This window comes from Labeo rohita, chromosome 7, assembly GCF_022985175.1.
Source record: "Labeo rohita strain BAU-BD-2019 chromosome 7, IGBB_LRoh.1.0, whole genome shotgun sequence".
In the NCBI taxonomy this organism is placed as follows: Eukaryota; Metazoa; Chordata; class Actinopteri; order Cypriniformes; family Cyprinidae; genus Labeo; species Labeo rohita.
Genome location: NC_066875.1, coordinates 5,771,549 through 5,843,637, shown reverse-complemented (window position 1 = coordinate 5,843,637; position 72,089 = coordinate 5,771,549). Strand labels below are relative to the sequence as shown.

Genomic DNA, 72,089 nt, shown 5'->3' with positions numbered 1-72,089 from the left:
GACTGTCAAGCTGCAAAGTGGACAATAAAGAACCATAAATGTGGCCCATCTGACACACTAATTTTTCTGAAGCTATACTCAAAATTAAGTTGCTTTTCGCTGAAAACTCACTTAGAGCCTGAGAATCAATATTCTTGTCATCACTGGCATCAAACCTGAAATTATCACAATACACAAAGATGTAAAGTAGATTTAATGATTATTAACCCTTGTGCTGACAATCCTTTACTTACTTTGGTGTTCCTGACCAAAATGCTTTTTAAAAATAACTTATAATCACTCATTGTTCTATACTATCACAGTATTCTTACAATCGGCCTTTTGTCAACTTGTTTCTTTCAATTACCACAGATTGTTGTACTTCTTTTTAAAACTCCTTAAAACCCTCATTGATATCAGCTTATGTATCTCATTTTTTAAGTGAAAAAACATTATTTGTAGAAAATTTTGACAATGTTCACTCAAAGACTGCAGTGCAAAAACTCAATGAGGCGTATGATTAATCAGTTCCAAAAAGAAATACAAAACCTGTGCTAACTGAAAGAAAACAAGTTGATAAATAGACTGAATCCAATATTTGGTGAAAAATAACAAGATGTAGCAAGTACAAAAATTATCTTTTTGGGAAGTTGTTATACCCTGTGTTAGCAAAGTTGGTACGTTTTAATCCAAGACGATAACATTAACTAGCATTTTCAGAAAAAAGAAAATATTTTTGGGTCAAAATGACCAGAACACAACATGGGGGCTGAGAACATTATAGGCAGTATAAACAAGTATTTTAGTTCCCCTCACTCCACAACAAATCCTTCACATTTATCAGTATTCAGAACAGAACAGGAACAGAAAAATAGAACAGAAAAATAGAACAATAAAACAAACATAAGCATGATTTCTTCAAACCAAACCTGAATCGTGTGTGCATGCATTAAACTTACGCTATGTTGCACACTGCAAGAAAATGTGGCCCAAATCTTTTTTTTTTTTTTTGTGTTTGTTTGTTTTTGGCTCATGTGACTCACATTCGTTTTTCTGATGAAAGTGTGAACAGCACAAACCACATGGAATCTGATCTTTTCAATTCTGATTTGTGCCACTTGATATGTGGTACTAAATCCTATACAGGTCAGATGTTTGCAATGCAACCACAGTGTGAACAGTCATATCAGAATTTATGCTACTTTTACATCACTCTAGATCAACATTTGTGATAATACTGCACTCATGGGAGTCACTTCGAAGATTTTACATACCCAAAGTTATCCAGACAGTTGCGAAAGGTAGTCAGTGGAAGTACAGTGATGTGTCAAAACTCATAGGCCTAAGTATTACAGTGATAACACTACATACAAGCAAAACAATGAAGGCTTGCATCATAAAAGTTTCAAAACTCTTCTGTCACATCCTCGTCTTTATTTTTCACATTTATATTGCCTGCAAACAGTTTCGTTGGCTTCTGCGGCAGACCACACGATAAATAAATATATACTAATAATAATAAATAATAATCGCTTACTTTATGTCCTCCGTGTTTACTTCTGTATGACAGCACGCTGCGCAGGTGTTGCAAAGTCCACAGTTTTCTCACAGAATTGGGCTAATTTTTCACTGTTTCCGCAGGTTGTTTCAACCCCGTGGGTTGAAGCGACCCCACTAACGTGATATTTACCCCCCCAGAATGTAATTGGGCTGGTTTTGGACTAGGTTTGAGAAGCAATTGGGTGGATTTTTTGTGAAAACCTGGCAACCCTGTTCGTATTGTTTTTTGTCCATGCGAGTCAGTTCAGAACCATGATCTGTTCACACTGGAAATCTGATATTAGCCACATTTGAAACAACAATGTGAACAGCTATACTAAAAAAATCAGATCTAAGCAAAAATCTGAATTCAGCACTAATGCTCAAAGTGAATGTAATTTGCCACTTATGGCACTGTATATGTTGCTTTATAAAAAATAAATTGCAGCTTGTTTCATATGATTAATTATGTTTCATATGATTAGTTATGGGTTGTCAAGCTCCAAAAATGCCAAAGATGATTCCAGATGCCATATTCCAAATCCATACAACAGGAAAAATACTGAAATTTTAAATGCTATGATTTATTTGTATTTAATTTTTGAAATGCAATAATAAAATGTGACTTGTACACCCATGCAACTCATCTGCGTGTTTTTGTCCCTCATCAATGCAATTTTGATGATGCAACTTATATTCCAAACCAAATCATGGATTTATGAAAGGAATAGTTGCAAAAAGGATAACAAAAAAATAAAAAAGTGGTACATACTGTGTGCACTATATTCCTAATTTTCTGAAGTTAAAGGCCTCTATTTTTCAGAAAATACAGTATATTTTTCTGTACTTGCATTGTGTGGAAAAGAGCAGCAGGCACATTATTATAAAACGTTTCCTTTGTGTATGGGGAGAAAAAAAAAGAACAACATGAGGGTGAGTAAACGTGGGTGAGTTACCAAATTAAAAAAAAAAAGAAAAACAAAGAAATAACAATATGCTACGAAGGATCCTTCCTTTGTAGCATATTTTTATTTCGTAGAGTGAGCACCACACTGAGATATACACTACTCTTCCTCAGACCTCTTCACCAGTCCACAGGGGGCAGAAGATGTACATAGACGGGGGGAGGAAGAGTAGCACCAATCCCTCGCTCACCCGTTTCCTCCCCCCGTCCCCTGCATCTCCAGATCTCCATCTTTTTCTCTCTGACCCCGCAGCAGGCCGGAGCAACCCGGGCCTCTCGCTGCGCAAATGCCCTCTTCTCATCTTTCTGAGGCCATTCCTGACTCTAATTGGTTCAGACCAGGGTTGTTTCTGTGTAATCCTTGCATGTTAATACTCCCACAGTAACATTCTCCCGCCTAATGGCTGCCCAGCAAGAGGCATTTTCAACCGCATTACCTCTTATCGAGTTACGGAGCCCCACCGTTCCAAATAAGACAAATTTAATTGATCCAGTCTATAAAAATCCCGCTCTGCTGTGAAGGGCCTGGTTCTAGGGATTTCTTTATTTATTTATTCCCTCTGTTTTCCCCACTCAGGCTGAACTGCCTCTGCATGTGGCGTGGGGAAATTAGGTTTATTCAACTCCTTACAAAGAGGAGGGACAGGGGAGACAAAATTCAAAAGGCTTCAAAATTAGATCAATGGTCTCAACAATCAATCAACGGCCGGGCTACTAAGCCGCCTCGCTCAGGAGGAGATGTGAAATGAACCTTTAAAACAGCAGGCGTTTTGCTCCATACCTCTGCGTGCCGTGCGGAGGCGAGCTACTAAACTGCAGTATGATTCAATGGTTAACAACATTCATCGCTCTCTCCGCTGCGCTGGCAAAATATTCGAGACCTAGAAGGCGAGCGCACACATACACACGCAGGAATGCATTCGGCAGAGGACGCAAGTGTGGCGCTAATACTGTACGCACTTTGTTCTGCGATCTCGTGGCTCTGAAAGTAAGCCAGACACGCAGGAGAGTTTAAAGGACGCGAGTTTGAGGAGCAGTTGTGATGTGATGATGTGCGTGCATGGCCTTAATTTCACCCACTGTGCTTTTTTAATCCTGTTACCGCACATTGCTCTTATTGGGCTCAATGCAACACGGAAGGCTTATCAGAAATAAATACATTCGATTCACTGTAAAAGCTGGGAATGAGGAGTCTGCGTTTCAAAACACTGGTCTTAAACTTTCCAATAGAAGAAAGGAAGAAACTCTGGAGTGGAATATCCAATTAATAAATGCTTATTTGGAAATATATAATTCTGATTAGCTAGTCGTGACACTGAATGTATGCATAATGACCCTAATGTGAATAGTTTACTGCTGATCCATGGCACACCAGTGGTATTTTTCATAACGGTTAAATAAGCTACTATCTTGCTAAAATAGCCTTAATCTCATGACCTTTTGGTGAGCATAAAAGTTTTTATAGTTGACAATATGCTCAGGAGACCCCTTTTAAAGCTAAGTTAAAAAAGCATTTCTTCTGCAGAAATGGTACAAAATTGAGTAAAATCTTCTTTATTGCATAATACTGAATAAAGTAAATCTAACTGAAAACCTTTCAGTTGTAATGTAAATCAATAAGATCTTTATAACAGTATTGCAGACTACTTGCATAAAATTCAGAAAAATTCAAATTAAAATTGGGTCATTCCGTGTCAACGCAACCAGGTCCCTGGCTCAAATTTTTGATTTTACTAATATTTTTCTGAAGAAAGAGAGACATGTATAATGATGAATAATGATGAAAGCCAAAATATTAAATGCCATGGATGTATATTTACTGTGTAATCCACTATTTTGTAGAGGGGGGGTCAAAATGCCAATTTTCACTTGGGATTCAGAGCCAAATTACAAGGGGGTAAAAATGGCTTCAGAAAGATGGCAGCATCGTAATGTTATTTTTACACTGAGATTGGTAGTTCTATTAGTAAAATCTGTTGACTTTAGCTATCTTTGTCACAATATGTGCCAATGGTGACCATTCAAAAATGGGGGAACAGCACTTTTCAAGTTTTTACTCCAAAGTTTGCATGTCTGTAACTCAAGAAGTATTAAATATATGTTAATGCCCTTTTAGATATTGGGTCTTAACAAACTTTCCTTTTGGCATCTTCATTTTTAAGGCCCTACATTGTTCAGTTCCAGAGATATTGGAATTTCAATATGGCTCCAGGGGTAAATCGTTTAATTGTACACATTTTCAGTGGCCAAAAGCCCAATGTGAGTCAATTTGCAAAAATATGATGTTTATTTTCTTTTAAAGAGGAATGACTGAAAAAGAAATAATGTTGAAACTAGAGATGTATCTTGTTTCCTTCTGTCAAAACAACTGCATTAAATATACCTGTCTGAGTGACATAAATATTCTTTTTCCAAAGTTTGCGTGCCTATAACTCAAGAAGTATTAAAGATATCACAATATGATTTTAAATGAACTTTTCTTTTGGAATTTTCATTTTGAAGGCCCTACATTGTTCAGTCCCAAAGATATGGGCATCTCAATTAGGCTTCATTTTCAGATTTTTGAATATCACCCATTTTCAGTGGTTGAAAACCAAATGTTGGTCACTTTACATACTTTTTGCCATTTTGACCCCCTCTACAAAATAGTGGATTACTCGGTAAATATTCATCCATGACATTTAATATCTTGGCTTTCATCACTATACATGTTTATCTTTCTTCAGAAAAAATATTAGCAAAATCAAAAAATTTAAACCATTCTTTCTAAAAAAAAAAAATGAGGCCCTAGAAATGTTTCAGATATGATGCAGTAGGCTTTATAAAATACGTTTACTTTATTCAACTCAAATTAACAGTTCATGTGCATTTACTTATTGGGCAAGTTGCTGTGTAATAAGCAGGATAATGCACATTCAGTAGGTCATTATCGCAAAACATAACCCATCGTGGAGATGCAAGCCCTGATCACCCTGTCGGGTTTATTTTGCGATAATGACCAGCTGAATGCACATTATCCCTTACATAAGCAATGCTTACCATATGGAATATATGCTAATCCTAGAGGAGCATCTTATGCCTAGCATCTACTTTGCACAACTAAGAAAGTAACTCTGAGAGGGGGCAGAAAAGGCCACGGACCTCGAGTTTCATTGAGGAACTACTGGCACAGCAATCTGCTGCCCCTTCCTGCCCTCATGACTAAAACAGAGCTACCCAGCCGACTCTCCTGCCTTTCATCTGTTCATCAGACATTCAGAGGACTGAGAACGAGAGGATGAGAGGGAAGGGGAGGAGACATGCATAACATGTAGAGAGAGACGGCCACTGGAAAGGGGTTCCGTAAGATCTTTTGCAGCTTCTGGTGTTTGGAGAGGTGGCTAAATTAAAATCCTGTCCATTAAATCCTGTGTAGGCGTTCGAAATCCCTTCTCCCTGACCTTTTGGATAAATTTCCATCAATCTCATTTTACGCACGATTAAGGTTTTAATGAGAGATGGGCAGTATTAATGCCGGGTTTAATCTAGACAACCTATTCTTCAGCGCTGCTAGCTAGCCTAAACGGACCTGATAAAGCTAAAGCCTGGATTTTAACAAATGCGTTTTTTTAAAGGTAAAGTAATATGTTTCCCTCTTAAAAGCAATTTTCCTCTGATTTATTTGGCAACCTAACAGTTAGGTCAGGGGCATAACCACCACAGACATCAAGGAGGACAAATTTTCAGATGAATTAAGTTTTTCATTACTTTCAGAGGTCGATCTGTATCTACTCTATGACAGAACATTACAGTCCTTTAAAGTTCTCACCCGAATCTTGATGTATCACTGACTTAGGTGTTAAAATGGGAAAAAATATTGAAATACATATGAAAAACTTACCTACAATTCACTGCAGTTTCCAGCTAAAATGAACGGCACATTATCGATTAATAAACACTAAACTTCACCAAGATCCATGCAAGGTACTACGTTATAACCTCAAAACACTTTTACCACAGCCCATGATTTGTAAACTAATTCATTTTGACATTTGCAACACATAATCAGCTCCATATGTATGGCTTTTCTGAAAAGTAAACTTGCTTGGTAGCGCACCTTGTACAGCTTTGCACTTGAGATGCAGAGGACTTGTGTACGAGTCCCATGAAATATAAGTCTCAAATAAAAGGCTCAGAGACTTGTATAAGCATGCTAAAATGGCATGGTTGCATTAGCAAATGCATTTTTATCTTATTTTTGTTTTGTTACTATTGGTTATTTTCAAACATAATATAGAATTAACCATTTAGTGTTACCCAACAACCAACGTAATAAAATGCTGTCAGTTTCACGCGCATCAGTTTTTTTGGATAAAATTGAACGTCCTGCTCCTTGAATATTTAAGTTTGAAAGTGATGTGAAACATGCAAGATTTTACTGTAGTGTCGCAACAGGCATGTTCTTTCACTTAGCCTGGGTTGTAAATATGAACGGTAAATACTAAGATGACTCAATAATAACATTTCTCCTTGAATGACAATAAAACATTTTTCAATTCATTACTGCTCTGAAATTCTCACGTAACGTGCTGTGTAATGAGTGGCTGTGCTTTGCAAGCCTGTGCTTGATGCTGATTGCTAGGTTCTCACAAACATCTTCAGAAAGTTATCAGAGACATCCAGCTGAACATGACAGCTCCTGTTCTATTCACACGTTTAAGATTGCCTTCCTTTGAAAACTCACAGCATTCGCCAATCAACTTCAAAATCCATTCCACAATGGTGCAGTAGATTTGAGTTATAAAACACATCCACTTCCTTTCGCAATACAAAGCACAGTACCATCAACAGGCACAAAATTAGACCAGAAGGACAAATTGATTCATCAGAACTTTTAAGCTCTACAATAAAGGACAAGAGTAAACTGAACAAATTGAAGAATTTTTAAACTAAACTTAATATTGTAAGCCCCTAATATTCTACTCAGAAACTTTCTCATGGGTACAGTGAAAAATTCAGAAGGTTCTAGCACTTTTTTGTAATCCATGCAACCAATATAGTACCTAACATGTCCACTGATGGTAATGATAGGTATCTGTTTGTAACGGGTGATTCTAGCATACATTTTTGTACAATTGCATAGATACTATACATAATGTATTAACAGAATCTGCATAAGAATTTTTGATTTAGAGGTATTTTCGATTCAGTTTAGAGATGTAAAATGTTTACAAATCCTTTCATGTTAATAGAATACTAAATTCCTAGGTTAATTTAATTTTGTTTAATCCATGAGATAAAATAGGTTAAATGCCATCTCATTTTAATATATTTACCTTACTATATATACTGTATCTATATAATAATAAAATGTAAATATTTAAATCCAGAATTGGAAGTTAAATTTTTCTAAAGAGTTACAGTTTACCGTTACACTTACAAAAATGCAATTGCACATTACATACAAAAATGTAAGTACAAAGTACAATTTAGTATACTTTTAAAAAGTACAAGAAAAGTCCAATAGTGCATGTATACAGTGAAAACTGAATGTTTTCAGATTCTTATTTGCATGTAAAGTGCAATTAAATGAAAACTGATTATATCTTAAATTTATATTACACACAGCTACCTGACCTTTTTTAAGCACATCTATGTAATTTTATAATTCTATTGTTTTGGTTAAAGTCTACTGCCAAATGTACTGACAAGTATTTATAGTATTTATATGTAATTAATAAATATATTATCTGCAAGTATGTTTTTTTTAATATATATTCAATACAATTAAGCTTACTTATTGTTCACACGTGAAATCAAAAAGAAAATCTCTTTAGCATCTTAACTGTTTTTTTTTTTCTTACTGAGAAAAAGACGCTAATAATTTTACAAGCTGTCACCAAAGTCTGTCAAGATTTCATTAAAAACACAAACATTTAATTCTCCTAAAACCAATTCTATCTACAGTAACTTTATAGCCGTAAGGTATTCTCAACAATAGTTACATTAGTATTAATGTCTCACCTACAAATAAATAAATAAAGGAAAAACATCCTAAAGTTAATACTTAAAACATAACAGTCTCCTGAGCAATGAAAGAGAACGCTCTCAATGATCAAATTTTCATCTGGGAGGCAAGAATCAACTCAACTCCTTGCAGGAATATTTATGTCAGCCTATTTTGTTGATTCATATTTTCAGCCATTTTTAACAAAATCTTTTTCAGGTAACAGCTTGGATAAAATCAGATGAAAGGCATCTATGTTAGGCACCATGTTCCCTGGTGCAGTAGGTAAAATCCGCAGTGAAATCCCCCTCTTTGTATGTGAGCCTGGCATGGCATAGGGCTGATCCCTGGAGAGGTAGCTCTTTTGAATACATATTGATATGACTGAGCTCCTAAGACACAGCGGGAGAGCCTAAGGCCACTTCCTGTTTATTACACATGTACTCTGTGCGTGAGCCGAGGGTGTGGAGCCGTGGAGCCTCGGGAGGAGGCAAAGACTCTACACTTTATCTCCTGCTGTGCCAGGCTAAAGCAGCATGTACTGCCACATGGGGCAAGCACTTTGCAAGGCCCATGAACATGTGCTGAAAGCGCTTGCGTAGGAGAAGAGCGAAGCCATTTAAAAAAGCAATCAGGGATAAAGATGAAGCATCTTCTGGTGGTGCTTAGATCACTTAGAGTTCATAACAAGTTCGCTCTGCAGCCACGGTGTTTGTGTGCAAAGGGAGGAAATCAGGGTGACCAGGTGGCACGGATAATGCGTGCATGCTTAAGTGTGTGCGAGAAGTCGTCGAAGACATCCGTGATCATTGTGAAAGTCCTTCAGAATTAATGCAAATGAGTCTTCGAGAGACTGAGGGGAAGTCGGAAACGAAAAGAGGGAGGGGGGCAATTAAAGAATGCCCAAAGCAACAATATTGAGGACAAAGATTTTCTTCTATCTAATTATATTCTACGGCAGACACCTGCCCTTTCACCCCACATTCTCCTGGTACTCCAGTGAGGCAGCGAAACGCTCTTAGCCTCTTTGCCCACAGAGACGACTTCACAGAGGGAGTCAAACTGCAGCTCAGAGGACTGGGAGAGCAGAGCTATTCTGTCCTGTTTTCACAGGGCACGGTTATACAGAAGGGGCTGTACTTTATCTGAAAGGAGGACGGTGAAACGCCATCCAGTTTTAAAGATAGTCTGCATTTAAATAGTAGTATGATTGTGATACTGAACTCCTGATATAAGCAATAAACATAAAACCAGTCGGCACGCCTGTTAAAGGATTTCACTTGCAGAATAAAAAATTCCTGATCATTTTCTCATCCCCATGTCATCCAAGATGTTCATGTCTTTCTTTCTTCGGTTAAAAAGTTTTTAAGGTTTTTGAGGAAAACATTCCAGGATTTTTCTTCATACAGTGGACTTCAATGGGACCCAACAGGTTGAAGGTCCAAACTGCACTTTCAATGCAACTTCACAATTCCTCAGCTTTGCAGAGGAATATGGGTCTTATATAATGAAACAATCTGCCATTTTCTAAAAAAAAAATTGAAATGTATATACTTTTTAACCACAAATGCTCATCTTGCACTAGCTTGACTTCATGCATTATGTAATCACATTCAAAAGGTCACACGTGATGTAGGCTGAAACACCAACCCTGTGTTTACAAAGCGAATGTGCAAAGAAAGTCAAACACCCTTTTAAAAAAAAGGTTAAATAACGATGTTGCACAGATGGAGTTTTTCACCCTACCCTACCTTTTTAAACCGGAGTACATAGATGAAGAACAAACCACGGGTGACCTTTCCAATGTGATTACGTAATGCATGAAGTCAAAGAAGCGCATGGCAGAGCTAGTGCAAGATGAGCATTTATGGTTAAAAAGTATAGACATTTTTAGGCATTTTTTTATAGTAGACTCTCTTGAAAAAGGCAGAGATTTAAAGGGGATAAATTTAAAGTCGCAACTTTACAGAAAGAGATTTAAAGTACCATGTAAACTATCTAAAAGCTAAAGCTAGTTAAATCACCACTGCAACATAATATCATAACTAAAATATCTATATCCTGAGAAAAACAAAAGTACACTTTTAAAAACAGTACTTACAGTGGAAAAAACATACTTGAAAAAAATACCCATAAGTGCGAATTGAATGTAATGTTTTCAGACAGTTCACTGCAGGTTAACTCTAATTAAATGTTTAGCATTAGTTTACATTTATATTAAATGCAATTAGCAATGCAGTTTTTAACTGTTGAACTTTACATCTTTACATCTTTACATCTTTACATCTAAATGTACTTAAGTAGGAAAAGATTTATGTAAAATGGTGAGTTCACAATGTGTAAGTAAATTAACAATGTGTAATATTTTTCTGTGTTACCCACACCAAGATATGCCAATTATTATGATAAATATTATGCTTTCAAACTTTTTTCGCCACAGCCCTGTTACAAGTAGCATAGCACCAATTAAAAAATAAATAAATAAATAAATAAACTGTTTACACTGCACGGACAGACAACGAATATTAATATTCATCTTGTCAGCGGAGAACTCTTGAATGTTTTTTCATAATTACTTCTATTGTCTTTGAAATATGAAACAAGCGTTTTGCAGAATTTACTGATAAACATTTAAGGTATATTTTCATTAATATATTCAGGGTGCCTATTTACACTAAGTGCAAATAGCCCTATTATCTGCAAGTAGAATTTTTTAAAATACTTTTTGAAGTAGATTTGAAACAGTTAAGTTTGCTTCGTTTTTCACAAGGGAGACCTTTTGTACTAACCAAGTCACAGCTCAAACAGCAGGTCGCTTTTAAAGCCTAAAGAAAAGAGGAAACTGTGCATGTCATAACTTTCACAAACATATAAACACTCAATCAAATATAGTTTAGAAAAGTACATTCAGTCAGGCGCAGAGCCCCAAGTCAGAGTTCATTAAATGGGAGATGATCTCCCTGCGCCTCACTCCAGAGGAATTCTTATAGGTGAAACACTGTGGAGGAGTCTGTGGTAATGGCGCGGAAGTTCATAAAAGAGAGACCAGGTACTGGAGATTGGTTTTAAATCACTGGCCAAGTTGCTCTGCTCCGAAGGGAGACGAGTTTAGCTAATGAAGCCTGACAGCCCATTCCAGAGCAGCTCGGCACAGGAGAAGATTCCGCCCGGATGCAGCCGCCGCCGCCGCCCCCGGCCCGGCCCCGCTCCACGAGCGCAGGGAATGGAAGAACTTTAGAGAAACTAAGTGCTGTCCATTTCCTGCTTATTTAACACCCAATCCTACTTCAAAGCCTGTAATAGCAACACGACTCCCAGACATCAAACACACTCACTTTCCCATCTTCCTCTCCCACTTTCACTCATTCAATAACCGCCTCTCTCTCTCTAATTCAATCCTGCTCTCAGGTGGCACAATTAGTTCCTACCACCAGGGCTTGAGGCTTCATCTCAGCAATGAAAATTCAGCACTAACTACCCATCACTTGTACCAGGGGCACAGAGTGATGCCGTACATGCTGGCATTAGCATGCTGACTAATAGCCGTACTTAGGGAGATTATTACATAGAGAGAGGAACGTTACACCGTATATCTTCAAATGCACCGGCCTGATCGAAAGCAAATGGATTAAACAAGGTAGTAGAGACTCTTGAGACAAAAGAGTATTTTCAACATAACAATCAGACCTTTGTAAACCTTTCTGTAGTTGTAATTCGTAGACGATTAACACCAAAGACTAGGTAATTTTTGATACTAATGAACGGCGTCTTTAAGGTTAATTGCGTGGATCCCATCGTGCGACTCCTCTAGCGTTACACGCAACAATGAAATTTCACGAGGGGGTAGAAAGTATGAGCGGAGCAAGATTTACGGATTCCTTTTCACAACCTCTGGGAGAATCACGCCAGCAGGACATTTTAGACAGAGGAACCAAGACGAAGCGGAAAATGCTTGTGAACCTGGCCCTTAAACATATTTCACTGCCTTACTAAAATGAAGAGAGAAAGTGGCGGACTTTGAGTTGAAGGGTGCTGTTAATTTACAGCACATGGCAAAAACAGAGAAGTGAGGATGGAAAGAAGGCAAGAGAGAAAGGGAAAGCTCTGAGTTTAATACGATTCCCAGCTCCCTAATAATCCCCGGCCTCCCCCCTGGAGTGGACTTCCACTAACCCCTCCACTGCTCTCCTCTGTTTCATATTCTTCCAAGATGATCTGGAACTAATGTGCTGTTTATTTTTCCCAGAAGATAGCGTCTGGGCTGCTCGGCTCACGCAACCTGTCTTTATCCACCCACAGGTGGATGGAGAGAGAGAAAATGACACACGGAGATGGGAAAGGAATAGGATTTGGATGGATACTTGTGTTCCTCGTTGGATTTAAATATTTTTAGATCATCGCTGTCCTCTATAAAGTTATATGCGAGAGGAGGTGCTGAAATCAGTGTTTGAAATGGTTTCTTGCTGCTGATAATATGTCAGTTTCTGATGACACCTTTTGTTCTGACAATTTTTCGAGCTGAAAGACATATCGGGTGTACGTGATTGACTTCGCAGAATGTTAAAGTAATACATGCTCTCATAAAGATCAGCCTCAAACAAATCCTACGCAAAACTGCTCTGAATTTCTATTTCTTATAAAAGCAGAAACTAACATAGGGCTGCAGCAACACCAAGCAAAAGAAACACCAGGAAAATCTTTTAAAAATCTTTGTACTTTTTGTATTATTACTGGTTTCGTATAATTTTTTCATATAGTAAAAAACTTTTAACTAGGGCTGTCAGTCGATTCAAATTTTTTAATCGTTTTTAATCTATTAACTACAAACTATTAATCTAATTAATCGCAAAATAAATTTGACTGTGAAATTACCCACAAAAGGTTATTTAAAGCTATTTTTGTGTTGTAGCTTTAGAAAGAAAAATTTTATTTGATTCAACATTGAATTTATCACACATAAACATTTAGGCTGCAATGGCCTAACGTAAACTATGAAATATAAAAGATAATTTGAGAAACATCTCAGTATTTTTTGTTCATACAATGAAAGTCATTGGTAACCAAAACAGCTTTGTTACCAACAATCCTTATTTCATGTTCCACAAAAGAAAGGTGTGAAGGGTGAGTACATAATGACAGAATTTTTTTTTTGTTAAATATCCCTTTAATCTTTTTATTTATTTATTTAATAAGAAACTAAATCTGCCAGCAGGTGGCTGTAAATGTCTTTATGAGTCATTCATTTATTCATTTGATTCTTTCTAATGGCTGATTCATTCAGGAACAAAGTAAATGGCTCTCTTTATGTATGGGCCTTTGAATCATTGATTCACACGATTTGTTCAAAAAACGGCTTCATTCTGAAACGAAACACTGTTGTGTTGCTCAGAGACATGCAACAATTCTGCCATGCTCTTGCTGCCCGTGTGATATGTGATATATAAATACAAGACAAAATGCATATAGGGGCATTTTTGTGGAGTTGTTGCCCTGCATCATATTTGTCAACAGTCAACTATATGAAATATAAGATGACGTACAGATCTGGGGGCAGGGCCAATGCATTAACTGCTTTAAATTATTTAATCACGTTATTTTTTCCTAACTAATTAATTAACGCGTTAAACTGACAGCCATACTTTGAAAACATTTGTAAGAGAATTTGTGACCCTGGACCACAAAACCAGTCATAAGTAGCATGGGTATATTTGTAGCAATAGCCAAAAATACACTGTATGGGTCAAATTTATACATTTTTCTCTTATGCCAAAAATCATTGGGATATTAAGTAAAGATCATGTTCCATGAATATATTTTGTAAATTTCCTACTGTAAATATATCAAAACTTAATTTTTGAATAGTAATATGCATTGCTAAACACTTCACTTTTACAATTCATTTTTAGATTTTCTCAATATTTAGCTTTTTTTGCACCCTTAAGATTCCAGATTTTAAAATAGTTGTACCTTGGTTGTCCTATCCTAACAAACCATACATTAATGGAAAGCTTATTTATACACCTTGAAAAAAACTGACCCTTATGACTGATTTTGTGGTCCAGGGTCACATTTGTGTTTTAACCTTTAAATAAAACATAACACATTTTAATTTGTTATGAATTTTAAAATAAATTTTTCCCGGTACATTTTTTTTTTTTTTTTTTTTATATCTGATAATGAGACTGAGATTTTCAAGGTCTGTAGGGGTCATCTCTATGATATCATTTCCTGAACATCTAGTTCACTTATGAAACTTTAGATAGGGCAGGCTGATAGGTCTTTACATGCAATCTGCAGCCAATGAGATTGGTTGATCAACATTTATATAGTCTGTTTCAGTGTTTGCTGTATGCTGGTCCTGCAGCGTACCACCAGAATTACTCTAAAACCCACCTCCCCCAGCTCCACCTGTCTATATAGTGCTGCTGGATTTATGTATGTTGCTCACTGGCTTGCTAGCAGATCTAGTCTGCCAAGACCAAATACATTCATATCCATGCTAAAACTATTCAGAGAGTTGTCAGGAATGAAATATGAATGAAAAAAATGTAAAAAGTTATGGCAATCTACTTAATAAAGTTAACTTTTCAAGAAAAAACAGCTGTATCACCCTTATATTTTTAACATTAAGCTCTCCAGAAAAATATGAAAATTATTTTTAATTCAGAAATGAAGAACATGATCATCATAGTGTCATTGCAAGTAACAAAATTAGCATCATATCACTGATCCACAAACTGATAAAAAAATACAAGACGCCTGTACAAGCCATTTTAGCTCAGAAGTTCTGGTTCACTGCCATTACACACCTTCCATATATGTGGCGAAAATAATATAATAATACCCAAAATCAACTTGAAGGACTTGTCATCTGACAGGAAACAATAATAAAACCTGCATCGAATATATGCAAAACAACAGGTGACAGGACAGTCAGAGCTTGCATCTACCATGTCATCTGTGTCACCGGCGTGTCACTTCCTGTCTTCTAGTGAGTGAATAGATGATGGGTGCACATGGTGATTTGAGCTCCGACACAACCCCCTTTACTGTTGTTGGACAAAAAGACAAGCCAAGATGATTTCCAACAGACCGGCCCAGTCAGTTCCAATAAAGCCTGACAGCAGCTGTCAGACACTCTAATGCATGCTCTTTCAACACTCTCCGAGTGATAAAACATCGCCTCAGATTGTGTACCCTGATAAAAGTTCCCTCCGCTCACCCTGTAGGAACACAAGGAGATCTTTGATGTAGAGACACCAGGGATGCTGCGTTCCCAAGCTACTATGGGCGTCTGAGAAAGCAATGAGAGCCCTGTACTGGCCTTTTCTCTCCTTGAAGATTTGTAAATAAAATATCAAGGCATGGAGAATCCTGAAACAATCCTTCTTCAGCCGCAACGGCATGCACCGGATACGTGGCGCAGCTCAGGAGAGAGGCGCGTGATTGAACTCTAGAGGTGCTGGGCATGGGCGTTAATGAGATGGGAGCGGGAGCGTTTTCTTCTCTGCCCTTCGCGCGGCAGCCTTGAAACCGGCCCGGCCGGGCCCCGTCCGCGCTGGCGAAAGGTACTCGGACTAATCTGCTTCATTTTCTGCCTCTTTAACCGAGACCAATGTATTTAAACGGCTGCTCCTTTGACAGATGCTCAGTTCAAATTATTCCTAACTGGAAATTTGCTGGAGCAAAATTAAATATCCTTCAGGCCAGGCCGCCTTAAGAGAACGCTCAACATCAAAAGGGCGAACACTTCAAAAACTAAAACTAATGACCCCAGTCCACCTCCAGGGAGTGTCGTTCCAGCCTTAGATCCTGGCCAGCTAAGATTTCAGTCTTTAAATGAAGATTTTAACTGTTCCCTTGACTCTGGTCTTTAACGCAGAATACAGAATAAGAAACTGACACTACGTTTTACCACCTTCCGTCAGTCCCAGAACAGAAACGAAGCTCTAATCTGATGCATCTATTCATGAATGATTTTCACTTTGTCACTCCGACCATTATCACCTCCGCACACCCATGGTGTGGAATCGCACCGCCAGGGCAAAGCCCAAGGTTTGCCAGGGGTGACTACCATCGCAAAGCACGTTAAACTTTCGGAATCTCACTAAAAATGAGGCTCCATCCCCACCGTGAGGCCAGAGGAAGCAAGGCAGAGGGAGAGGGTGCTTGTGAGAAGGGGAAAGAAGGGTTACAACAGCTGGCAACATTCATCTCGGCTCCCTGATCAGAGCCGACAGGAGTCATTAAGTCATAAAAACCACAGAAACTCCCACTCTCCAGATGAGCAAAAGGAGAACAGAACAGCCACTCGGAGTAGAGAGGGAGGTCCGTGTCAGCCCCACTTTTCCCTATGCAAGCCTTGTACTAGAGGTTCAGGGTATTGAGCGAGACATATCTAAAGCATGGGTGAATTTATGCATCTGGACAAAAGCTGAAAAACCCCAAAACATCAAGCATCAACCACCATTATTGTCATAGGTAAGACAGGCTGTTTTGAAACAAAATCTTCCTTCTCAGATAATCATATAACATGAATTGGGGCCGGTTGCGATGAGTTACAAATTACGCACTACTATATATTTTTACTAAATATGTTTTGCATTGCACCACTTGAAACATAACTATGCATAGAAACTGAATACTTACAGAAACCTCCGAACAGGAGTAACGGTTGCCTGAATTACATCAGTGAGCTCTTGCTTTACCTGACAGACTTCAATCCTTTATATACATGTGATATTACATTGACATTTACAATTTAAGAGAGAGAATATTATGTGAATAAATTACTTTGCTAGCGGCGCTCCAACACAAACCCGACCTAAACAGCACAACTCTCTGGACATCGATCCATGTTGTGCATGTCAAAAGAAATGGAAACATATTTTTCTTGTTTCAATGGAAACATATTTTACTGTTATTTACTTGAGCAACAATCAAGGATAAACTGAAATTCACAATTTAACGCAACTTTTGTTCACGTATTAGAAGTCTGCTTTTGGATCATTGAGAGTAAACATTATATAAGAAGTGCCGGTACGCACGAAAAAGTGCCAGTACGCAAAACGCTAAAATACAGAAGTACTGCGTACTGGCCCACTTCAAGCACTGCTTACGACCTACTAGCTACACTCGGCCTTAGGAACAAATGCAGTTAGTTACAAACTAGCTAGTAGTTACTAGGCCTCTAGCGTGAACTTACATACATACATAGGAATCTACAAACGGCTGGTGCAACTCTACCCTGGAGATCGACTATTTCTAAGCATATTGTTATAAAACATAATGATATAAGACAAAAAAATGTTAAAAGGCTGCATCGTCTGCCGCTTTTGCAAAATAGCAATTAATCACGTCAGAAATTCTGAAAAGCTCCAAAATGCCTTTCACATTTTCTGACACAATAATCCATAAATATTCCAAATGCGAATCCAAGGAACTCAGGCAAGCATTAAGATAACATGCGTGGCACAGCACGCCAGAACCGCCTCTGAACTCGCTATAAAGACCGACCTATGCATATTAGTGAGATGTTGAAATATTGAGAGTGAAATGAACCGACAGTGAATGGTGTGCCATGCTTTTTTAAAATCTGATCAACGAGGTGTTTCGGTTTCTCTGAAAGGCAGTATTTCGTTTTTTCAAGCAGTGGGGTTAAACAAAAAGCAAATGTTAAGCCCCGATCCTCTGAAGTTGTGCCGGGCTTTGAAAGCCAATACCCAGCTCCTCTCACCCAGACTAACCCACCATTTTACAAGTCAAATCAAATGCCTTCTCAAATCAGGGCACATAATTTGTGACATTTATGGGAGGCTTTTTTTCCTGTTGCAGCATCATGGATAAAGACAATCCACAAAGACAAAATAGTTCACCCACTGAAAATCAAATTCCACACCTGTTTCTTTTAAGTAAACAGTCAAAAAAAAGATTTGTGTTTGTGAAGAGGCTTCCAAGTGCTAGTGCCCACTGGAACATGGGAAGAAACAGACAAAGCGCTCCAGAGCAGCTTCTGACCGTTCAATCCCTCACTGTGATTTTTCCACGTGTGTCATCCACCTACCACTCTTCTTTGTGCAAAGCGATGTCAGGCATGAAAGAGCTTTGATAGATTTAAAACTTATTCAAGCACCAACTGCTTAACCAGGGCATGAGCTACAGCGCTAAACAGGCTTTAGACAGCAAACTTCTGCCTCTTAAAGGCTTCTTAAGCCTGCAATTCACATGAAATATTGTCCTCAAAAATATTGAGGAAAAAATTTCAAGTGGCATATTTAAAAAAAGAATAAATAAAAATAAAAAAAAATCTAAAATAAGACACGCATATAACACGAAGAAATATAAATTCGGAATAGTACGTTTTTGGTGTATGTCTACAAAGGCAAGTATGATGGCCATATAAGGAAACTTTTTTCCCCCCTTGTGGAATGTGGAGAGAACAGCGGGACAGCGAGGAGGATAGATGTAAACCTGTGAGTGTTGACCCGGAACAGTCTTCCCCTGCCCTGCGAGCACGGCAAGGTCCACCGTCAGAAGAATAAACTCTCAGTCCTGTTAGCCGCTCGGCTGCATGGATTTAATTTTCACCATCTGTTGCCTTCATGCCTCCATGCTTTCCATTTCTGCCGCACATTCTTCACAAATTCAGTAGCTTCCTTCTTCTACATTTGTAAATGTTGTTGACTGTGGAAAGGGTCCATGTTTACTTTGAATCCCTGGCCATCTCAAGGCCTCCTCTAATCACCCACAGCTGTTCACTTCTCCTTTGCTTTCCTTGGCCCATCTCTTCAAACACACAGACTATATTTTCAATGTAAATTATAGATTTGTGACAGACTAAATAAAAAGTCAGATTGTTATTGGAAGCAACATGTCCTACAGTAATAATGATATTTCATGTTTTTCAGGGCATTTTCTTCCCTGGCATCTATTCAGAATAGAATGGCAGCTTTATTTTAATCTTGTGCACCAGTCTGATATGTATTATTGTGGTGAACTCACAGGGCAGATAACAGAAATGTTATTCTTTTCCATAGCTTATATTTAGACTTACATATATCAGTGTTGTTATTGTTAACTAAAACTACTGTAATTGAAAGTGAGCTGAAATGAAATCAAATGTAAATGTTAAATGAAAACATGAACTTAAATAACTGAAGCGAAAATAAATAAATTAATAGAATGGAACCCTAACTAAAATAACAAGTTTAGGTTAAGCTGTAAATAGAAAAAAGATTATTGTAGCAAGTTCTACAAGAAAACACTATTAATTTAATTTTTATATATTATACATTCCATTCAAAATGTTTCTTGCCACTTATTTGTAGTTATGTGTGTACCAGCAATTTCTAAGTGAAAATTGTTTCTACATCATTTTTCAGTGTACTAGCTAAATTATTAGTGTGCTTACAAAATATATACGCACAAAAACAAAATACCCAAATGCATTTATTTTATCTAAACCAGACCAACAGCACAACTTTAAGTTTTTTTTTGTTAACATACTAAGGATCTAACGTTTTAAAATAACTGACAACATTGTCAGTTATTTTCTATTTTAGCTCTGCAAACTAAACTGTCCCAAACACTTAAGCATTGCATGTAGGCGAGCAGTTAGTTGTGTTTCATTCCTAAACGAATCAGTGTTTTTGAACACATCAGTTGTAACTTATCAATGACTTATTGCCACTTACTGTAAATTAATTATGTAACTTGCGCTAAAAAAAAGACAGATTCACACACAATTTATATATAGCCTACACTGTTTTCCAATAACTGATCTTCTAAGGTGTTAAATAGTTAAAGTTCATAATTCAAAATGGGTTGGCAGAGACTACAAAAAGTTAAATACACCCTACCTGTCGCAAAAGCGCTGTGAATTCACTTCAAACGGCGATTTATCAATGTAAGCTCCAAATTAAAAAAGTTAGCTCCCAGACAACTATATGATGAATTTTCCTGTGTTTGCACACAAACACAACAGTTTAACACCGAACTATGTCGATTGACTTCCATTCTGTTGATCGCTCTAAGTTGGCGCCACTGTTTACGTATTTCTGAGTGAGTCATTGGATCATTCGAAAAAATGATTCACGATTCATTATGAACAAAACAACACTATTGTGTGTTTGGCTTCGGTTTGTTTGGTGGAGCAAAAATGTTTTTTTTTTTTTGTTTGTTTGTTTGTTTGTTTTTTAATAAATAAATAATGTCTAAGTTACTTTAAAACAACCACTTTAGCAAAGTTTGTACTATTTTCTGCTTATTTAAAAAAATAAAACTGAATATTTTTTTTTAAATACAGAAACAAAATCATTTTAAAAAGAAAAATTCTGAAAGCGTTGAGAGAGATCTCATAATAATTGAATAGATGTACAGTATTAACAACAAATGATATTTAATTATATGATTGATATCATGTTTTTAAATATGATGGTTTCATTAAACATGGTGATTATCTCTAAGATGGACACCCAACATAATATATGATATTAACCATCTAAATCTAACCATGTCATGTCAACAAAATGGAAAAGTCAGCCTTCTATTAAAAATCATGTTAATTATTTTGCCTTTTAGCCCCAACAGCAGGGGTGCTTTTTACCCCGAATACCATGCTTTTACATATTCTTCCATCATTTAAAAACTGTTGCTTTAATTATCTTAAACAAAACTGAAAATCATTAAGGAGACATTTGTCTCAAAATATATGTATCAATTTTAGCAATTCTCATTTGCCTTAAATCTACAACATTTTTAAACCATCAAATATTAGATCAAGTAAGCACAGAATAAATTTTGCGCTGCAGCCTTTGATCGTGTCAAGGATCAGACAAATTTGCACGTGCATCTTGAAAATTGAATGTTTTAGAAAGTGCTACTCTTGCCATCTCGTGGTATAGAGGAAAATAATATCAAAGGCATCTTTTACCCTGGGGCGCCTTAAGCCCCGGTGTACCCTAATATTACATTAGGTTTAATTGGTATAGTTAATAACTGTTTCAACATTTAGACATAATACAGAATGTAGCAGTCAGCAGTTTTCTTTTTGTTTGTTTGTTTGTTTGTTTGATTTGTATTTTATACTTCTACATAATAGGTTTAACCTCTCATGTAGAAAGTTTTTAGGAACAGAGTAAAGAGACCAAGGAAATGAGAAAGAGAGAGAGGCAGGGAGATTGAAAGGACGAGAGCAAAACGTATAAAGAGTCGTCTGTTCTTCTTCCTGCCTGAGGACCTCGTCTGCTCTCACCTGCTCTGTTTGGCAGCAAGTGGAAAAGCAAATTTTACACAGTCTGGGACACAAATTGGCATTCTGAACCACAGTGATTCCTTGAGTGTAATCTAATTAAAGCACACAGCCAGTGGGGTAATGGCGAGAAAAAATATCAGTGCATTAAAAAGTTCAATGGATAGAGAGACATAAAAGTGTCTGGCACTCTTCTCCAAAGCCATCGTCAAGTTCACTATCTGTAACTTTACAGCTCTTACCAGGAATGACAAGCAGTGGATAGTCTGGTACATCAAGGCAACAAGAAGCCCAGACCAAAAATAGTCAAGGATATAGAGGGACCGTATAGTTACTGCACTGCAATTTCTGTAACCATACACCCGTTAACAGCACTGCTGGTTACAAATTCACCCAACGTGAAACTTCCAATGTTATTTAATTGCCTTTAAACGTCACATAACAGTTTAAACAAGCACAGGGTGCTTTGGTTTTCCATCATCCAAGAAAAAGGGACGCATAAAATCCTTTCTCCAGCTTTGAGAGCCATTGTAACTCTATAACTTGATGCAACATCTTGAGTTGAGGGAGGATCAGTTGAGTTTTACGCTAATCCCTGACATTATCCTCCGAGATCTGAAATATGAGCGTAACGTGTCTTTTTGAGAGTGGGGGAAGATGATCTCAACTGCGGTAAGGTTTAATGTTATCACACTTAAAATACTTTAGTTCATCCAGCGATAATGTTTACCACAGAAACAGTTGAACAAAACTCCCTCGGGTTGATTCATCCAAACCTGGGGACACTGAGATGTACAAAGAATATTTTAGCACTGTGTAAGACTGGGGGCTACACAGTAAAAAGAGGTTGTGAGCAGATCAGTGCTTTACAACTGGTTTTGCTTTAAGACCCAGATTTTACACTGGACATCAAGCAGTGACACAACACAGTACCAAACACCACCCGTATTGCTCCGTGGTATTGCTCAGTGTATTGCACCCGTGTGCTGTATTTGTTCACATTTTTCAAGGATAAAGGGATGTGACGCAATCTGCATATGTTAGGAATTTGGATTATTTGGCTGCTTACTATTTGACCGTTGTATTTCTGCCAAGATACAAACATTTGTGATTGCACAAATGACACAGCACTAACAACAACAAAAAGATATGGAAAATGTTTTGTTTTGTTTTGTTTTATTTTACAATGCATGAAAATACGGTTAGCAGCATTTTTATATATGCATTTTACATTGTTTTCTGCTGCTTTCTCCAACCCTATCTTCATTAGACCAGACATGCTGTGAATCCTTTTAAAAGCTGATATTTTATTTTATTTATTTTATTTTTATTTGTATTTATTTTATCTTTACAATGCATTTTCATATTTGCATTTTGCATTGTTTTTCTCTAACCATATCCGAAGTGGATATTTATTTATTCATTTATTCATTCATTTATTCACTAATTCTAAATGCACCGCAATATGGTCAGTTAGATTTTCATATATGCATGTTGCATTATTTTTCCCTGCTATCTGCAACCCTATCAGAACAGACCTGCTGTGAACCAATGCATAAGGCATTTTAGAAAAAGGTCCTAGGCCTTATGTTCTGCATCTAGTGCCTATATTTCCTCATTTGAATCTGTTTTAATTGCCGTTTTTGTGCTTTGGGGCACAACAGACCATGTATGAAACACGCAGCCATAGCAACACCAGTAGCCTTGTATATCCATGCGTGATTAATTACTTTAAATGTGCCTTTCAACCTTAGATAGTCTGCGAGGGCCTTCAGGCCAGGTCTTCCACATCACAGTGGGGTGCTCTTCACTTTATGCTGCCTATAAACTAAATCAAACAAGAACCCACTGCAGACTGTGTCCCAGGTCACTCCTGTGAGGGAGAAAAGAGAGATTGAATTAGTTAAGGTTGGCACACATCGTAAACACATGCCAGCAACATTCATTTGTGTGTGTGTGTGTGTGTAATGTGTTGGCCTCATTGTGCCTCAAACCTCAAACTCTAATCACCAGGCATGAAGTGATCATAGGCAATAACACAAGATCCCCACAAAATAATCAAGGCCCCTCTTAGGTTTTTACTATTATTTCTCACCCATTTAAGTTTGATCTGTTGACATTAAATTGAATATAACTGGTTAATGGGCAATTCTTAAAGACCTATGGAATAAAATTTGACTAATGTCACAGTAGGGTTTGCACAACTCTTATTTACCTGGTTAATGTGACTGGTCTTGGCTAAATATGTACCATTTTGGTATGCTTTACTTTTTTATAGGTGGAATGTTAAAGGGGTGCTATTATGCTTTTTCACTTTTTGAATTTTAGTCAGTGTATGGTATGTATCTTTGGGCTTAAAAAAATCTACAAAGTTACAAATCTCAAAGTCCACTCCAGAGGGAGATATTTCATTTAAAAAAAAATCTCTTTTCAAGAACTGCAACGAACGACTACAACGTTTGTTTTCCGTATGCAATGAGTTGTTGGGAGGTGGGTAGGGACAAGATGGGGGATTAGCTTAACTTTAGCGATGCAATACAGACAGCCGCGCGGTGGGTATAAACACAAGCATTGACTAGAGTGGCCACTTCAGAGCAGTAACGCTCCACAGACGTGTGCAGTACAGGGGGTCGAAACACAAGCTGAAGCTGCAATCTACTCCGGCTGCCGCGTCAGAGCCATAACGTGCCACAGACGTGTGCAGTGTGTGGTAAGAGATTTATTCATCATGCAGTGTAGATAGCTTCACTTATAGTGTTTTTTAAAATGGATAAACTTGCACTAGAATAGGCTAGGCTAATCAGTGATGACGTTCTTCAATCACATTAGGCTGCTTTTAGCCTTATGCTGGAGCTGGTTTCGGGCAATGAAATTATGTATGTAAATAATTAAATAAATTAGCACGATTATATCATGTATTGGCGATCTTGCAGGCTGACGTTAGGACCCAACACGACTGTAGCGTATTATATGCTCACCCTCCATGCATCCTGACTTTTCTTTCAGACAAATGCAGTCGGAGTAATATTAAAATTTATCCTGGCACTCCCAAGCTTTAGAATGGCATAGATGGGTGTTTCTCTTCATCAGTCCAAAACAAGCCCAATAATGTGCATCCATTCATAATAAAAAGTGCCTCACATGGCTCCAGGAGGTCAATAAAGGCCTTCTGTAGAGAATCAATGCATTCTCTATGATGGAGTTTTACTCCAATCTTAACAAAAAAGTGATCACACTATCTACATCTCTACAAATGCATTCTGTTTAAATTATTATAGTTCTATCCCATTTGCTTAACATGCCTGTGGCAACATTTCTTCACATTTTGCGCCCCTTTAAAGTGAAATGTCCAATGACAGGCGTTAAAAGTGCATTAGGCTGTAGGTTTACAGAAGTCCCAAAATTAAATGTCCAGTGAGTGATGCTAAGTATTAGTGTTAACAAAAGCAAACATGAGATAAAAAAAAACACATTTGCTGAAGCAGCAATACTATTTTAGCTTGTTTCCACAAGTCTTTGTTCGCTTTTATCATGCCTCAATGTAAATGCAGTCCTGTACCAGGTGAGGTACCGAGCAAGTTTACTACATTAGAAAGGCCATATATGTGGAGGTAAATGTCAAAATGCATTGAAAATCATGCCCTATGGTAACTGTTTGTCATCTGGAAAATTAGATGATTTGTAATTTATAGGTATGTTTTTAGAGATATGTATTTCAAATGAACATATGTTCCCTGAATATTTTGTGAACAAAATTGATTGGGTTTCATTTTATTTTTAGTTTCATGTTTCTCTGATTTTAGCATTTCCCCCCCTATTATATTAGTTACATGAAGACTGAGCCTCACTAAGGTAAAAAAAAAAAAAGTGCTTGCTTCATAAAGTGAGGCAATGCCAATCTACTGTCATGCCAGCGAGGACAAACAGAGCCCCTGTGGGATTTTTGTAACAACAGCAATACATCACTGCTCCAATTAGCCCTGTTACATGCTCAATTAAGCTGTTCACATGCATCATCTGTGCCAAATATCTGTCAACAGATGTACATGGATAAAAAACACACATAATGAGTTTTAAAACATGACATTAGTACACATTATGACAACATTTTGTACAACGATATTTATGGTAGTGTCACGGTGCTCTTCAGCGACAATAAAAAGGCCCAGGATTCCCTGCTTTGTTGTGCCTCCAGGCAACATTACAAGTCCTTGATTGAAGTATACAATAATCTAGATTTAGAAAAATAAGATTGATAAGTGTTCTACAAGAATATATCAATATAGCAGCCGTCAGTTTGCGTTCTAGAAGAAATCGAATCCTCCTTTCCCCTGATTTGCATAGGCGAGCGCATCGCTCAGTCTTATGATGGAAAAAGTGACATATTCTTAATTCAAGAAGCCTCCCCCACTCTGCTAATATGTCATGGTGCATTCCCAAGGACCCAAACGAGACAGAATGAATCTGAGCGTAGATGTGGCCGCTGGGTTTCCCTCCTTCCCATTCTCTTTACTTCCCACTCGGCTTTGGGTTTTTATTAATTTTATTTAATTATCCTAAAAAGCTCTTTTTACACCGTAGCGGCGGCGCTCCACTCCCCCAGTATGAGCTATGTAATTTAATAAAGCTCCATTAAAGGGAGGATTTGATTAAAAAATTAAGCTGCCACGATCAGCCCTTCCCCCCACCCCAAGTTAGGATGAGATCCAATATTTCACATTATGAATATGTCGAGTGGAAATTATCACCGCAGGACAAATTAATACATTTCACGGGACCTCCACGATGACAAGCGGAGGAGACGAATGTAAAGAAAGTTAAAGAAGGGGGAAAATGAAGTGTGAACTTGTGCCTTTATCTCAGGTGTTCCGCCTTTTTTCCACTCTTGTCTTTCCCATCATGCTCCGTGTTCAAATCTCTTCTCGTAATTCCCCATTTTCCACTTCCTCCTGACCGAGTCCGAGTCAAATAACTCAAATGGAAGTCTCTCGGCCGGCCGGCCGGCCGGCGTATGACGACACAGGCCTGCAATTTCACGAGGACCCGAGCTAAGTCCACAGCGCGACTTTCTGGCTTGGCTTCGGAAAACGTTCCTGTTGCCTAATTGTTTATACATAGCGTAGCGACCCTTTGAAATCCCATCTGCCCCGCCGTCCAGCCAGAACAAGCACGCCGTGTGCGTGTGTACGCACAAAGACTCGCTGATAAAGAAAACGTGCGAGCCGTCGATTGCCATCGGTCACGAGCGAGATGGTAGGATTTGGAAAAAGCACGGAGGCCCAGTGCAGTTTAAAGTTAAATGACATTTTGGCAATCCGGTTTTGGAGGAGAAACATAATCTGCACAATTAATGCCTGAAAATTATAGCCTGGATCTAGTAGTGGTTTGAAGCATAAGTTATTGATTTTGAAATGAAAACCTGTACTCTTCAAGGTTAAATCCAGTCTACCCTCATTACGGCTCTGTCCTTGAGAGGACCCACATTAGGGGCCGCAGCAAGGAGGAGAGAGGGGCTGCTTTAATGAAGGTGAATTTAATGGGATTTAATGTAGCTGGGGGCAATGGAGCAGCAGAGATAGGGTTTTAACAAAGAGCCGGGGAGCAGGGGTACAGCCCAGAGAGCAGCCATTTTCCATTCTTTTTATTTATTTCGCCATTCAGCCAGATGGGATGAAAGCACACCAAGTCTTAGTTGTAAGTGGGTCCCGCGAGTCAGCACTTACTCTTTGCTCTGGAGTCAAGCCGGCAAAAAAGAACCCGGCTTTTCCACCCCTGTCATCTACACAGCCTATTGTACAGACCAATATAACATGATACAATTTTTTTTTCCTTAAAAAAAGGATCCCGATCTGTTCCACACACCTAACCCCTTCAACCTGAGCTGAGGACGAGGGGATGTAACACACCATGCCGTCCAAGTATCTGACGGTACATTCCAAAATTCTTCTCGAAGAATGCATTTAAATGATTTACAAGCTGATGTGAAAGACACACTCATTTTGCAAACGCTCAGCATGTCTTGGCTTCTCAGAGCTGTGGAATAATTGTTTTTATTGTACGACCAGGTTTAATTTCCATTCCACACAATCCATTCTATGCATAGACATAGTGTAACCACTGCATTCATTCTTTCTTTCTTTCTTTGACAATGTCAGACAGTGGTTACGTCACTCAGTATCTTTGACCAGGGGTTATAGCTACCAGAGTTAGTTCCAAAACATTGACGTAGGCCTACTATATGTTTTTTATATATATATATTTAGTCACACTTTATTTTAAGGCCCAGTTCTCGCACAAAACATCAATTATGGCTTTTGCCTTAATAAACTAATTTGCTGCTTATTAGTAGTTAGTAAGATAGTTAAGTTTAGGTATTGGATTAGGGATGTAGAATATGGTCATGCAGAATATGTGCTTTATAAGTACTAATAAATAGCTAATATGTTATGAATACACATGCTAATAAGCAAATAGTTAATAGTGATAATTGTTCCCTATACTAAAGTGTTACCAAATATTTGGAATGAAATTTTATTCTTATATTTTTGGTTTCATTTTAGTATGACTTAAAGTTTCAGTATTTTGTTGTGTTTTTGCATTGATTTATTCATTCATTTGTTTGTTTGTTTGTTTGTTTGTGTATGTCTATATATATATATATATGTTTCATGCTTTTATTTATTTATTTGTTTGTTTGTTTTGACCTCAAAATAGGAAAAATATTGCCTTGGCAGCAGGCTGAAATAAAAGTGAAATGTTTATTTGTTTATTTTATTTCAGCTAATGTTTATTTCAAGTAATGAAAATGCTATAATAAAATAAAAATATAGATTTTATTTTTATAATTATTATTTATAATTAATTTAAAGGTTTAGTAATTTTGTTGTGTGTGTGTGTGTGTGTGTGTGTGTTATATATATATATATATATATATATATATATATATTAACATGTCTATATAGTTTTATGTTATATTTTAGTTTATTTAGCTGTCGTTACTTAAGCTAAATGAAAAGACATTTTTCCTTGGCAACTATACAGTATCTGAAAAAAATAATAATAATAATAATAAATGTAGTTTTTTTTTTTTATTATTAATTTCTTTTGGCTAATGTTTATTTTATTATAAGTAATGAATATGTATTTATGCTTTGTTTTGTTTATGCTGTTTTTATGGTTTTATGCTAGATTTTGTTTTTGTACTTTTTAATGTTAGTTAATTTGTTGTGCTTTTCTTCCTTTAAAGCAAATTATGTGTGTATAGTAATGCATAAAATGTCTATAGAGTTTTTTTTTCTAGTTTTTAGTTTTAGTTTATTTAGCTTTAGTTATATTAGTACTTAAACTATCTGAAATAAAATAGGTTTGTGTTGTTGTTGTTGTTTTCTTTTCTTTTCTTTTCTTTTCTTTTCTTTAGAAAAGAAGTATTGCCCTGCCAAAAAAAAAAATCTTAAATAGATTTTTTGTCTTGTTTCCAGCCAAAATATCAAAAAACAATTCTTAAATCAAGAAGAATTTTCTGGACAAGTCTTGTTTGCAGAAAAAAAAAAAAAAAAGTAAAAGTTAAGTGAGTTTTATCTTAGAACAAGCATAATAATCTGCCAGTGGGGTAAGCAAAATAATCTTATTACAAACAGAAAACAAGATTATTTTGCTTACCCCATTGGCAAATTATTTTGCTTGTTTCAAGCAAAAACTCAATTTTGACTCGTTTCTTCTGAAAACAAGACAATAATTTTTACTTGTCTAGAAAATCCTTCTTGATTTAAGAATTTTTAGATATCTGGGCTTAAAGCAAGCCAAAAATCTAAATTAGAAAGTATTTTTTGCAGTGTGAACTTTTTTTTGTTTGTTTTAGTTTTAGTTAGTGATAATAACCCTGGGTTGCACTCATGTCTCCGGCTGCCTTTTACAAAAGACAAGCAGCCATTCAAGGAGTTGTCAACTTTCAGACCTGCTTTCATTATTAATTGCGTGTAGCTTGCATAACAACTGTTGAGGCCCCATCGGATGAGTCAAGCTGCACACTATAGCGCTGAGGTCACATCTCTCTCAGCCGTGCCCTCGGCTTCTCATGTGCTTGATGAAAACAATGTGTGCTCTCTGCAAATAACATTAAACAGCCCGCTTCTACAGTAATGCCCCATAAATATGCCCAAATCTTGAGAAGCAAAAATAATTACTTTCATACCTTGTACTGAGGTCGTCGCACAGATTCATTTCTCTTCTCAACCCCCCCAACGCCACACACTTTTCTCTTTCTAGCCTCACAAATCAGCCTCCACCATGAATGCGAAGTCGGGATGCTTTAAAGAGCACAAACAACGCATTAATTAGAAGTGTCAGTGCGATGAAATTGCTCATAGTTTTCTCTTCTGTAAAGTTTCATGATAATAATCCCAGTAACCCATTACACATCACTTGTATTTTACCCATGCCTGGCAGCCAGTCTAGGCTAAAAAAATGAATTACGGTTCATCTCCAACTTATTTTACTCACTCTCCCTTTGAGAGAAACTCCTGAGATGAGTTCACCCGACACGCTTATGTTGAATAATACCTCTCCGCATTTTAATCAGCAAAACACACTGTTGATGCATCGCTTCACGCGCGTTCTGCCGATCTCAGAGGGGCCGCTCAAAACTTTAGAGGAAAACAAGCACTCTGTTTCTAAGAGGTCAAACTCGGGGTATATAATTAAAGACATACACCTAGCGCAGTGGTGGGTACGTGAGAGGCATAATTAATGTACAGGCATGCGCTTCCAACTCACTGATCCTCTGCCAAGTTCAGCATGTGCGGACATGATGCTCCAGCCAAGGGCATTGGCGTAATGATGGACGGGGCAAAGACGTTCTCCAAGACTCACCTTGCCCTTTAAACATTTGCAGAGCAACAGGGATATCCGCACGACAGGGAAACCCCAAGTGTCAAAGGTCACCAGGCATTTCAAATGTGAGTTGGAATGGAATTTGAGCCCCTGTGAGCAATTCAAAACTATTTCCTTTACTCTTAAAACTAAAGGTTCTTTATTGGCACCGACGGTTCCATGAACATCCACCAAACCTTTGCGTTGTGCAAAAGGTTTTTTATAGTGCAAAGCTCTTTAGAATATTCAAATGTTGTTCACACTTAGAAAAAGTGGTTGTTTTAAAACTTTCCTCTAAAAGCTACTTTGGGGAGCCAAAAATGGCTGTTGCATCACTACATGACTTTATATACTGTGCATACTGCATTTTTAAGAAATGGTTAGGGTTAGGTTTAGAAGTAGGAGTGGGATTAGCCAATCTAAAAATAAATAAATAAATACATTAAATTAAATAAATAAAATAAAATTTTATGCTATATTGTTATTAAAATGGTAATTTTTCTGTACATTTCTGTCTGTTACGCTCTTTTTATACCCCAAAAAATGGTTAAAATCAAATGGTTAATAAAATCTAAATAATTTCTCAATAAAATAATAAAAGTGCATCTATACGAATATCATAAATATTCATAATAATTTGTAAATATTTTACATTGTCTAGATGTGAATTCAAAATGTTTACAATTTAAATGTTTCAGTGTCTTATGTTTCACCATCAATCAAAAAGTACTACAACACTGCTCCTTCTATTACAAAAAAGGAATGCTTTGTACCTGTAAATGTTACGTACTAATACCTACATGTAAACAATGAGACCAGGCTGTAAAAAAAAAATAAAAAAATAAAATAAAATAAAATAAAATAAAAATTTAATTACATTAAAAATTAAATTAAATAAAATATTTGAACTAGTTACACTTTATATTTTACAGTCTACTTTCATTCTACTAACTATAAGTAAGTGACAAATATTTTACATTGTTTAGCTGTGAATACAAAATGTTTACAGTTTAAATGTTTTAGTGTCTTAATTATATGTTTCACCATCAATCAAAACGTATGCTAAAATAAAATAATTTACTTAATTTATTAAAACAAGCATCTTGCCTAAAGTTAGTCAAAGAAGCCATTTCATGATTCTTTTTTGTAAATTCATTTGAAAACATCAAGAAATACTCGATATTCATTTCAGTTAAGACTACAGCTTTTAACAAAGGGGGCTTAGAAAGGTATAATTCAAACTAATTGAACATATAAAATAAAGAGAAACAAGAAAATCAACCTTCTTCATTACGTGGAGGTACTTGAACCCAATCCCCCCTTTTGCAGACCTGAGTAACCCCATCAAAAAGCAAAGTCAACATTAATTGGAAAGAAATTAGGAAACCTTGTCAAAGCTAGTTAATTTTTTATACTTTCTAAACGACAGTGATCACAATAAAACAAGCTGCATTGTTCGCACATCTGCATTTTCCATTTAATCCTTGACTTTCATTGGAGCTGTCTGTAATCCCTCAAACATGACTAATGGGAAACATTAAGTACAAGTTCGGGAACGAGTGGTTTTAATTAAAAGCTGCTTCGTAGAGGCCTTGGATGGCTGGAGTTTTTTTTTATAATTCTTCAGAGAAGCCAGCATGTGTTTTTCCTTTTATTAGCAGTTATGGACATACTCGGTCAGCACAAGGTGTTGCACATTTTCTGCAGAAACTTAAAAGCAAAGCACTGCTATCTAAACCACATTTCTCTTCGACGACGGCTTTCAAGTTTTGGAGAGCGACTAAATAGTGAAGAATGACTGAAATGGAACGCTGATGTAAATGGTGGTGTAAATGGAACGAAGATGGAGCGGAGTTCAAATAGCCATATTTAGAAAATACAACGTCTTGTGGGCGAAATGAAATAAATGGTTAAAACATGCAGAGTGGCACGTCAGATGGATACTGGAGGAAAAAAGAAATAAAACAACAAAAAAAAAAAATCAATTTTACAGCTTCCGACAGAGGAAATAGTTAGGGATCTCCACTGGAATCTTCATGGGAAACATTCATGACCTTGTGCTGACAGCAGTTTGTTCCACCCACATGTAGTGAACTCAAGTTTATAAGAGTTAATGAACACTACTGCCATACTGATTTTCAGTATGAGTGTGTGACACTTTGACCTCACATTTTAAAGGAGAATAGTATGCTGCATATGGGTGTAATCACACAACCAGATCCATTCAGATCATGGCCTCTATACAGCATGTCATGGCCTTAAAATCCAACACAGTGCATATAAAAGAGTATCGTCTTTAACTATGACCTCTTGAGATGTTATTTGATTGTGCTGGATTTGGCTATGAAACTGTTATATGATGATAACTGCATTGTATTTTGTGTTACCTTTTTTAATGTACATATTTTATATACCATATACCATAAGAGACTTTAAAAATGTATATTATCTATATATATAATTTATATAGAAGTACATATTGTTATTATATTATATTATATTATATTATATTAGACAGTTAGCATTATTAATGCTATTATTAGGTTAGCATTAATAATCCCCTATTCATAATTAATACCATTAATAATTAATCATTAATAATAATTAATAACATGTACTACTGTATTTGTATTATTTGAATAATAACTGTGTAAAATACAAACAAATATTACAAATATACACATCCATCAAACGTTTTTGAACAGTAAGATGTTTTTTTAAAGAATTCGATTGTGCTCACCAAGGCTGCATTTATTTGATCCAAAATACAGCAAAAGTAGTAATATTGTGAAATATTTTTACTATTTAAAATAACTGCTTCTATTTGAATATATTTTTTAAAAATATATAATTTATTCCTGTGATCAAAGTAAATTATTCCTGTGATCAATGCCAAATTTTCATAATTTATATAGTTTAATGTACACAATATCTACAGCTATTTTATATTTGTACAATTTTTCCTTCAACTCATGAGTTCAGCAGTGCAGAGAAATGTCATGAACATTATTATTATTATTATTATTATTATTAGTCACCATCATCATCTCTTGCAGTGAGAGTAGTTTAACAGTAATATATTATTAAATTGTATATATATTATATAAATTTATATATTATTATTACATATAGTAATTTTTATATTTTATATAACATTTTATTATTTCATATATAGTTACATTAAAAGAGTATTATTCATAATATTATCAATTAACCTGTATAATGTTACAGTGAGAGTAATATAACATTTCTATATATTATATATAATTACATATACTTTTTAATTGTATATACATACAGTTGTATGCGAAAGTTTGTTAACCCCTTGCAGAATTTTAACAAAATAAGAGAGATCATACAAAATGCATGTTATTTTTCATTTAGTACTGTCCTGAGTAAGATATTTTACATAGAAGATGTTTGTCCAGAAAACAAAAAAATAGCTGAAAGTATTAAATTAACCCCCTTCAAAAGTTTGTGAACCCTTGGTTCTTCATACTGTGTGTGGGTACCTGGATGATCTATGACCCGTTGTTTTGTTTTATGATGGTTGTTCATGAGTCCCTTGTTTCCTCTGAAAAGTTAAACTGAGCACTGTTCTTCAGAAAAATCCTTCAGGTCTAGCAGATTCTTTAGTTTTCCAGCATCTTTTGCATACTTGAACCCTTTCCAGCAGTGATTGTGTGATTTTGATATCCATTTTCTCTCACTGAGGTCAATTGAGGGACTCAAACACAACTATTAAAGAAGGTTCAAACATTCACTGATGCTCCAGAATAAAACAGGATGCATTAAGAGCCAGGGGGTGAAAACTTTTGAACAATGTTCACATTTTTCTTATTTTGTTGAAATATCTTTTTTTTTTCTTTTTTTCTTCAAATTCATATATGTATATTACAATTTTTATATATTGTATATAGTATTTTATTGTTTTATGTATAATTCTGTATTACATGGAGAGAATTTATATTTTTATTATATTAATTAACATATATATTGTTAGTATCAATCATCATCATCAATCATCTCTTGCAGTGAGAGTATGTATAAAGAAGGATGGATATTTTCTTTCTCCATGTCAGCAATCATTTACAAACTAGCTCTATGAACCTTCACTTTGTACTACAGCACATCATCTATGGCTGTACTTCTGGCTCATTCTATAAAATCACTGCTGAAAGTCTCATGTAATCAAATGTAATTACTTCAAGGACATGTTATTTTTGTGTATCTCAAGTCATCATATCAATCCATTGATGTATGCAGGCTCTTTTCTTCATGCGGGTCATGGCACGCTACAGCCTTTGCACTGCAATGCTGTCCATATAATGCTTTTGTCCATCCGCCTGGAATCTTCCCCTTGTGTCCGCTTAGAAATGGCGGACAGTGCTGAACGCTCAGCGTGCTCGTCTGCATCTGAAGACGTCTGGAAAAGCCATCGGTCCGAGCCCGTTTTTGGAGTGTGCGCTCTGAACTGCCTCCCGGACTTGGCGGTGTCCATGACAGGTCCTCTCCTGGTGAGCTTGCTCCCATGATGAATGGCCACCTTTCTATTCTTTATTGCTCCACTAAATCATACAACTGCCATGTGTTTATAACCCATTTTTGCTGCTTTTTTATCCCCCCTCCATTTTTTGGAATTAAACTACAGACGTCTTGTTTTTTTTGTTTTTTTTTTGTTTTGTTTTTTAATAAGGAACATGCAGGTCTAAAAGACATTTTGCATGAAGTTTGCAGGCTTCTAATTCACAAATGCAAAAAACATCTAATAAGCATGTGCTCACGTTCATGGTAAGCTTGCTGTGGATATTAGAGGACCTCAAAAACATGATCGGTCAGTTTCAATACTGAAATGGTAGCAAATAGAAAGCACACAAACCATTAAGTCCCTTCAACTAAAAGTCTTGATGCTCTAACTAATAAAGTGAATATTTGGAGTGGTTCAATTTTGTTGATAATTCAATTGTGCAGCGCTTAATGACTAGATGGTGCAATGCATCATCGTCCTGTATACCACACAGTAATTCTCATTCTACACCTCCTGGTCATGTATTTTTATGCTCAGATTTTTTCCCATTAAGAAACTGCCTTAGTAATGATACAGTGCATTATTTCAGCTATTGCTTTTGCAGAATTAACTGAGGACTGTATGAAATATGTAGCATGGATATGATACATCTCAGTAGTGTAATCATACTTTCTACTGCCTGATTACCTCTAGCTCTGGTCATTCCAGTCGTTTTCATACACGTGAGCAATTATTTCTGTGTGTGTGTATGTGTACTGCATATATAAATACTCTAGATAGATAGACATTATTCTATTCTGACTATCGCTTGTGCAAAATTCCGCAGCATATAGTATATATTTAAAAGCTTGACTTAATTTGGCTCCCCCAAACAAAAGATTTGTAAAAAAAAAAAAAAAGTTTCAGATGCCAGGCTGCTCTGAAGCACCAGAGCCATCATTTATTTATGTTTGGTTAATAGCCCTAGCCGCATTACAGGCAAGGTTGTGACAGCACTGAGCAACAGCCAGGTCCAATTTTGCTGCTCTCCACACTTTACCTTTTCAAACTGCACAGGCACTGACTCTGAAATACAGCTGCTCTCGCCCATCAATCACTCTTCGGTCCACACATGCAGACAGGTAGAGCTGCCTCTAGTGCACCTGTGAGGAGTAAATTCTGGTGCACTGACAGAGCCTTACACTGGCTCTATACGCATTCAGATTTAAGACAGGTGAGCCACTTATGTTAGTCACTTAAGGCATAGAATAGAGCGCTGCAATATGAACCTTTGGTATCTGCCTTTGGTAGACTTTCTCTTTTTGTAATGGTAAGACATGTTTCATGCTGTTTCTCCATAAAGAGCTGCATATGGTTTTACGTCTGGCATTTGTTCTGTGAGTGCTCTTCAAAAAATGTGAGGTATTGATGTATACTCTGTACTTTGTCTCCACCTAGTGATCATATGCAAAACCATTTCCATTACTTGAATAAAATAAAATAAAATAAAATAAAATAAAATAAAATAAAATATTCTGAAAAAAAAAAAAATCCCAGAATTACCAATACTAATAATGTACTAATAAATAATCAGAATATTTTTAAAAACTGATTAGTCATGCAAATATCCTTGAATTCCAACTGCTTTTATTTTTCAATATGAAGCAGCAATAATTTTCTTGGGGGCCATGGCACACTCGCTGCTCAGCTGTGCTGTGACTGACAGGTTTTTATGAGCTATCAGTCATCTAAAGCGTGGTCTGTGTGTGTTATCGTGTGTTGGGGGAGGTCTGACCCACGGCCTAGCCTGACATTTAGAGAAGGAGCGATGCTCACCGAGGAAATCCCATTACAGCAAAGCATGATGGATCTTTTTCTTCTAAAAAAGTAATATGCAGCCTGACATATAATTTGTCATAATTTGTAAAAAAAATAAAATGACTACATTCAGTCTTACTGCTTTTTCTTTTTCTTTTATAATCGGTTCTCTACTTTAAATAGCTTTTATTGTTATTGAGCTAAATACTGGCATGGAAAAGACTTCTAATATTATTAGAATTTTAGTAATATATTTGTAAGCTGTCATCTGTGGTGAATTATTTTCATTTCGTGAACGGACTGAATAGAAAAAAAACATAAGCATACATCTAAACAAACAAACATACAAAAAGTTGGAAACCAAACAATATTACATAATATGCATATAAACTCAATGGTGCAACACAATGAACATGACTGCATCTGCTGCATATTGTTAAGATTTGATCCAAAATGTGCATTAATATGGATGTGTGTAGGATGAAAAGAAAACACATAAAAGGAGTAAAACAAAAGATTAAAGAGATAGTTCACCCAAAAATTAAAATTACCCCATGATTTACTCACCCCATACATCACAACATATATGCACTGAATTAAAAATGGTGATTTTATTGTCCTCAAAATCCATAAGATGTAATCTCTAGCCACTTTATTTTCAGTGATTTTTGAGAAAACAAGCCCAAAGTTGTTTATAATAAGCTGACCTGGCAACACTGGTTGCATGTCACTTCACACCAAAATGGTTTCTTAAAGAGATAGTTCACCCAAAAATATAAAAAAACCTACCACATGATTTACTCACCCTCAAGCCATCCTAGGTGTATATGACTTTCTTCTTTCAGATGGATACAACTGGAGTTATATTTAAAAATGTCCTGGCTCTTCCAAGCTTTATAATGGCAGTGAATGGGTGTTAAGATTTCGAAGTCTAATAAAGCACATCCACCCATCATAAAAAGTACTCCACATAGTTCTGGGGGTTAATAAAGGCCTTCTGAAGTGAATCGTTTGTGTAAGAAAAATATTTAAAACTTTATAAACTGTAATCTCTAGCTTCCGCTAATTGTCATACGTGCATTCACGAAAGAGTTGTGCTCCAGCGGATGTATGGACATAGGCATAGCGTAAATTCCAGTGGGAACATGCTAATCTCATGAGAACCCAGTTTTGTTTAAAGCAAAGAAAAAACCTATGGATATTTTTCTTACACAAACACATCAATTCACTTTAGAAGGCCTTGTGGAGTACTTTTTATGATGGATTTATGCACTTTATTGGACTTCAAAATCTCAACATTATAAAGCTTGGAAGAGACAGGACATTTTTAAATATGACTCTGCTTATTATAAGCAACTTTGGACTTGTTTTCTTAAGAAATCATTAAAAATTTCTGAAAATAAAGTGTCTAGAGTTTACATATCTTAATATTTTTGAGGACAATATCACCATTTTTAATTCAGTGCATAAATGTTATGATGAGATGGTCATTTGGTGCTTGAATAACGTACTAGGGAAGTTGAAGGGTAGTAGAAATGGTTCAACGAATGAAAACGAGTAACAGTTTGGCAGAACATTATAGAAAATTTTAACAAAATATATATAGAGGGTTCCCTATGCAGACTGCATAATATGTTTATGTCCCACCACCCAAAACCAGGATTCTCAAACCGGGTAAATATGCTTATTTTGATCTTTTTCAGACCAGGTCACTTATGTCTCTAGAAAAACATGGCAACACTGACAGCAGCTACTGTATGAAATAAGACCAACAGATAACTAAAGAAATTTTAAAAACTGAATAAAGAAACTTGCAGAACTTACTGACTAACCCTTTAAGGATTCAGATAGTTTTGGGGGGTACTCAACAGCTTTCTTGTTGACTGTGTTGATAGCTAATACCATTCTGTGGTGAAAGAACTCAAGTTGATCTTATTGTATCACTTCAAATGTGATACAATTTGAATGTGGCAAAAGAGAAGGAATGTAACGCAACAGCATGTTATCATGCTGCCTTTGATCAATAGCACCGTTGACCTGATAGCAAATATACCAAAAGGGCAAAGTTTGAAAATAAAAGCTACTGGCTGTTCTCTTGAAGAAAGAAGATGGGCATTCAGCCACCAAAACACCTCTCAAACTTTTTAAAAAATTCACACTATGTTCACACTACAAATGTTTGATCTTGCTGTAGGCCTCAGCGCTACTCATGGCCTCAGGCCTTAAGGTGCCTCCTCTGAAATAAAGCAAATCAAAGCAATGCTGTGCTGTTGTTACTGAACAATAAATATGAGCTTGATGTTATTTCCCACTGAAGAGTGAGTCATGTTTACCTGATCCAGATCCCTCCCCTTTATGATTCCCTCTCCACTGATAAGAGAACAGCAAACACATAGACATTTGGCAAAATCTCAGCCTCTCTATCAGTCTAGCTCTGATGAGTCTTGGACATTAATTACTGTATCCTCAGTTCCTGGCTGCAGACAATGTATGGCAGAACAACGATCCTTATGTGATTCCACCATTTGAAATCCATTGGCAGGAAAGGGCAGAGTAATAGATCCAGGAGCGGACTGATATGCTGAGGCTGAAGTGTTTACAATCTCGGATGGACTTAACAGGCCGCTGAGTGAAACACTGGTGAGCTTTACGGTGTGCTGTTGATTCTCTGATACAGGCCGAATCCCGATTTTACTATGAAGATCTCTGGGACTTCACTTGACCTGGGTGCAACAGACTATGGAATAACCCTGGACCCCACATTCACCATGTTGGAGTTTGACAGTCTACGTGTTCTCCCCTGTACAAACAGGTAAGTTTAACCTTTGGTCTACTGACTCATTACCCAGTTATTGACGCAAAAAGACAGTAATGATTTCTGAAGACAAGCGTCATGAATGTTGTTGTATGCTTGAAGATCCTGCTGAAAAAAAAACTGCTTTTTAGATTAACTGGCCTACCTAGTTAACAAAAATACATTCTAAAAATGTTTTGTTAATGTTATAAAAATGTTATTTCCAAACATTCTATAAATGTTCCAAATGTACAGTAATTTTAATATTTAAAAAAACATTTTAAAGAATGTTAAGAGAACATTCCATTTTATCATTTTGCAAACATTATGGGAACCATACTTTTAAATGCTCTCTAACATTCTGAACCAACTAGTATATAAACGAACATTCTATTAATGTTACTGTTTGTTAATAATTTTGAGAGAACCTTGATAAACCATTAAAGTTCTGAGAACGTAGTTAATGCTGGTTAGTGTTGGTGAACCAGCTTAGCCATATTAACCAGCATGATCTTTCTAATGAATCTGGTTGACTAAAAAATTGTGGCTAGTTAGGGTGGTTGAGTACAGACAAGTCAAACGAAAAGGATATTGTACTGTTTGTATTTTTGGTTTACATGATCGAATCTTGATGTAAAAGTCAAATTATCTAATATTTTCATCATTTTCTGTTTAATTTTTTCTGCAATTTTTTTCATACCACATGACTTTAATTTGTCTACGGTAGGAAATTTACAAAATATCTTCATGGAACATGATCTTTACTTAATATCCTAATTATTTTTGGCATAAAAGAAAAATCTATGCAATGCATTTTTGGCTATTTCTACAAATATACCCATTCTACTTAAGACTGGTTTTGTGTTCCAGGGTCACATATAAACATATAAAAAGAGCATAATTCTTTTAATGTGACACTGAGACATTTGTCTCAGCCTGACAGTCTTGAAATGAAATGGAAATAAATTGATAGATAAAACAAACAAAGAGTGTCACGTCATTGACCTAGTTAACAATCCCACAGAGGCAGTAGCATCCCATTCTCCAGCCCAGCTTCCAAAACACAATTTATGCTGTTGACCAGCAAAGTTGGTCTTTTCAGCAGGGGAGGCTTGTTTAAATATGATTGATATTGCATTTGAGTTGCATATACACTACATGCACGGTTGAGTTAAAACATAAACACAAAGATAAATGTTTAAAGGCGGTCTGTCAGCAGTTTGTATGCATGTCTGCTGCCAATGAACATGGAGAACTGCAATGCAAGCCAAGCAGAGCATGTGTTTAACCACTCTCGTTTTTAAACTCTTCCATACTTGAGTGTTTAGGCCATTTGCTCACTGAGCAGGGCACTAAAAGGTAACTTCACAATGACATTAGTTCCTATAGCATGAGATGCTGCTATTTCAATTACTGTCTGGTCATAAGAGGACTTTTCAAAAGCCTATGCGCCCCACTTCAACCTGTTCCTGCTTTCCATTATAATCTCATTTTCTTTAATCATTAGAAGCGCTGCTGATTCAGACATACTGGATCCATCTTACCAAAGCACACATGCGTGGGTGCCAGAAGCATTGTAGACTCTTAATATAATATAACTGCCCTTTGAACCCAGAGGCGTTCTGTATGTTAGAGCATATTACCTCTCTGAGTGGCTTTAAAGTGCTGAGTGTATTATTTGCATACATTAGGCTTTATTCCTGCGTCGCCTAAGTGAAGATGTGACGTTCGCTGGCTTGAGATGCAAACTGGTGGCAATCAAATTCAGAGTGCAATTTAATGCAACACATGAGGGAATTGAATTAAATTTTAGCTAACACTGCGAAATTACCTGGGAAATAGCAGTAGACGGAGTCTTTTCACTGACCTGTTTAATTAAATGGAGTTTCTCTTTCGCAAAGTAATAAGTACAGACACTCTGACGCCGAGCGGATATAATCCACTGGGTGATTGGACACATTTCCTCCACTGAGTTAGAATTGCAATGATTTACGTCAGGGATTTGCAACAGGGGGACTGATGTTAATTTTTTCTCAATTGTATTTTATATGGGGAAAAAATAGTTTTAAATGTAGCATTAAATCACTTGCTTACCAATGGATCCTCTGCAGTGAATGGGTGCCGTCAGAATGAGAGTCCAAACTGCTGATAAATACATCACCACAATCCACAAGTAATCCACACCACTCCAGTCCATCAATTAACAAGCTGCAAATTAATCATTAAGATGTTTTTAACTATAAACTGTTGCTTCTTGCTAAAAGGGGATGGACTTTTTTGCTTGAGGCTGTGTTATTATGGATGATTGATTATGGATTATGGCCAGACTGTTTAAATTTAAAATGCCTTCATGATGGTAATGATGATTATTGATAAAATGTTCTAAATTAACTTTTATTTTGCAAGTATGCATTAAATTACAAATGTATGCTTAATAGAGAAGTTCACTTCCAGAACAAAAATTTACAGATAATTTGTTGTAATCCAATATATTCATGTCTTTCTTTCTTCAGTCGATGAGAAATTATGTTTCTTGAGGAAAACATTTTAGGATTTATCTCCACTGAGTGGACTTCAGTTGTGCCCTCAAGTTTGAACTTCCAAAATGCAGTTTCCATGCAGTTTCAAAGTGCTCTAAACGATCCCAGCCGAGGAAGAACATCTAGCGACACGATCTGTCATTTTCGAAACAAATTGACAATTTATATACTTTTTATCCCAACGCTCCTATTGTCTATTCTCTGTGATGCGCAAGCGAACTCTGTGTAATACAGCTTTTTTTTGTAAAGGGCGTTTCAACTTCTTTCCACTTCTTTCAGCTTTGCATCACAGGAATAAATATTATTTTTAATTGTATAATGTTTCACAATATTGCTGATTTTACAGAATTTTTTATCAATGAAATGCTATCTTGATGATCATAAGATACTTCTTTCAAAAATATTTTAAAAATCTTACTGACTCCAAATTTTTGAATAGTGGAATATCTACATTGTCAGAGTTACAGATGTCAAATTCTGTTTTGTTCATTCTTTTTCCAATGAAGAGCCACTAATACCAGGCCACGCACCTGCATCAGTACCAGTGGCTGCACCGCAGCAGATCAGCGTGAATCTCTGCGCTATCTGTGCAGACAGGGCTACAGGGAAGCATTATGGTGCGTCCAGCTGCGATGGCTGCAAGGGCTTCTTCAGAAGGAGTGTACGCAAGAACCATGCCTACACATGCAGGTGAGAACTCACCATCAGATTCACACCTATCCACAATATGTGGCCCTGGACCACAAAACCAGTCATAATTGTCCATTTTTTGAAATTGAGATTAATATATTGTCTGGAAGCTGAATAAATAAGCTTTCCATTGATATATGGTTTGTTAGGACAGGACAATATTTGACCAAGATACAACTATCACCTTTAAAGTTGTCCAAATGAAGCTCTTAGCAATGCATATTACTAATTAAAAATTAAGTTTTGATATATTTATGATGGGAAATCTACAAAATGTCTTCATGGAACACAATCTTTACTTAATATCCAAATGATTTTTGCATAAAAGAAACTTCAATAATTTTGACCCATATAATCTATTTTTGACTATTGCTACATATATATCCATGCTACTTAAGACTGGTTTTGTAGTTCAGGGTCATAAATGTCCTTATCATACTTAGAATTCCTTATTAATTAATCTCTAAACATGCTAGTATGAATTACTTTCAGATGCTGTTTGTTAATTAATATGCATTGAAATCACAATGAAAGCCAATGTAGGTTCCCATGAGAAGCGGCAATGAATAAAACATCGGAATTAAACTAAAGTAACATTAACTAAAATATTTTTGTTGATTTATATAAAGCTGAAATAAAAATAACAAATTAAATTAAAACATTTAGAAATTCTACCTTTGCAACTAATTGAAATGAAAGATGAAGCACTAAAACTGAAAATAAATAAAAGCTAAAACTTACTAAACATATAAAATTCAATTTAAGAAAATATAAAAATAAAAAAGCTAATTCAAAACCTTAATAATAATACTAAAAATAACTTAAACTATTTAATTAATTAAACTATTTAATGCAATTTACAAAAAACAGTTAGCATTTTTTTATATTTTATATGTATTTTATAGTATTATTAATAATGCAACCAATAAAAAATGTATTCTATATACGTATACAATCCTGTACAATATCACAGGTCAGTTTGTACATGAGAAATGTTATTTCACATTTCCACTGGATACACATATTGTCTTTGTGGCAGAAGCCCATCTATAAATGATCACAAAGTCTGTGTCCTATAAAAAAAAAAATCTGTGATCTGTGACCACCTTCATCAGAATGTGTAAGAGCATGACCTGAAGTGTTTCATTGGATCTCTTCAAATGTGAGAATTATAGTCGCCTATGTATTTCTGTCTCTGTGTGCGAAGGTTCAGCAGGCAGTGTGTGGTGGACAAAGACAAAAGGAATCAATGTCGATATTGCAGACTTCGAAAGTGCTTCCGAGCCGGCATGAGGAAAGAAGGTAAAAGCATGAGTCCATTTCATTTTAGTTTATGAAGCAGAGTTTAAAGTGTTTCTTCAAGGTCGCAGATCTGGACTAGGCCTGCATATAAACTAATTGAGTTATTGGACTTATCCCAATACTTATGAATGTCTGCATCTCACTCTGAACAGCTGGTTGAGCTCAAACTATTACAGTAAGGCAATTCCCAAAACCATCATATAAATTTTAATATACTCTCAAGGTGAAAAGCAAAGAAACAATATAAAGTATCTGGGCCAATGATTAAAACTTTATAAAGGGATTGTTCTGAGCCAAGAGTCCAAGACATCCTGTCAAATATTGTTTTATAGATGCACCTTTCACAGTGTCCTTTCCATCTATAGAATAGAGCATGTGCATTCAGTAGGATAAGTAGCACATGCCTCCAGAGATAAAGTAATATTGAATTAATAATAATGCCACAAAGAGACTCAGGTGTAGGTACTATCAATGTCTCTTTAAAGTCGTAGTTTTCTTTGAGTAAGATGCACCTGTAGCTTTTTTCACTTTCTACAGCTTGTCAGTGAGACTCGATGATTTGGTTGAAAATGTTGCATATTGTCTCAGGTTTGTGCACATAAATCAAATTGTACTTATATCCACTTTAATATAATAATACTGATATTGAAGAAAAGTGTACAATTAACCGTCTAAATGCTACTTGCCCTTGTGAAAATGAAAGTACACATTAGCATATTTAAAAATAATTATTACAGAAATAATACACTTTAAAACAACATTTGCAAACAAGTAAGTGTGAACTAAATGTAATGCTTTCAAACGCTTAATTGCATGTTAATGGCAATTAAATGAAAATGTATTATAATCTAAATTTTATTATATTACAGTTAGCTGAATGTTTTTGTCCACTTAAGTAGCACTTAATAATAGTATATATTTATATATATATATATATTTATATGCAATTTCATAATTACTTCTATTATATTTGAAAAAATAGTTAAAGTGTAGTAACAAGCATTGGTAAATTAAATTGGCAAATCCAGCGTTATGGATGAGACATTTTGCGTTATGGATGTGACATATGAATGCTTAGAGAATGTATGTGTTACCAATATACTGAATCATCTGTTTATATTTTAATAAACCATTGTTGATCTAAACATCAGAAAAATATCAGTTTATGCACAAGTTTTCTATGCTAAAAAAGGGAAATAATCATGCATTATAGAGGTGACAAAAAAGGGCACCGTTTTTGAGAGACTACATACAAATGCACAAACCAGACACAATAATACCCAACAAATAGAGAAGTGATGGCTCTTCACAGAACATATAATTGTTACTTAATTTAAATTTTGATTTGTCTATTTATGAGGAATATGTAGTGTTATGGATGTGACAAGCCTGAAAATACCACTTACCAGACTAAGGAAAATCATGCACTAAACGTTAAAAAAAAAAAAAAAATTATTTAAAAACTTTAAGAGAGACCTCACATGGATATTTGAAACACCAAATGTTGACATTTGTGCTATCAGTATAGTAAAAACCTTTGGTAAAAACTTTATTTTTCATATTAAGGTTGACCTTTGCATGGAATTACCCTAAACTAAAATGTACTTTAATGTCATTTCTATTTAAGCTTGTATGTCATGTATTTAAAAGTTCTTGTAATTACACCTTTGTAGTGATGAAACTGCAAAAAAAAAAAAAAAAAAAAAAATTAATATTAAATGTAATATCAAATAACACACTGCGGTTAAAATTATAATAATGTGCTTTAGTATGTTTTTCAGCTACTTCTTTAAAGCACAACACAATTATTAAAACAATGATTTTAAACGTACTTCAAAGTAACATTTTTAACTTGGCATTACTTTTTAAAGGTGTACTAAGTGTTTTAAGAAACAGTCCAATTTTATTTTTAAAAATGGTGCTTTTGAAATTTAAAGTGTACTACAAGTACACATTTAGTACAATTAAGCACACTTTTTTTACAAGGGTGTCACACTGTGGCAATAACTGTGTAGAAACCTTAATATTTTAAATAATTTTTACTATTCTTAATCAAAGTGCATCCACTGGCTAGACTGTTATCTGTTTTCTATAAGGATGCACATTAGTTAAATTGATATTTTTATTTTTAATCAATTTATGTTTGTGTCTCGTAGCTGTTCAGAATGAGCGTGACCGTATCAGCTGTCGTAGAGAAGGTCAAGGCGTTGGGACTCTCACCATTGATGTGCTGATGCAGGCAGAGGCTTGCACTCATCAGGTGAGCTTACTTTCAAAACATCAATACACTTTAAGAGTAAACAGTACAGTGAGACAACTATTAGGGGACATTTGACCTCAAATGGCTTAAATTGGTTTAATCTTCATGTTGTGTTCAGGTCATTTTGACCCAGAAAGGGTTATCTTTTCCCAAAAATGCTATTTAGAGCATTGGAGTAAAACATACTAACTTTGTTCACACAGGGTATGACCAGATTAATACATACAGTAGTCAGCTTTTAAAGTGGATTAAAAAAGTTAATCAAAATGGGTATTGTTTTGGTTTTAGGACAACTTTGATGAAAGGTTTTCTTCATACACTTCAAATGCTGACTACTATAAATAAATAAATCATTTTTGTACTTTTTTGGGCATTTTGGAGATTCAGAAATGGCCAACTTACAAAACATTGTTTCTATGACTGATTGGTCAACTTATCCCCCATATGCAGGTCAGGTATGTTTTGAAGCATAGCAGCTGGTTTAAGCTAGTCCTTAGTTGGTCATGAGCTGGTTTAAGCTGAGCTGGTCCTGAGCAGCAGTTACTTAGGACCAACATAGGACCAGTACATGACCATCTTCAACCAGCTCATGACCATCTAAGGACCAGCTCAAACCAGCTGCCTTGCTTCAAAACATACCTAACCAGCATATGCTGTTTTTCAGCAGGGATAGACCTTGATTTTTGAGTGAAACTTACCCACGAATAAATCCTTTTTCACTCAAAACTATGACAGATCAGTTTAAAACAGAAGTACAAAACCTGTGGTAATTGAACGAAAACAAGTTCAAATTAAAGCTGCAAGCAGCCTTGAAAGTGCCCTCAGGCTCACCACCACCCAGTGGCTTTTGGAAAACAGCGAACAGTGGGCAAAATGGATTTAAAGTGGTAAATATAAAAGGAATATGTCAAAGTGATTTACTTGTGCCATAGTTCCTGCTACCAGGTGGTGGCGCTATGGCTATATCTGGATATTGGCATGTAGATGTCTTTAGGCCAGCGCTGTTTGGTGCAGATTGAACAGGGTATGCTTGAGTTAGTGCAAAGCATGACATATCCTGTTGCCAACAGGTGGCGCAATGATAATAACTGAATATTGGCCTTTAGATGTCCTCAGGCCAGGACTCCAGAACGTGTGAAGTTTGGGGCAGATCGGACATTGTATGGCTAAGCTACAACACCTTCTATTCCCATGGCGAAACATCAAACTTTGTCAGGCTGCCACGAACACGCCATTAAATGAAAACTCAAGATCTTCGCAATTTAACATTGCAAATGCCTTTGGATAAGACTGGCCAAATAAAATGTCTATAAATCTCTGTGAGGAGTTCCTGTTGCCCCAGCAGGTGGCGCTATGACTATAACTGAATGTGGTCATGGGCATGTAGATCTATTCAGGTCAGGAGTCTTATCAAATGTGAATTTTGGTACAGATTGGATATTGTATGCCTGAATTATAACAACTTCCTTTTTCATGGCGAAACATCGAAATTTGTCAGGCCGCCATGGACACGCCCTTCAACAAACACTTAAGATCTTCGCAACTTGACGCCACAAAGGGCTTTAGATTACACTGATCAAATTTGATATTTATGTGTTTAAATCTCTAGGATTTGTTTGTTTAAATACAAGCTGAAAAGTGGCAAAAAAAGGCACAAAACTTGCAGAGAAAATTCAAAATAACAGACTTCCTGTTGGGTTTCAGTCTTTGTACTGAGGGACTTTTTTGTATTGGTGTATTACATATGTCTACCGAATTTCAGGTCAGGAGTCTTATCAAACGTGAATTTTGGTGCAGATTAGACATTGTATGCCTGAATTATAGCAGCTTCCTTTTCACGGCGAAACACTGAAGTTGTTGTCCGGCCACCACGGAAACACCTTTCAATGGAAATTCAAGATCTTCACATTTTAACATCACAAAGGGCTTCAGATTACACAGACCAAATTTGGTGTTAATCTGTTTAAATGTCTAGGCAGAGTTTGTTTAAATACAATGCCTAAAAATGGCAAAAAACAGCACAAAACTTGCAGAGAAAATTCAAAATAACAGACTTCATGTTCGGTTTCAGACTTTGTACTGAGGGACTTTTTTGTAGGTATTGGTGTGTTACATGTGTCTACCAAATTCGGTACACGTATGTGAAACATAGCTCGAGGGGCACTTCGTTAAAATTTTATAGGTGGCGTTATTGAGATATTTTGCCACACCCATATCTGAAACCCATATCAGATGTAAATTTTTACCACTTTTGGCATGTGTGCAAAGTTTCATGAGAATCATTTTGGAGAAGCAGAAGAAGAATCTGAGCAATTCAAAAAGGGTCCTTGTACCATCGGTGCTTGGGCCCTAAAGATCTAATGCAAGTTGGTCATTTTTGACAAAACAAGCATGAAAATAAGATAAAACTTCTAAAAATCAAGATATCTATTTTTATCACCTTCAACAAGTGTACTGTACAGTCTTGGATATTACATTAAAAATGTTTAGAACCACCACACAAAATCACTTTCTAAAACCTTCACCCTCTCTGCTTCTCTCTGGTGGAATGAGCTGCCAACCTCTATTTGAACTACTTAACCATCACACAACTTTCAAGAAACACACTGAAAACACATTCCACAACCTTTAATCAATGCACTTGCTAAACAAAACAGAAAATCCTCTTCTTTGAATTTCTCTTCTGCGTTAGCTTTCTCCTAATCTAGCTTTCTAATAAACATGCAAATACTGCTCACTCTTAGACAAATTGCTTATTCTCCTCTATTGTCACTTTGGATAAAGGCATCTGGTAGAAGCATAAATGCAAATGTAACTAAACTACTTCAACTACTGCCCCCTGCAGAACCCCTCCCAGAGGGACATCAACACCAAGAAGATAGCCGGCGTGGGTGACGTGTGTGAATCCATGAAACAGCAGCTCCTGCTCCTAGTGGAATGGGCCAAACGCATTCCTGAATTCTGTGAGCTCTCGGTGGATGACAGGGTAGGCCTGTTCCTGACCGTGTTTGTGTGATCATGAGCTGTCACTTCCTGTCTGTGGCAGGCACTGAGTGTGTTGTGTTGATGTGTTCGTTTGTGCAGGTGGCACTGTTAAGAGCTCACTCCGCTGAGCACCTCATCTTAGGCGTGGCACGACGTTCGCTGCCCTACAATGACATCATCCTGCTGGGTGAGTGAGTGGCTGGATTGGGTTCGCTTCAAAATGGGCCAGTCCTGTTATGCACCACATTTTCATGATGTAAACATATTGTATGTATTTAATAAATGATTAAAATACATTAACGTACTATTTATTTACTGTATGACTCGAATGTGACAATTACTATATTTAATACTATATTTGTACAGGTAACGACTTCATCATTCCTGTCCGAGGCACTGAGCAGGAGATGTCCAAGGTAGCAACTCGTATCCTGGAAGAGCTGGTGAGACCTCTGAAAGAGCTGAACATCACAGACACTGAATTTGTCTGTCTCAAAACCATCGTCTTCTTCGCCCCAGGTTAGTCAGGGATCATCGCTGTGTTCCCAGTCAAACTCTCTGTCTGTGCCAGGAGCGTCTGCACTTGTTCCTGGCACTCTTTGGTTGTACTGTCTCCTTTGGTGTCATGATGTTTTATGGGGATCTATTAATATCTGGGACGTGCTGGCGTGGACTGTTGAGTTCTAGACTTTCCTACCTGCTGGCCTGCAGGTCTGATTATAAGAGTGGAGCCACGTTGGTCAGTAGGATTTGCTTTGTTTAATTTACTTGGTTTCAGCAGAGGTTGGCTATTTTTGTCCCCATGTGCTATATATATTCAAAAATCTTGTTTAACATATATGTGTTGGGGTAAATATAAATATGCAGAATTTAAATAGATATTAGCCCAAAACTATATTTGCTAAAATATATTGCAAAATATGTTTATGTTTAAGTTTTTGTCTTTTTTAAATATTTTTGTATATTTAAAAAAATATATTTATTTATTTATTTATTTAAAGCATTTAAAAATATAATTTTCCCTCCATACACTTTCAATACAAGAAAATACATTAAGATATGTCACATTTGAAGAAAAACTTTATGTCGGAAGAAACACATTAAACATTACACAAAAACACAAAACAAAGACACAAACACAAAAAATTGTGAGGAACGTTCCACACAATTAATGTTAATTAATTAATTAACATTACTCAATCATTATAAATCTAGTTTTCATTTTGGCATATGAAGGTAGAAACTACATGTATTTCAATAGTATATTTAATTTCCAAAATATATTTAATTGAGCTTTACTGTTTACAAAATATATTTAGCATATATTTTTACAGATTTTTTTTTTAATAATGCTAACATAGTAACATGTTAATCGTATAACAACATGCTAGTTATTTAATATTCATGCTAACAACATGCTACTAACTTGCTAATCATGCTAAAAACATGCCAATAACATGACAATGATGCTAGCAACATGCTATAAAAGTTAACCATGTTAAAACATGCTAATAACTTAATAATGCTAACAACAGTCTAGTAACTTGCTAATCATGCTAGCAACATGCTAGTAACATTGCAATTATGCTAACAATATGCTAGTAACATGTTAACCATGTTAAAACATGTTAGTAGCTTGCAAGTCATGCTAACAACATGCTATCAACTTGCTAATCATGGTAGCAACATATTAGTTATATGCCAATCATGCTAGCAACATGCCAGTAACAAGTTAACCATGTTAAAACATGTTAGTAACTTAAACATGCTAACAACATGCTAATCATGTTTACATGTTAGTAAGATACTAATCATGTTAAAACATGCTAGTAACTTGTTAATCATGTTAAAAACATGCTAGTAACTTGTTAATCATACTAACAACATGCTAGTGACATGCTAATCATGTTAGCAAAATGTTAACTATATGCTAATCATGCTAGAAACATGCTAGTAACTTGTTAATCATGCTATAAACATGCTAGTAACTTGTTAATAATGCTAACAACATGCTCGTAACATGCTAATCATGTTTGAAATATGTTAATCACGGTAAAAAAAACATGCAATCAATGTGCTAATCATGTTAGAAACATTGTAACAACATGCTAACATGTTTATCATTCTAGCAGCATGCTAACTATATGCTAATCATGGCAAATATTTACTAGTAACTTTGGCTAGAAACATGCCAGTAACTTGTTAATCATGTTAACAACATGTTAGTAACATGCTATTCATGCTAGAGACAATCTAGCAATATCTATCTAATCCAGGGAAAGGCAAACCCTGGTGAAAAAACCAGCATATGCTGGTAGGTATGTTTTGATGCTGGTTTAAGCTGTTCCTTTGCTGGTTTATGCTGGTCCTTGACCAGCAACATGACCAGCAAAAACCAGCAAATAACCAGCACAAACCAGCAAAGGACCAGCTTAAACCAGCATCAAAACCTACCTAACCAGCATTCCAGCATCAAAACATACCTACCAGCATATGCTGTTTTTTTCACCAGGGAACTTTCAGGCTAGGCTTTCTCAAGCCAACGTAGAATTCAAAAATATATTTAATTGAGCTTTACTGTTTACAGCATATATTTAGCATATATTTTTGGCCAGTTTTATACATTTTCATACATTTTCTTGAAATTTAAATTGCAAATTATTTTATATAGTATATGTTACCTGTGTAACTAATTTTACCTAAACAAAAAGATGTAGAAAAAGATGTAGAAAATATTTTCACTCAGACATTGGTAGTAAGTTTAGTAAAAAAAAATACAAAGAAATGTGAAGTAATGTATTGAATTAAAACAAAACAAAAAATTTAGCTCCCCCCCCCCGCCCATTCGTCTGTCCAAAGAGTTTAAAAATCTGTCTGAGATTGTTTCTTATTAAATGGCAAATATACATTTTCACAGAAGTGCTGACAGACATGCAAATATAAATCTCAGTTATCCAATCCATGCACGTAATGACAAATGTAATCTCAGCTAATCTTGATACATCTCTGAGTGGACTTTGTTTTCCACCATGTCACTGAACCCGGTCTGTGTTTCAGACTGTCCTGGCCTGCAGTTTGCTCAGGCAGTGCGCCGACTGCGATTCCAGGCCCAGGTGCTGCTGGACGAGGCCACGAGCGAGCAGCGAGGCCGGTTTGGGGAGCTGTTGTTGTTGCTGACCACACTCCAGAGTGTGGCCTGGCAGATGGTGGAGCAGCTGCAGCTGATGCGTCTCCTGGGCAAAGCCAATGTGGACAGCCTGCTGATGGAGATGCTCCTGGGAGAAGCAAGCAGAGGATCTGAAGCACTGCCAGCCTCAGGTATAAAACCAAATGTGAAAATCACAAATGAGATCTCAATTATTTCTCCTAGTCAGCCATGAGATTAAATGGCAAGCAAATTAAGACATTGCTGAAGTCTTGCGCTTCCCAGAGTTTCCTCCTCACTCAGACTCTGCAATTCAATATCAAGGATCTCTTAATCATTTTATGAAATGATTATATTCTCATTAAATTTTTAAGAATAAGAAGTGCACTTCACTTGTAGTGTACTTCAATTAAAACAAAAAAAAAAAACCTTTTTACTGTAAGTCAGAAATTGTCTCTCCTTTATGTTTATTTCTCTCAAGAAATTTTAGGAGGAACATCCAATCAAAATTCAATCAAAAGTCTAAGATAGCTGCGAATTCATTAAACTCTCCTGAACTATAAAATGTTCCTCTGTGTTGCCATACTGCTGATTTAGGATCAGTATATAAACTCTTGGATTTAGGTGAGCAGTTAATGTAGACTTTCTCCAGCATAAACTTCAGTGAACTCAGAGCTGGTTAAGATTCCATAGGAGATCTGGGTCCAGAGTCCATCTGTCTCAGTCTAAGCTCCCGGGCTTAAGATAAGGCCCACCATTAGTTCTCTGAGGGAATGGAGGCTCTTTCTGACTTACCTGCAGTTAAAGTATGAACCGGCTGAAAATGAAATAAAACAGTAACTTTTTTTGCCTTTCTGTAGAGTCAAATCCTGAGCCACTTATATTCACCACAGCTGCAGAGTCTGTCCTCTCCAGAGGAATACTGACGGAGCATATCCCAATGCCTAACTTCACATCCGTGATCCTTCCTGTACCCTCCTGTGAGTATCGCAAGCACAAGTAGTCGAACTGTGAATCCTATAAAGTTTAAAGGCATAGTTCACCCAAAAATCAGCATTCTATGTCATACCAAACCTTTGTACCTCCATGGAACATAAAAAAAGATGTTTTGCATGATGTCCATGCTGCTGTTTTCCATATGATGAAAGCAGTGACTAGGAGCTTCTTGAGCCAAACAGTCAAAACTGTAACAAGATATACCATAGATGAAACAAAGTTTAGAAAAATTCCATGTTTAATTCATTGATTCTTGCAGCGTATATGTAATTGCTTGTGAAAAAATGAAAATTGTTTCAAAGTAAATCCTGCACCAAGTCCAGTATACCGGTAATATACTGTTTCATGGGTGTTTTACCTGTTTTTTGAATTACTGCATTGTCTTCAAGCGTTAAAGGAAATGTCCGCAAAGGTTCTGGCCGATAATTAACAGTACTTTATCTATTCTCTACTGATGCTTTTCCTAGAGTGCATAAAATTAGTCCATATGACCCATGAACTATAGACATATAAGTCAAATAAAGCCATATGATAAGTATAAGGAAGTATAAAGCTTGAAAAGCTGAAATCTTGAACTTTGGCTGGTGGTCATTATATATGCCCAATTCTAGTTTCTGATTGATAGATAGATAGATAGATAGATAAATAAATAAATAAATATAATACATGCATACATACATACATAGAAATTAAGTGATGGAATTCTGATATATAGGCACATACTCTGCCTTCTTATATTATTAAAATACTTTATTATTAAAATACATTTTTAAGTACTTTTTATCTCACAATAACTTTTTTATATCACACAATTTAGAATTTTTTTATCAGAATTCTGAATTTACTTTTCCCTATTTTGCCTTTTTTCTTGGAATTCTGAGTTCACATCCTGAATTCAGTTTTTTTTGTTTTTGTTTTTTTTTCAGAATTGTTTATATCTCACAATTTTAAGTTTGTATAATCTGTCCCTAACCAAAAAAAGTGTTTTGCAATACAATATAAAAACAAAAAGTACATTGTACTTATTTTTTGCTGTAAGTACATAGTAGTTAAGGCCACCTTTATTGCATTTTTCACACATAGTTTCAAAGCATCTTCATTACTTCAGTATTTGCATTATTAATGTCACTTTTATCATTCTGACCTTTTGAATGCAGCAGCTCTGTCTGAAGATCCCCTGCTACCCACACACACCAGCCCTGAGGTCTTCACACATGGACAAGCAGCAGACATGCCAAGAGAAATGTCCAGCAGTCTCGCCATGCCCACTGTCCACACGTGCCTTTAACCACATGTATAAAGGTCCTCAGTTAAACAGACATGAATAACTTTATATACAGTACTTATGACCTCTGCTGATAAACACACGAAACTGAGGACAAGGAGTCATTATATTTTACATATATGAGTAATGCTTAATAAGTGTTAAAATCTAACAGTGTTGAAATTTTAATGCGAGTGAAAAATTAACACAATAAAAAACCTCCATGCAGTATATAAATATTTTTTTTTTTATTGAGATCACTGGTAAATGATTGCCTAATTTATTGGATGGTGACATGGCAGGGCGCATGCATAAACCTTACAATTCAACAACTCTCATGGGTTCATGGTTCAATCAGATACCAGATGTCAAACACATGAGGGTTGGTCTGCCTTAAACAGGGCTGCTTGATTTTTTTTTTAGTTTTTCTTTCCATTTGAATATATCATAGTGATTTTCTGTAGGCCTTCATTGTTTTGTTATCATATCATACACTGTAGAAAATGATTTTTGTCGTTGTTTGTTGTTGTAAATAAAACAGATAATTGGAGTAGGTTTTACAAGAAAATAAAATTTCACATTTCTATGTATTATTTGCCATTTCTTTGTAATTATTTGTGAAATTTACAAGCAGCTTCTGAGTGAAAATTGTTTAAAAGAAAAAACTTTTTTTTTTCTCATTGCATCATATGTTTGTTTCTATCAGGCCTATTTTAAAAAAATTGCATGTTTTTCAGTTAATGTTAGATTTAGTTTTTAGTGATTTTTTTTTTTAGAAAGGAAACCCGGCTATGACGATGCAAGCTAGAATAAATTCGACCAGTACATGTAGAAAAATGCTCACCAGAGGGCGCCAAATGCTTATTATTATTATTCAAGAGGATGCTTTCCCCGTGTCAGGAAGAGCGATTATTTTTCTTGACTTATTTTTCCAGTAATATGCATTTAGAACAAGTCATACTAGAACAAACTGTGGAAAAAAATATCCCATTTAAACAAAACTTTACTTACAAAAACTACAAAGAGGACAAAACTAATTCGAGGAGCAATTCAAGATGATTAAATGAATAATCCACCCAAAAATTTTAATTCTGAGGGTGCGAAAAAATCAATATATTAAAAAAACTCACCTTGTTGTGACAACAAAGTTGTCCAAATAGAGTTGCATAGAATGCATATTACTAATCAAAAAATTAAGTTTTGAAATTTACAAAATATCTTGATTAATGGAACAAGATATTTACTTAATATTCTAATGATTTTTGGCATAAAAGAAAAATCAATCATTTTGACCCATACAATGTATTGTTGGCTATTGCTACAAATATACCTGTGGTACTTACAATTGGTGTCCAGATATCACAAATATCTTTTAAAAGATATGTCACAAATATCTTTTATTGTGTCTGTGTTTCAAAAAGAAATACACAGTGGCACAAGGGTGAAATTCTTGGGTGGACTGTGCCTTTAAGAGCCTCACTTTTTATTTCTCCCTCCCTTGGTAGGTTAGAAACAAGTTAAAGTTACCAGCTGTGCTGGTCAGGAGTTCAGGAGGGATAGTCTGACTCACCAACAGCAGAGGGTCTTAGTGGGCGGCTATACATCAATAAAGAGATGGAACAAGAAATATTTGCCCCCCCTGGCAACAGTAGCCACAACGAGAGGATCTGCCCAAATACCTACAGTTGCTAACACTTAGTACCTCCGTTTTTTTTTTTTTTTTTGTCAAACCAGTATTTCATACACACACACACTTGCAAATCTAATCATTGCTAATGCATGAGTAATGCTTTAATTGTGCCAAGTTCAATACAATTTTCTCCTCACCTGTGAAGACATGTCACCAGCTAGCAAAATAAAATAAAAAAACTGCCACCATGTTACTATGGTATTGCCATAGGCACTGTGAATTAGATGCATTCATGCAATAATGAACAGACAGAAATCATAACAGGATAACATGTCCATAACAGGAGTCCATAAATTACCAGTTTTTTTTTTTTTTTTTATTATAGCAGTAAGTAGGTCACATATTTTGTGAGTACTAAAAACCTGTTGCGAGCGTGTTTGTAATCCAGTTCAGATTCCAATTCAAAGGACAATAATTCATTTCATGTTTTTTGAAAGCCACCCAGAACGTCAGATTGGCAAAAGATCTGCTTGTGAGTGGCTGTAAATAAAATACTTGCAGTTACGCATTTTTGTACCCCATTTTTGTTAGCATCACCCAGATTTTCTTGGCCAAATCCCAATAGGATTTTTCATTGGCTTTCTGTGACTGAGAATTTTTTTTTTTAAACAAATTCATTTGGCAGAAGCCAAAAGCTAAATGGGTGATAGGTTATAAACAAACTACACAAACAAACTACATCACATGATTTCAACATAACCATCGTTCAGTCTTTATTTAAAAAACATTTTCGACAACAGACAACATCTGTAGTCCCATTTAGACATTTAACAGCTGCCTTTTTCAAGACAAAAGCTTTAAAAAAAACTTTGTTTTTTATGTCGTAGAACAAAACATGAAAGTATCTCAAGCTTGTGTTCACCACAGACCTTATTTTACACAGTGTTGGAAAAAGTTACTGTTAAAATTAATGCATTACAATATTGCATTACTCTATAAAAAAGTAACTAATTGCATTACTCAATTAGCCTAATTTTTATGGAAAGTAATGCATTACATTACTTTTGTGTTACTTTTTGTCACCTAGGCTAGGCTTGCTTTATTGTTTTTTAATGAAAAAAGCCACAAAAGTTATATTTTAGGCAATTGTAAAGGCCCTTTCACACCAAAAGTGAAATTACTAAACCTCTGCTTAAAGAAAGTACCTCTGTCTCTGCACCTCACCCATAATTCTTCTCAACATTAGACAGGAGAGGTGTGAGTGAATAATGGGAAAACAAAACTTCTGTTGCTTATTTGAAAAAATAACTAAAATATTTTCTTGTACATTTACATGTAATGTTTTTTAAGTAACTAGTTACTTTAAAAAAGTAATCTGATTATATAACTTGCGTTACTTGTAATGCATTTCCCCCAACACTCATTTTAGGCATTTAACCAGAAAACCCATTTAAAAACCCACTCCTTTCTACGTTTTGGCCTAAAAAACGACCGTCACAGTACATTGCTCTGTGGCGAAAGAATTGTGTTTTAATCCAAATGGTGTACTTACAGTATCTACCAGCAAGGGCTAACCTGACCATGCTAACCTGCCAAACCTTGACCCATTGGTTGTTACCAGTCTTGTGCAATTTAAGCCTGTCATGACAAAATTTAGCTTTTCTGTGGTGCAATAATTTAAACCATTTGTGACACACATTCTATTATCCAGTATCACTGCACATTTGTCATCGCTTTTACATACAACAGTGAAAAAAAGAGTTTTTCTTCTTGTATTATAACAGTTTAGTTTGTGTTTTGCTAAGAATGACCCACAGGTTTCATTCAAGTGGATAGACACCTCTTTCTTCATAGTTATACAGGGCTACTGACTGGTGTTGAAAAGCCATTCAACATTCTCCAAGAACTTAGGGAGCTCTGCTTATTTCCAGCTGGCTGCTTTTCACACCCCTTTCTCTGTGCTCTTCCCTGGGCTTTTCCATGCTGCTTCAGTTCTGTCTTTGCTGTCATCGGAAAACAGATTGAATAAACGACAAACCACACAGTCCGCATTAGCACAAACCGGGTCTTTCAGCATGTCGTCGCACTTATTGACCTGAAGTCTTGCTTCTGTGAGACTTGTAAAACCAGGTTTCTTCTTTTTCGGATGTTACTGTAATTATTGGCAGGGCCTGTGAGTTTCTGCTGGAAGGATAACCTGATTTCGCCACCACTTTTGGCAAGCCAGTGACATTATTTATTATTGTTAATATTAATTTCACATAGATTTCCAACATTCTCAGAAAAAGGGTAAAGCTCTCAATGGGGCAGTGCTTTTTCAAAAGGTACACTTTTGTACCTTTTAGGTACTAACATGTATTTTTACAGTACCGATATGGGCTGTACTTTTGAAAAGCTACATCCCCACTGACAGCTTTCATTGTCGGAGAGTAAAAAGTAGAATAGTACACTTTTAACACATTGGGCATTTTTAAGAGTGCACCTAATGTCAAATTAAAAGTTTTACTTTAAAGTACATTTTAAATCGTTATATTTTAATAATATTTTGCAGTGTTTTAAAGAATTACACTTATTTTGATGTGTTGACTAACACACTAAGCCACATTTAAAGTATTTGATTAGACTATAATGTATATACATTTAAAGTTAACATTTAAAATGTATGTAATTGCAACTTTCTAACTATGAAACTATAAAATTAGAAATATAATTAAATACATGACAGACAAGTTTCGGAAATTACTTTAACCCCCCAACTGTCACCGTCCCATATACGGGACGCCTCCGTTTACTTCATCGTATTACAAATAAATTTTAAATATCTAAATATAACAAACTATATATCGTTGGAAAGGTCTAAGCCTCCTAAATAGATATTTTACCACTGTTTTGTGTTAGAAATTATGTAGAAAAAGTAATAGATTTATTTATGACAAAAGTGCACCTCAAAAATCTACATCATAACAGGAGTTCTGGACCTTTGTCAAAAAAACACTTTCTTAGTTGCCTTTTTCCCTGTCACGCTTTAGATATCATAAGAAATTATATATCAGTTGAAAAGTTCATCCTTTCAAGTTCATTTTAAAATCAGACATTGCATTACCATTGAAAATGTGCATTAAAATCATATTACAAAATCTTTTTGTTCATGAATTATAAAAAAGTAAGTTTGAATAGTGCATTTTCACATCTGTGTTCAATATGGGAGTGACAGTTAAAGAGTTAAAGTATATTTTAGTTTGCCATGAATTCTTTGGTTTGGCAGTAGCTATATTTTAAAGATAACTTATGTAATTATGAAATTAGCTACATATAAAGATGGGATTAAGTCCTACTTAAAGGGTTAGTTCACCCAAAAATGAAAATTCTGTCATGAATTACTCGCCCTCATGTTGTTCCAAACCCGTAAGACCTTCAGAACACAAGGCTCAGAAAAGGACCAAGATGATTGACAAAGTAGTCCATGCGACATCAGTGGTTATTTTTACGACCCTACGAGAATACCTGTGTGCAAAGAAAACAAAAATGACGACTTTATTCCACATTTTTGTCTCTACTGTGTCAGTTGTGGACGCGTGTTCCGAGTACTCAGACGCATGCGTGTGGCAGCGCTGACGCAGACCAATAGCTTTCATACAGCGTGCGTCTTTCTCCCAATGACAACAAGCATGTGTTCAACGTCATAACAGCGCCGGCGCCACCACACGCATGCGCGTCGTGGTAACGTACTCTGATGAACACGCGTCCACAACTGACATAGTAACGACGAAAATGTGGAATAAAGTCGTTTTTTTTTTTGGCGCACAAAAAGTATTCTCGTAGCTTCGTAAAATTACAGTTGAACCACTGATGTCGCATGGACTACTTTGTCGATCATCTTGGTACTTTTCTGAGCCTTGGACGTGGTAGTACCCTTGCTGTCTATGGGAGAGTCAGAGACCTCTCGGATTTCATCAAAAATATCATAATTTGTGTTCTGAAGCTGAACGAAGGTCTCACGGGTTTAGAACAACATGAGGGTGAGTAATTAAAATTGTCATTGATTTAATTGTCAAATATAATTCCATTTAATATATGTTAATAATGTTTAATTGTCACGTATCATGCGCGGAAGGGGCGAAAGAAGGCGAAAGTCAAAGATAAAGTCTTTAATATAATCCACAGGAAAAATCCAAAGCAGGTAAATCCACAACGGGAAAGTAGAAACAAACATGAACACATTGACAAGACTGGACGACAAACACGGCACTGAAGGCAACTTAAAATTAAATTCCATGCCAAATATGCTGCTATCTTACATAAAATGCCAGTGCCTCAAAATACAAAAATTATATAATGCTGATTTTGATGTTGAAAATAAATGTATAAATATATGAATAAATATATCATTATCATGAATAAATCAGGTACAGAATACAGTACATTGTTGAATTTCAGGGAAACAGAGGAAGTTGACTAGACAACCTTTTTTCAACATTCCCAAACATTCATCCAAATACATAAACACACTGTTTCCACACACACACAAACATACCCACATGTGTTAAGCAAAGTTGTGTCTTATACATTTCCAGTGAAATAAAAATATATCATGTAATAAAAAACAGTCAGCCATTAATCAGTAGTTCAATACAGAGTTAAGTAAAGGGTGGATGGGTGACTGCATTAGTAGGAGTTGGAGTGGTTTCCCATCATACAGCATGTCATTTTGAGTTACTAGGGTGGGGTAAATAGTATTACCTCAAACTAGAACTAAAAGCATAAAAAATAAACATTAAAACTAAATTAAAATGACAATATAAACATAAAATCGAATTTAAAGTATTAAAAACTATAATATTATATCAGTGACGCTACAATAAGACTGGACATGTGGTGCTTATGTTTTGTAATTTTCTAATGAAAAACAAATTTTTGCTAGCTTTAGGGAAAGTGAATAAAAGACTTCCTCATTCTGCTCCTGTGACAACATTTTACAGCTGTATAATGTGAATATATTAGTGATCTGAGGTATTTCCACCGAACCCTGTGATTCGTTACATAACATTCACTATGTATTATAAGCCAATTCTATAAAACTATCTTTCTGCATTTCTAACAGTATGCAATAAATGTTTGAGAATAAATAAGCTCATATGTTTCAGAGAAACGACAGGGCACAAAGCAGCTGTAAACGTTTAGGAGCACATCTCTTTTTTCAGTACTGCCAACAAGACTGGTCATGATGAATCAAAATGATCAAACGCAAACTGATCCATAGACTATAATCCAAATTCTCCCATTTCTCATGAAGTGAAGCCTGTGGAAAAGTTCTAACCTCTGCGATGCAGAACAACTGTCATCCATATCTGGATTCAGTCCTGACTCTTGCATTACTGTACAGGTGTCTGTAGTTGGCTCATGACACAAAGACTGGTAGTAACTCAGCTAGTGAGCAGTGAGTGTACATCATTTTTTTTAGTAAATTTGGCCCCAAATTCATCTTTTTCTTTTTTTTTTTTACTGAAATGCAAGCAGCCTATTGCAGAGTGGTTGGTGAGTGATCTGTATAGAGTGTTTTCGCAATGTGTCGGCCATATTGGCAGTACTGAATGTAAGCAATGCCACTGAACCGAACAGGACTAGCAAATTTAGCTGATTTTTGCTGCTGAAAATTGTCAATTATCGTCATATTTTGGGCTGTATTAATGGAAAAACATATGGAGTACTATATACTGCCAAAAGTTATAGCAAATCACGGAGAGGAGTGTAAAAAAGATTTCCAGAACAAGAATCTTGACAACATTCATGTTTGTTCTTCCTTTCAGGTAGGTGATATATTAGGCTAATATCTTAATTAATATTGCTCGTACATATATTTACCACCTATTCATTTTAGTTTTGTCAAAATATTGCATCCTTTCCTACTTACTAAGTCCTTTTCTATATGACTTAGCAGCTTCCACATATTTTTTCCATGGTTTAGACAGCATAAATTAGCAGAACAACTTATTCAGTAGTACATTAACCATGCAATCCATGCTGTTGTTTACATCTGAGTATCTCCAATGTGGCTGTGCATCTGGGTAACTGACCAAGCCGTGAGGTAAGTGCAAACCCTCGACATCTAGACCAGGTCTAATGGTTTACTAAATTTGTGGGTGATTGAAGGACGTGAAGGAGACACATGTTGCATTCTTCAAAACAGGCCGAATATAGGATGTTAAACAAAGACTCCTAAGGATCCTTCCATCTGAGATGTCCTTCGTGGAGCTTTATGACGTGGCAGCCTTACTAGGATGCATCTTTTTGTTTTAGAAGCATCCCTTATGTATCCGAATTTCCGTTGCTGTGATGGCTCTGTAAACTCTTGCTCCTCATGATTGGTTGATTATATTCAATGCCTGCATTCTATTGGTCAAACTATTTATCAGTCATTACTGTCAACAGTTATTGAAAACAGCACGAAAACAAACCCAAGACTGAGTAAAAACAGGATGTCAATAATGGGTTTTATGCACTAAGGATGTATACACAAGAATTTGAATATGAAGTAATCATAAAAGTGATGAAAGGCTTTCCATCTTTTCATCATTCATCGGCCTTTTGAAATGTGGCAAATACATATTGTTCTCTCTTTGGTCATATTCTTCTTCAGAAAGGACTGCTGGTGTCAGCAAAATGCTTAACATCACCACCCACTGGAAAACCTCTTTTCAGTTTAATGCATCTAAGAATAGTGTTTGGGGCTATATGAACTGTTTTGCAAGGACATCAAAATTAGAGCCTATATGTCAAAACAACACTGTGGTTGAGAACAGTGGTAAACTTATTGTGCCTATGTCAGTAATTCTTTAATCAAATAAATGTGGATGGTTAAAAGCCCAAAATATCAACGTAAATATGACGACACTGCCATGAAAATATAGTCATCACAGTTGGGAGAAGATGCTGATTTACTATTCAAAAACGAGAGAAGACGCTGAAAACCAGAAGTGGGGCCAAGCATCCCAAAACCTCAGAAGCCATGAGGAATTGGCTCCTCTCATAAGCAGTCCCAGGTGCCAGGGAAAGACAAGGACCAGAGCACACAGACAAAGACAGAGCGGTCAGCCCGTAGCCTGGCCTGATTTTCATTAAACTCTGCTGATCCGTGTCATAAACAGCTCTGCTCTGGAGATATTCTCCACATGAACACCGTGCCCACAATAACACAACCATCACTCTCTGAAAGTCAGCTTTAACTCTTCTAAAATAAAATACAGATCCCTGTCTCCATCTGATTTCCCTCGATTAATGTAGCTTTGCTACGATTAACCAGAAACAACAGCATGTGATGACAAGGAAAGGACAGAAAGTTTCTCCACTGAGACCACTAGAGCAGTAAATTCAAACCACACAGTAATTCCTAATTTTTTCGCCCACTTTAAAATCAGCAGCGTTAGCACAACACATGCGCCTCCTCTCTGTTTATAACGGAGTTGCAAGCAGGCTATTTTTGCTCTTCTCTCATTTCCCAGCCTCTACTGTGCAAATTCATTTATGAAAACCAGGCTGCTTAAATTAAGCATTTGCACAGATGCCAAAAAAAAGTTGTTCTAAAATAAAATAAAAAGCTCACTAAAAGCTTATTTTTGGAGGAATTTTGAAGGAATCAAAATTACTAAATAAAACAAGCAAACAATTTTTAATCAGAAAATGGGTTGAACTGGGTAAACAAATTAGCACTAATTACTAACTGGTTTTTCTGTTGTGTTTGCAGATTAAAGGTATATTTAGTGGTTTATGTATGCTAGCATTTTTAGGTATACACATTGCAATGATAAATTTGTAATTTAGCACATTTTAAATATATGAAAGTGCCCCTATTAAGCCATTTCCAGTATTGCCTTTCATGCATTGTGTAATATAGCAGTATGTGAATGTAAACAATCTGCAAAGTTGTAAAGCCAAATGTGCATGATAATAAATATAAAAATATAAAAGTTATTGTCTCCCAAAATAAAAAAAAAAATGACTCTGTACAGCCTAAACAAGTTGTTAGTCATTTGAATCTCACTTCCATGATGGCAAAACGTCACAAGGTAACATATTTGCGTAATTCCTGCCTATGTTCTCTGGCCGGCGCTAACAGCTTGACCCCACCAACAAACATGTAATTTTACTGACGACTGCTTCTCTAATTTCGGGGAATCACGCAATTGAAAGATGGCTCAGTTTATTTGGATCAGCTGGCTCTACTGAATCACAACCTGTAACTATAATGAATAATAGATTTTATTCATATTCATTATTCATTTTATCCAAATTCTTTCGAACGTTCAAAACACAGAGTTATGACAACGGGCATGTTGTTTTTGGCATGCACTGTACATTGTAGACCAATCACAACAGACTGGGCCATCTGACCAATAAGAGCAGAGTAGGCTCACAGAAAGAGAGAGACTGAATCTTTGAACTGGTTCGAACGAATCATTTGACAATCACAGGAAAATGCTGAAAAAAAAGAGCTAAAACCAGCCTAAGATGGTCAAGACCAGCCTGGCCAGCTAAGGAAGTCTCCAAAACCCCCCTAAAACCAGCCTGCTGACCAGTTAAAACCAGCCAACCAGCTTGGGCTGGTTTTAGCTGTTTTTTTTTTTTTTTTTTTTGTTTGTTTGTTTGTTTGTTTTTTAGCAGGAATAATTACAGTTTTCAAGTAGAGGTCTATGGAAGTCATGGAATAAAAAAATAAAAAGGTAAATTTTGTTATTTTTTAAAAAACTTTATTTTCACTGATAAGAAAACAAATCTGATCAGAAAAAATTAACTTGTCATTCTCTCTTTTCCCTTCGGTTCAGAATCATGACTTTATATCCCACATTTCTGGGTTTTTTTCCTCAGAACTGACAAACTTGCTATTGTTGAGTTAAATCGAGTTATAAAGTCCGAACTAGGAGATATAAACTTGCATTTGTGAGAAAAAAGTCAGAACTGTGAGATGAAATAGGTAAACTCTGACATCCAAAGGCTTAACAATACATTTTTCTCTTATTCTATGGATTTTACCCATTTCGTTTTACTTGTTGCAGTGTTTTTCTGCCACTACAATGCTGTGACGTCTATTCCAAATTGGTCTATATTATTAACAATTAAAGATTTAAAATGTAATTTAAAGTTAACCATTAATTTGACATTATTACAAAGAGTGCATTTAGTCATGAAAGTGCTCACTTAAAACATACAAATAATTTAAACATTTTTTTATAGAAAAGTATTGTTAGTACAGTTAACTTATGTGCATGTACACCATTAAGCTGATTTTTCATAAAACACAGTGTATTGCTTAATTTGTAAAAAAAAAAAAAAAAAATGTGCCAAACTCCTAAATGCACCTTTATTGCTGATAATAACAAGACATCAAAGCTTGTGTTAAAGACTTTAAGATTTAAAGCCCATTGTCTGTTTGCAGTCTTTATAATAAGATGTAGAACAACACAGCACAATAGTATGCTGAGCCAGCGATTAGTCAGAAAAACAGTCTGACATCTTGATGTACTTTCAGGCTCTCAGCAGTGTTTCAACAGGAAAGCCTTAATAGAATGCAGGCCTTTATAGAATAACAAATCTATTGTTAACCAAATATGGTTATGACATATTATAAATCAGAGAGTGAATGTTTGTGTGATTAACTTGTTATGCATAATGACTTTCAGTGGTGGTGACAGTTTATCATCTTAATTAAATCCCTTGGCATGTCATTCCTTTACTGTACATCACACATTATTATCAGTTCTTATATGATAGCCACACAAGTGGCTTTATCTAATTATACAGGTGTGATTTTCTTCCTCCCAACCTCCATCCAGACAATGAACCAAAAATACAGATTCATTATTAGCTGAGAATGTATCCACCCTCAGGTCATCCAAGATGTAGATTATGTAGTTTGTTTCATCATCAGATTTGGAGAAATGTACCATTACATCACTTGCTCAACAATGGATCCTCTGCAGTGAATGGGTGCCATCAGAATGAGAGTTCAAACAGCAGATAAAAACATCACAATAATCCACAAATAATCAACAGCACTCCAGTCCATCAGTTAACATTTCGTAAAGTAAAAAGCTGCTTGTTTATATTACACAGATCCATCAAGGAATTCTGTAAAACGTCACTTCTGACTAAAATTCCAGTCCATGATCTATAACAATGCTTCCTCTAGTGAAAACAACCAACATATTTGTTGAGAACTGTTTTGTACTATTTTCATTTGTAAACATTGCTTGATCTGTGCATATTTCTCTCTTGATTCAGACAAGACGACTCTTTCACTGGATAGAGCACTGCTATTTTAACCAGAATTAACGTTGTAATGATGGATTTGTTTCTCACAGACATGCAGCTTTTCACTTCGCCAGATGTTAATTGATGGACTGGAGTGGTTTGGATTGCTTGTGTATTGTTGTGATGTTTTTTGCTGTTTGGATTCTCATTCTGATGGCTCCCATTTACTACATTTCTCCAAATCTGTTCTGATGAAGAAACAAATTCATCTACAACTTGGATGGCCTGAGGGTAAATATATGTTCAGCACATTTTTATTTTTGAGTGACCTGTTTCTTAAAAAACTGTTCACTGAAAGGATCTTTGATGCACGTAAACAAAATTATTCTTCTATGGCATCACTGCCAAAAAAGAAAAGGTAAAAAACAATTGGAGCTTTTCTTATTAAGAATGCAGTCAGTGTTTTGTGCAGCGCAACTGGCAATACGGTCATCATAGCACGTAACTCCAAATTTCACACACTGTGGCCAACTATCACAGCCTCCTCAGAGTGCCTCGAGTTGTCATTGTCAATGTTGTTTTACAGGAGAAGTTCTCAGGCACATCTTTGGACTTCCCTTTTGAAAGTGTTTATTGATGGCTCCCTGAATTAGTATGTCTTTCTGCCGATGTTTGTCGAGAAGAAATCTAGGACGTGGGGTACTATAAATTACAAAAACGGAGCAGGGTTATTGAGGGCACATGGGCAGCTGTGTTTGATCTGACAGGGCGAGAATGTGTGTCCAGCCTCGTCTTTATTGTCTGGCCAGATCATTCACAATACCAGTATTTGCATGGCACAATTCTCTCTCATAATGAACGATGCCATGAGCATCAGTCTGTGTAGGTTATTGTACAAAACAGACACTGATCCTCCAGTATAGAAAATCTGAAAATGAATGACCTCCCTGCAACCTCCAGCTCACAGCTCACCCTGAACCGCACACTCGCACCTGTAGGCTGCCTCTTGAGGCTGAGATATGAGTGAAAATAAGGAGCAAACAGGCAAGTCTTGGCAGCCCCTGTATTTTGGCTTAAATTGAGGCTTTGAGCGCACCTGATTATATATGGAGAGACCCCAGAGGCAGAAATGGACACGAGTAATGAGGTCACAAGCCGGAGAGTACTTTTCCACTCATCTGATGTAACTGTGTCTCCTTAATTCTGAAAGACCATTTACACATTTCTAGTATTAAGCAATAACATTACATAATAAAATAACCCAGTGAAATACAGAAGCTTTTCTCTGTCAAATAGCATTTGCACAGCACATAAATCCTGTCATTTCTTTCTTGTGTCAACCTTGTATTGTTGCCTCTGGCCAGCAGCTCTTTCCCTGATGCATGCTCGGTTTAGAGTTTAAACAGTGAATTGTAAGACAGTTTGGGAGAGTTATATTTTCTGTGTAAGAAAGTACTAAAAAGTACAGAAAAATAGCCTAAAGTAACCTAATACAGTCAGTTATAGTGTGCATATGTGAAGCACAAAAAAGTCAAATCACCTTTATTTTAGGGCTGTTAGTTTAACGCATTAACTTAATTAACTAGTTATGAAAAAATAACACAATTTAAATTTTTTAACACAGTTAATGCAGTGGCCCCGCCCCCAAACCTCTACATTATCTTATATTTCATATAGTTGACTGTTGACAAATATGATGCAGGGCAACAATTCCATTATGCCCTGAAAATCAAGACATTGGTGCACAAAATGCCCCTGAATGAGGTTTTGTCTCATGTTTATGTGATATGATAACCGAAGTCACACGAGCCGGGACAGCAGTATTACACAAGTGCTGATTTTGTCCTGAATATCACAAGTTTAAACGTGATGTTATTTAGTAGTTCAGTAAGTAAGAAGTTGATATTGTGCTCTATTTTAAACACAGTATTAGGTTTTTTGCCTAATTTTGCAGAGAACATATTACCGTTAAAGCCATAGCAGAATTGTTGCATGTCTCTGAGCAACACAGTGATGTTTAGATCCGAAATAATTCACTGTTTTGAACGAATCTCGTGAATCAATGATTCAAATGCCCATTCATAAATAGAGCCATTTACTTAATTCCTGTATGAATTAACCATTTGAACAAATTGAATGAATGACTTATAAAGTCATTTACCGCCACCTGCTGGCAGATTTACTTTGTTATTTAGAGTATCATTCCATTAGATAATAATTAAAATATTAAAAATTTAATTCTGTCATCATTTACTCATCATGTCATTTCAAAGTTTGAAATTCAAACATTTCTTTTGTGGAACGTAATATAAGGTATTTTGAAGACCGTTACAAAGCTGTTTTGGTTACCAATGACTTTCACTGTATGAACAAAAATACTGAGATGTTTTTCAAATAATTCTCTTTGATGCTCCATAGTTTACATTAGGTCATTGTAGCCTAAATGTTTATGTATAATACATTTTATGTTAAGTCAACGAAAAAGGTTTCTTTCTAAAGGTTTTGTGGGTATTTTCAGAGTCAAATATATTTTTTGACTAATTAGATGACACATCATGTAATTAATTAGATTAAAATGTTTAATCGACTGGCAGCCCTACTTTATTTATATAATGCCTTTAACAATACAGATTGTGTCAAAGCAGCTTTACAGTATTAAATAGGAAAAATAGAGTGTAATAATGTAAAAGGACAAGAGTAAACACTCATTGTCCAGCTCAGTTTAGTTCAGATAGTATCTGTTCAATCAAGTCAATGATATCGCTGGAAAATAAGTGTCCCCAACTATGCAAGCCAGAGGCAACAGCGAAACCAAAACAAGGAACCAAAACTCCATCAGTGACAGAAATGGAGAAAAAAACCTTGGGGAAAACCAGGCTCAGTCAGGGGGCCAGTTCTCCTCTGGCCAGACGAACCAGCAATTTAATTCCAGTCCGCAGCAAAGTCAGATTGTGCAGAGGACTCATCTGGTTCCCATGGTCTTGTGCCGATGGCTATCTACATGATGAGGTCTTCGCTGGGGATCTGTCTGGGGCTCATCTAGTTGTCCTGGTCTCCGCTGAGATTCAGGGCTGCAGAAGTCGTCTCTAAGTGCTGATCCACCTGGCCTGGATACGGACTGGAACCGGGTGACTGCAGTGACCATCTGATCTGGAAACAAACTGGATCTGGGTGGCTGTGTTGACCTCAGAATAAGAACGAAACAGACTAATATTAGCATAGATACCATTCTTCTTATGATGTAGAAAGTAAATTGGGTGTTATGGGAAGTGTTCCCAGTTCTGACTGACCTAATAGTGCAGCCTGACAATCCGTTAATGGATTTGAATAATAGAAATGTTTTAGTGCGTTATGTGTAAGCCAGGTTAAAGAGATGGGTCTTTAATCTAGATTTAAACTGACAGAGTGTGTCTGCCTCCCGAACAGTGTTAGGTACATTGTTCCATAGTTTGGGCGCTAAATAGGAAAAGTATCTGCTGGCCACAGCCAGAGTTTTAAGAACACAGCGGACGTGAAGATAAGATAAGAGCTCACTCAAGTACTGAGGTGCTAAACCATTCAGTGCTTTATAAGTAATTAGCAAGATTTTAAAATTTATACAATGTTTAATAGATAGACAGTGCAGTGTTGACAGAACTGGGCTAATATGGTCATACTTTTGGATTCTAGTAAGAACTCTACCTGCTGCATTTTGAACCAGCTGGAGTTTGTTTATTAATTAGTAACTAGCAACCACCTAATAAAGCATTACAATAATTTAACCTTCACTGTAAAAACTGTTGTGAATTTAACAGTAAAAGACTGCAAAAATGGTACAGTAAAAACAGTTAAATGGTAAACAGTAATTTCCCATCCATATACGGTGAAAAACCATATTGGACATTGCGTGTAATTTTACGGTGGTATACCATTTTTGGAAGTGAGAAAGAATGTGTAATTTATGGTGAATAACCATATATTGACATTCCCAGAATTTCCTGCATTACATTTTTAGATTTTTTTGCTGAATTAACTATGTTTCTTAGTTTTTTTTCTTGTAAGTTTTGTACATTAGGGTTGCATGTTACATCTAAAGCTGTTAAATGAATGTTTAGTGCATTTCAGTTTCATATATGTTACCATGATGGTGTTTAGTGTTTGTGTGAATGACACTGTGCACCTTCTATATATGTTAATATTTAAAAGCTGCTTGTGATGGGCTTTGGCTTGTCATGTGACTTTGTCATCACCACCTGCTTTTGGTGGTTATCAGTGTATTTTAAGTGTACAAAACAGATTTCAGTACTTCAGTAGGTTGGTATATTAACATTATATTAGTTAATGAAATTACGGTAATTAAATGAAAAATCTAAGTTAAAAACGTAAAACCAAAAACATTGCTACCATATTTTTACGGTAAAAAACAGCAGCTGTGAGATGCTAGAGTGAATGCTAGAAACGTGGCTTTCGAAGGAAAGATTGCTATCAAATAGCATATAGGCTCTATAATTACCACCACTAATTTTTTTCAGAATTTAGCAGTAGGAAATTACTAGTCATCCAGTTTTTTATGTCAACTATGCATTCCGTTAGTTTTGCAAATTGGTATGTTTCATTAGGCCGCAAAGAAATACAGAGGTGAGTATCATCAGCATAACGGCGAAAGCTAACACCATCTTTCCTGATGATATCTCCCAAGGGTAACATGTAAAGCATGAAAAGCAATGGTCCTAGTACTGAGCATGTATCTATCCATCCTTTGAAGGTGCATCCATCCATCATAAAAAGTGCTCCACACAGCTCGGGGGGTTAAAGGAGAAGTTCACTTCCAAAACAAAAATTTACAGATAATGTACTCACCCCCTTGTCATCCAAGATGTTCATGTCCTTCTTTCTTCAGTTGTAAAGAAATTGTTTTTTTGATGAAAACATTTTAGGATTTCTCTCCATATAGTGGACTTCTAAGGTGCTCTCGAGTTTTAACTTTCAAAATGCAGTTTAAATGCAGCTTCAAAGGGCTCTAAATGATCCCAGCCAAGGAAGAAGGGTCTTATGTAGCAAAACGATCAGTTTTTTTTCTTAAAAAAAATAATAATAATAATAACAATATATACTTTTTAACCTCAAACGCTCGTCGTGACTAGCTCTGCGTGAACGCTGTGTATTCCGGTTCAGTACAGTTAGGGTATGTCAAAAACTCCCATCTCATTTTCTTCAAAATCATCCTACATCGCTGCAGAAGTACCGAACAAGTGTTTACAAAGTGAATGCGCAAAGAAAGTCAAAGGCCCTTTCAAAAAAAAGGTAAAACAGAAATGTAGGATGAAATTGGAGGAGAAAATAAGATGG

At 36.0% G+C, this 72,089-nt stretch overlaps 1 protein-coding gene across 1 annotated transcript; it reads left to right on the top strand.

Annotated features, from left to right (window-relative positions):
• The first annotated feature begins 39,297 nt into the window (after positions 1-39,297).
• On the top strand, positions 39,298-55,479 carry hnf4b (hepatic nuclear factor 4, beta). Its single transcript, XM_051115456.1, has 11 exons — positions 39,298-39,712; positions 40,270-40,278; positions 42,751-42,934; positions 44,142-44,236; positions 46,393-46,496; positions 49,342-49,482; positions 49,581-49,668; positions 49,848-50,000; positions 52,539-52,799; positions 53,487-53,606; positions 54,780-55,479. The coding sequence occupies exons 1-11, from the start codon at positions 39,607-39,609 to the stop codon at positions 54,908-54,910; spliced, it is 1,392 nt and encodes a 463-aa protein (XP_050971413.1). The 5' UTR covers positions 39,298-39,606; the 3' UTR covers positions 54,911-55,479.
• Positions 55,480-72,089: the final 16,610 nt, after the last annotated feature.

What these genes read in the sequence shown, in the direction of transcription:
- hnf4b (XM_051115456.1), top strand. Translation starts at nt 39,607, where the DNA reads ATGAAGATCTCTGGGACTTCACTTGACCTGGGTGCAACAGACTATGGA. An exon ending in AGCTCTCGGTGGATGACAGG is followed by an intron (nt 49,483 to 49,580) that starts GTAGGCCTGTTC and finishes TCGTTTGTGCAG; the next exon opens with GTGGCACTGTTAAGAGCTCA. An exon ending in GATCCTTCCTGTACCCTCCT is followed by an intron (nt 53,607 to 54,779) that starts GTGAGTATCGCA and finishes TTTTGAATGCAG; the next exon opens with CAGCTCTGTCTGAAGATCCC.